The sequence below is a fragment of the Dendrobates tinctorius genome, unplaced genomic scaffold (assembly GCF_039654945.1).
Source record: "Dendrobates tinctorius isolate UK_male_01 unplaced genomic scaffold, ASM3965494v1 ptg000070l, whole genome shotgun sequence".
Lineage (NCBI taxonomy): Eukaryota > Metazoa > Chordata > Amphibia > Anura > Dendrobatidae > Dendrobates > Dendrobates tinctorius.
The window spans coordinates 29835001-29888881 of NW_027361738.1; the positions used below are offsets into that span (position 1 = coordinate 29835001).

Below are 53881 nucleotides of genomic sequence, written 5' to 3' on the forward strand. Positions count from 1 at the left end.
AGGGCTCGCTCCCACTGGCGATTAAAGAATAATAATAATCAGATTGCATTCGTACCAATTTAATCCTATATTTCATTATCTATCAGTGGCGGGTTTTTGCCAGCGCTGATCGGATTGCAATCGGACAGGAAAAAAAATGGCAGCATGCTGTGATTGCGCGCCAAATTCGGATCTCACGCACACATACAAGTCTATAGGAGAGTGTGTAACATCGCACTGCACTCGGATAACAGATGATCATTTCCACTGTGGATTTGGTCACTAATCCACAACAAAACGTGTAATGAATCCACAGAAGGAACCAGCATTTGTTGATCGTGGATTCCACCCTGCTCCATTACTAAGCATTATTGAATAGGGTGAAATCCACAATCAAAATCTGTACATGAATGAGCACGCTGCAGATCTGACGTCGGCACCATGCTTTCATTTTTTTGCAATGTGTGATTGAGACTTTCAAGTCTTCTAGACTGCTGCAGACTAAACCACAATTCCGCAAAGTGTGAACTTGGCCTCAGGACATGCCGCAGCCTCACTTAAAGAGGACCTGTCACCTGTGTGTGGCTGCACGTACGATGTAAGAAAAGAGAGAGCAGCCACAGACCGACGGTTTTACAAATCATAACTCATTAAGAAAGACGTCCAGCAGTGTCCCTAATGACAGGCTAAAGGTCCGGACTGTCTAGAAAAAAAATCAGGTCCGAACTTCTGGGTTGTGGGATCTGGACATACAGAGCGAGATCCAACAACCCTCCGTGGCCGCCGTGACAGTAAAGTGCGAGGCCGATGATCTACACCAGAGCGGATACATCATTTACTGAGAGGCGAGGTAACCGCTCTAATGATGTTACCGACTGGTAACTGCTACGTACCGGACGGGGCGACACTGGTTTGGCTCCAACGTGAGATTTCATGACACCTCACGAGGTCTCACACTGAGGGAATCTGAATGCCACGATCTAACAACATGCAAGTTTGAACCTGAATTTTGCTAGAAAGTCGGGTCTTTTAGGTTGGTATTAGCAACACTTTTTTATTTCATTTTTGCCCATAGGTTGTTTAAAAAAAAAAATTAAAAATCACCAGTCGGAGGCTGCCCGCTGTTCTCTTAAATAAAAAAGGGCGACCTGAGACTGGTGACAGGCGCTCTGTAATGTGACCGCTCTAGACAAATGTCTAATGCTACAGTTTTCCCAACACTGAAGTCAGTTAGTGAAAACGGAGTTAACCCAGAAACAAATAGAAGAGGTTTGAAAACTTTTTTTTACTGCATGGGAATAAACATTAAGGCTATGTGCCCACGTTGCGTGTTAAACCGCACACAGAAAACCGGATTCCTTCCCAGAAATCGCGCGTTTTTTCCGCGTGATTTCACCGCGATTTTGATCGCGATTTTCGTGTGCGATATTCAAGCACTTTCCAAGCGATTTGAAGCATCACTTGGAAAGTGATTGACAGGTTGGTAACATTCGTCAAACATAGTGTTTGACAAGTGTGAGCAGCTTTTTAATATTGAGGCCGCCAATGTTAAAATGCTGAAAAAAATAAAAAATCGGGGTATATTTACCTTCCGACGTCCCGCGCTGCATTCTCGGCCTAAGCGTTCCCAGTAATGCCTTGCGAGACCTGTGATGACATAGTCTCGCGTTGCTATAGCGATCTCGCGAGACCACGTCATTACAGGGCCTTGCCGCAAGGCATTACTGGGAACGCTTAGGCCGGGAATGCAGCGCGGGACGTCGGAAGGTAAATATACCCCGATTTTTTATTTTTTATACTTTTTTTTACAGGGGTATGGTACCCAGGGCCTGGAGGACAGTCTCCTCTCCTCCACACCGTGGGTACCAACCGCAAATGAGACGCTTCACTTCGCGCATGGTGGGCATAGCCACATGCGGGAAGTAAGCGATTCTCATGCATTCCTATGGGTGTGGAATCGCGGCAATTCTTTGCGATTCCGCACAAAAGAATGAGCATGCTGCGATTTTTTCCGCGATGCGATTTCGCCGTGGAAAAAAGCGCAGCATTAGCACAGCATGTGCGGAATGCCATAGGAATGCATGGGGGCGTCATGTACACGATTTTTAAATGTTTTCGCAGTGTTTTCGCGCCGAAAATCGCTACGTGGACACACAGCCTAAGAATTCACTACAACGTTGTCTGGCCTAAGTGGTGAATTGTCAGAAAAAATACTAAATACATCAAAAATGAGATGTGTAAGAGTGCCACTAAAAATGGATAACTGTGATCCTGACATATTGTTAGACCTCTGGGAATCCAGTGCTGAATAAAGGGGGCTGTCCCACTCTCTGTCTTCAGGAGGGCACAGCTCCCGGTGAGCATGAAGTCAGAAAATAGGAACGGCACTGAGCGCCCGATACATTGTGACAGATGAGACGAGCCGCATGTTTCCACCGCTCACTGGAACGGAGCGCTCAGCTGCTGTTACAGGAGGCGGCTCTGTCTCATTATTATGCTTTACATTATATAGCGCCAGTAATTCCACAGCACTTTACAGATCTTGCCTTCACTGTCCCCATTGGGACTCACAATCTAAATTCCCTATCAGTATGTCTTTGGAGTGTGGAAGGAAACCGGAAAACCCAGAGGAAACCAACGCAAACACGGGGAGAACATACAAACTCCTTGCAGATGTTGTCCTCGGTGGGATTTGAACCCAGGACCCCAAAGCTGCAAAGTAAAGGTGCTAACCACTGAGCCACCGTACAGTGCTAACCACTGAGCCACTTTGTTGCCCATTGTGCTTCTTACTAAGAGACCAGCCGAGGTAATGGAATTAATTCCCTTTTTACTCACCAACTATTTTCTCTTTTGTAAGATGCTCAATGACCCAACGTGGGGTCTTCTTTGCTTGATCATAAGATAAAGCATGACCGATATATTGCCTGACCTCCTCTCCACTCTGCGGGAATCCAGACTCCTCCAATGGAGACTTCTGTATGGGTTCTGGGGGGAAAAAAAGAGTTAATATTAACATTATATCTGGTTCAGTAGGATCAACCCTCCTAAGCCATCTAGATGGCCACGCAAGTAAATAAAAAAAAAAATGAATAAAATGATAACGTGACATCTTCAATCTGATCTTATTACCTAGAAATCTACACTTGTCTTCATATGTAAATGAACGGTTAAGATCTACGGGCCGGACATAGATCTCCCTGAGAATCTGCCTCCAGAGACTTTTTTTAATGAAAGGAGGTGTTACCAGTGTAGATCAGGAGAGCTGACTGTCAGTCATTACATGTCTCACACCAGCAATGCCGCATTTCATTTAAAGTTGTCCACTGCTAGGACAACCCCTTGTCATACCCCACGCTTTGCCCCAATAAGATAAAAAAGCCTATACTCACATCCCGTGCCTGCGCTGCTCCCACGGTGTCAGCACGCGCTCTCTGCAGGGCTCTCATGCGGTTTGACACTGGCACACAATCAGCGCTGGCATCACTGTCCCCACCCTTCATATGAATCGAACATGAAGAGGAAGTCGGAGATCAGCCGCAGCCCGGACTTACTCTTCATGTACAACTCGTATGAAGGCGCGGACAGTGACGCCAGCGCTGATTGGGCAGCGGAGTCACGTGTCACATCGTACAAGAGCCCCAGGACCGCGCGTACCGGCCCCGCGGGAACAACGATGGCACAAGGGGCGAGGATAAGCTTTATGTAATCTCTGTAATCATTCTGCACCAAAATACTATCTGTGCCAACTGTTGGCGGCATAAACTTAAAATGAAGGAAACAATGGTGTAAATTGCTGCTGTTTCACAATACAACTCAGCCTGCAGAAAAAACACCAAATATCAGAGCTACAGACAAAAAAAGAAAAAAAATGTATAAAAAACAGAACAGAAGAGATGCTGAGCAGTGATGAGCGTGTTGAGGTGTTATCTGGGCATGCTGGAGCGCTAACAGTGACTTCGGTGTGCTGAATATGTTCTAGTCCTTGCGGCTGCATGTCTCGTGACAGCGGTGACACATGTAAGGGTATGTTCCCACGGTCAGTGGACGCTGTGTACATCCGCAGCCTCCAGATGTTACAGCACAGTGGAGGGGGTGTCATCATATCCCACGCCCACTATGCGGGCAGACGCCTCCGGCTTCCATGTGTCTCCACAGGATAAATCTCACCCGTACAATGTAATGGGAGCCGTGATCCCGCACGGTTCAGTGATCACATGTGGAATCAGCGGCGTTCAGAAGCCGGCAGCGCTGTGGATGGAGCGGACATGTGCTGCCAATACTGACCGTGGGAACATCCCCTGAGGAGTGACTGACAATCCCTGCATGTGCCGCTGCTGTCAGCCACGAGACATGCAGCCGCGGGGACCAGAACACAGTATTCGAGCACGCCGGGCACTATGAGCACTCGAGCATGCCCAGATAACACTTTATCCGGCCCCGCTCACTCATCACTGATTCCACGGTGTGGACGTTGCGCTTTTTTACTTCTCTCCTATAAACCGACACAGAACAGACCCCAGACCCCAGACAGACCCCATAACGATCCATGGCCCCTGTGCTCCGTCCTGACAGGAGGGGGCGCTGCAGTAAGGCAGGGGGTGAGAGGGGAGCTCGTACTGACGTCACTGAGAGCAGGGACCCGGATGCAGGCCGCAGCACACGCGTCTATGACAGGGCCTCCCTCCACAGGGGTAACGGCGCACACTCTCCGCCAGGGGGCGGCTTTCTCACCTCGCTCGGCTCTTTTTCGCTCGTATAAGTACAGCGCGGCTAAGCAGGACGATGTGCTCAGTGTAGCCCCCAGCACGAAACCCCCCAGAAAGCGGCGGCTTATAATCCTGTAGGAAATATGTCCTGACATCTTCAAGTAGTTGTAAAAGACGAATGAACCGGAGCCGCCACCTGCTGGCCGGGAACAGTACAGCACTCGATTTACAGTAGAATCCAAGGCGTGCTACCAGCGACATCTTGCGGCCAGACTTGTTTATTGCATGTGAATAAATTGTATGTAGACGGGCGCCACCTACTGGCGCGGAATAAGACTGCTGCTGTGCTGGTGATCGGACATGAGGCGTCACATATCTGAGCTGTGATTTGGGGTCACCTCAGGAGTCAGGTATAGGTGTAAGCAGGGCCGGACTGGGGCGAGAATTCAGCCGCGGCATTGTAGGTGCACAGGCCACGTGTGGGATGAATGTGAGACATCTCCGTGCACTTGTAGGTTGTAAGAAGTGAGGTTGGAGTAACACGACTCTATGGCCGGGGTCAGACTTGTGAGAAACTCGGACGAGCCTCGCATCAATACCCGGCACTGCCGCCGGCACTCGGGACCGGAGTGAGCGCTGCATGTATTTCTATGTGGCTGAGCGCTCCGGGCCGAGTGCCGGCGGCAGTGCCGGGTGTTGATGTGTGAGACTCGTCCGAGTTTCTCACTTGTCTGACCCCGGCCTATAACACGGTTGCAGGTGGTCCAGTATCACAGCTCCGTCCTATTGTCGCTACTTTACCTACATACCGGGGTCTCGTAGATAATGATGAGGACGCTGCGCTCTCCATGGTGCTGGGGGTCTTCATACAGCTCACGGGCCGGGATGTAGATACCCCCGGAGCTAATGCTGATGACCCATGCTACAGACAGCGATCAGTCTCAAGTCCCCAATCATCACTTTTAACCCTTTCGAGACTTTACAATTTTCTGTTTTTTGCGTTTTCCTCCCCTTCTCCCCAGAGTCATAACTTTTTTTTTTTTCTGCCAATACACCCACATGAGGGCTTGGTTTTTTGCAGAACGAGTTGTACTTTTGAACGACACCGTTGATTTTACTGCTGCAGCCAGGGTCATATTCCTCGCCAATCGTTACACCGATGCCTCTACCTTGTGCCAGTCATTACACTGGCTACCCATCCACTCCAGAATTCAGTATAAACTTATTACCCTCACCCACAAAGCCCTCCATGGCTCAGCACCACCCCACATCTCCTCCCTTGTTTCATTATACCACCCTACCCGCGCCCTCCGTTCTGTTGATGACCTGAGGTTAGCATCCTCAATAGTCAGAACCTCCCACTCCCGTCTCCAAGACTATACACGTGCTGCGCCAATTCTTTGGAATGCACTTCCCAGGTCAATACGATTAGTCCCTAATCCCTACAATTTTAAGCGTGCCCTGTAAACGCATTTATTCAGATTGTCCTACCGCCTCAACATATTAATCTATCCCTGTGTGGCACAGTCAAAAATTTTACCATAACCAGGTTCCCCGTATTATGTTCACACATGCTTTATGCATCCATTAGCCCTCTGTGTCTGTACTGTTACACACTTAACATTATGGCTGGTCCATACAATCAGGGCAACTGTTACCACCCACCTTTAGTACCTTTTTCCTCATAGATTGTAAGCTTGCGAGCAGGGCCCTCATTCCTCTTGGTATCTGTTATGATCTATGTGATTATTGTTATGCTGTAATGTCTATTGTCTGTACAAATCCCCTCTGAAATGTAAAGTGCTGCGGAATTTGTCGGCGCTATAGAAATAAAATGTATTATTATTAATATTATGGGGGAGTGCTGCCTTATATTACAGTCTGCCTATAGAGGGTGCTGCCTTACATTACAGTCTGCTTATTGGGGGCTGCAATATACTATACTACGTACACTCACTGGCCACTTTATTAGGTACACCATGCTAGTAACGGGTTGGACCCCCTTTTGCCTTCAGAACTGCCTCAATTCTTCGTGGCAGAGATTCAACAAGGTGCTGGAAGCATTCCTCAGAGATTTTGGACCATATTGACATGATGGCATCACACAGTTGGCGCAGATTTGTCGGCTGCACATCCCTGATGCGAATCTCCCGTTCCACCACATCCCAAAGATGCTCTATTGGATTGAGATCTGGTGACTGAGGAGGCCATTTGAGTACAGTGAACTCATTGTCATGTTCAAGAAACCAATCTGAGATGATTCGAGCTTTATGACATGGCGCATTATCCTGCTGAAAGTAGCCATCAGATGTTGGGTACATTGTGGTCATAAAGGGATGGACATGGTCAGCAACAATACTCAGGTAGGCTGTGGCGTTGCAACGATGCTCAATTGGTACCAAGGGGCCCAAAGAGTGCCAAGAAAAAATTCCCCACACCATGACACCACCACCACCAGCCTGAACCGTTGATACAAGGCAGGATGGATCCATGCTTTCATGTTGTTTACGCCAAATTCTGACCCTACCATCCGAATGTCGCAGCAGAAATCGAGACTCATCAGACCAGGCAACGTTTTTCCAATCTTCTACTGTCCAATTTCGATGAGCTTGTGCAAATTGTAGCCTCAGTTTCCTGTTCTTAGCTGAGAGGAGTGGTACCCGGTGTGGTCTTCTGCTGCTGTAGCCCATCTGCCTCAAAGTTCGACGCACTGTGCGTTCAGAGATGCTCTTCTGCCTACCTTGGTTGTAACGGGTGGCAATTTGAGTCACTGTTGCCTTTCTATCAGCTCGAACCAGTATGCCCATTCTCCTCTGACCTCTGGCATCAACAAGGCATTTCCGGCCACAGAACTGCCGCTCACTGGATTTTTTTTCTTTTTCGGACCATTCTCTGTAAACCCTAGAGATGGTTGTGCGTGAAAATCCCAGTAGATCAGCAGTTTCTGAAATACTCAGACCAGCCCTTCTGGCACCAACAATCATGCCACGTTCAAAGGCACTCAAATCACCTTTCTTCCCCATACTGATGCTCGGTTTGAACTGCAGGAGATTGTCTTGACCATGTCTACATGCCTAAATGCACTGAGTTGCCGCCATGTGATTGGCTGATTAGAAATTAAGTCTTAACACACAGTTGGACAGGTGTACCTAATAAAGTGGCCAGTGAGTGTATATTGAGGGCTAACTGGTGTGTTATACTATATGGAGGCTGTCTAGGGGGTGTAGATTACAGTAAGGGGGCCATCATACAATGTGGATTTTACAGTAACCATCATGCAGTCTTGGAGCCATCATTGGGGGATACTAAGGGGTCAGTATATATAAAGTGAGGGGGTATTATACTGTGTATAGGGGAGCGGTACAGGGGGTATACTCAGGACATTATTAAATGTAAAGTGGGCACTTATTGTTATAGGGGAACTCAGGTTACTGTGACTGTGAAACGGGGCATACAGAGGGCATTATTACATTCTAGGGGGCAAAATGTGGGCACTGTTTTCTAGGTCACTTGCACCCGGCATTACTGTATTATAGAGGGATGCTTTAGAATTTAGAGGGCACACAGAATCACACAATTGGTGCAGTAATAGGGACACATACGGCAGCAGCGGCTCAGCATTGGGGTATCAGGTGCAGTAATAGGGACACATACAGCAGCAGCGGCTCAGCATTGGGGCATCAGGTGCAGTAATAGGGACATGTACGGCAGCAGCGGCTCAGCATTGGGGTATCAGGTGCAGTAATAGGGACACATACAGCAGCGAACCAGCATTGGGGTATCAGGTGCAGTAATAGGGACCCATATGGCAGCTGCGGCTCAGCATTGGGGTATCAGGTGCAGTAATAGGGACACATACGGCAGCAGCGGCTCAGCATTGGGGTATCAGGTGCAGTAATAGGGACACATACGGCAGCAGCAGTTCAGCATTGGGGTATCAGGTGCAGTAATAGGGACACATACGGCAGCAGCAGCTCAGCATTGGGGTATCAGGTGCAGTAATAGGGACACATACGGCAGCAGCGGCTCAGCATTGGGGTATCAGGTGCAGTAATAGGGAGACATACGGCAGCAGCGGCTCAGCATTGGGGTATCAGGTGCAGTAATAGGGACACATACGGCAGCAGCGGTTCAGCATTGGGGTATCAGGTGCAGTAATAGGGACACATACAGCAGCAGCGGCTCAGCATTGGGGCATCAGGTGCAGTAATAGGGACATGTACGGCAGCAGCGGCTCAGCATTGGGGTATCAGGTGCAGTAATAGGGACACATACAGCAGCGAACCAGCATTGGGGTATCAGGTGCAGTAATAGGGACCCATATGGCAGCTGCGGTTCAGCATTGGGGTATCAGGTGCAGTAATAGGGACACATACGGCAGTAGCGGCTCAGCATTGGGGTATCAGGTGCAGTAATAGGGACACATACGGCAGCAGCAGTTCAGCATTGGTTTATCAGGTGCAGTAATAGGGACACATACGGCAGCAGCGGTTCAGCATTGGGGTATCAGGTGCAGTAATAGGGACACATACGGCAGCAGCGGCTCAGCATTGGGGTATCAGGTGCAGTAATAGGGACACATACGGCAGCATCGGCTCAGCATTGGGGTATCAGGTGCAGTAATAGGGACACATACGGCAGCAGCGGTTCAGCATTGGGGTATCAGGTGCAGTAATAGGGACACATACGGCAGCAGCAGTTCAGCATTGGGGTATCAGGTGCAGTAATAGGGACACATACGGCAGCAGCGGCTCAGCATTGGGGTATCAGGTGCAGTAATAGGGACACATACGGCAGCAGCGGCTCAGCATTGGGGTATCAGGTGCAGTAATAGGGACACATACGGCAGCAGCGGTTCAGCATTGGGGTGTCAGGTGCAGTAATAGGGACACATACAGCAGCAGCGGCTCAGCATTGGGGCATCAGGTGCAGTAATAGGGACATGTACGGCAGCAGCGGCTCAGCATTGGGGTATCAGGTGCAGTAATAGGGACACATACAGCAGCGAACCAGCATTGGGGTATCAGGTGCAGTAATAGGGACCCATATGGCAGCTGCGGTTCAGCATTGGGGTATCAGGTGAAGTAATAGGGACACATACGGCAGTAGCGGCTCAGCATTTGGGTATCAGGTGCAGTAATAGGGACACATACGGCAGCAGCAGTTCAGCATTGGTTTATCAGGTGCAGTAATAGGGACACATACGGCAGCAGCGGTTCAGCATTGGGGTATCAGGTGCAGTAATAGGGACACATACGGCAGCAGCGGCTCAGCATTGGGGTATCAGGTGCAGTAATAGGGACACATACGGCAGCATCGGCTCAGCATTGGGGTATCAGGTGCAGTAATAGGGACACATACGGCAGCAGCGGTTCAGCATTGGGGTATCAGGTGCAGTAATAGGGACACATACGGCAGCAGCGGCTCAGCATTGGGGTATCAGGTGCAGTAATAGGGACACATACGGCAGCAGTGGCTCAGCATTGGGGTATCAGGTGCATTAATAGGGACACAAATGGCAGCAGCGGCTCAACAGGATGAGGGGTTTGTGCAGGTTGGGGATACATGGTGATGGGGCTGGAATATTAGAAGTGAAACGTGTCAAATATTTTATATTTATTTATATGCATCTCCAGTTGGAGTACTGAGGGTTTTGTTTTGATGTTTTGTTGTATAACTATATAATTTCAAATTTTTTTACTTGTGGAATCTGCATAGCGTTTATTTCCTAAATTGTGTATTTTGTGTTGTGCCTCGGCTCGGGTTCTGTAGGAGGACCATTGGATTCGTAATGTATCTTATTTTATGCTATTTTTGACTGTATATTAATTACTGCTGGTGTCTTTGTCCTGGACGCGAACTTGCGGTGTTCCTGCGGTGGTTCTTCTGAGCGATGGGTCCTGGCTTTCTTCTTCGGCGTTCAAATGGATATATTCCCTCTGACACCTATTTTTTGAACTGACAATCTCCTCTTCCCCTTTAAAAGGTCATTTTTACCCAAAAAACTGATCCTTTCTATAATAATCTACAATATCCTCTTTTAAAATATTCCTCTATATTACAAATGGCTGAATGGTATAATTTATGTTTTCATATTCCCTTTCTATATATCAAAATTATCTCTGACGAAATTCTCAGTTATAATATTGAATTATCCTTCTCTTCTCTAAAATTTGCTTTTTTGAATGTAACCTTAGATATAGATTCATTTCCATACGGATATTTTTTTCTGTCTACTAATTACTGATAGTCCTTTACTATGACATCATATATATAATTTTTTATTGTTTTTAAAGAATAAGTTTTCTCTTTTGAAATGCTTTCACAGTTATAGATATCTGCAAGTCAGTACGTCGACAGCGATGTCTTTTCTCTCTGACAAATCCATCTTTGTATACTCACACGCATATTATTTATACTTTTTAATTATGACTTTTTTCCAACAATAAGTGATGATGGGTTTCTCCTTGGATATGATCTCGGCATAATATCGGCCCCAGTCTGGGAGTTTGCGATGTCTTGTGACTTTCCCTCACTCTAGAGCAGGGTTCCCCACCCCCAGATCATGTTTTCAGGATTTCCTTAGTATTGCCCAGGTGATAATTGCTTCACCTGTGCAACACAAAGGAAATCCTGAAAACATGATCTGTTGGTGGGCCTTGAGGACTGGAGTTGGGGAACCCTGCTCTAGAGCAGTGGTCCCCAACTTTTTTTGCACCAGGGACCGGCTTCAAGCAAGACCATTCTTCCATGGCCCGGCAGGGCTGGGATGGAGGTGTGACAGGGGTGGGGCTTTGGTCATAAGGGGGCGGGGCTATGGATGCGGTTGTAGTTTAGCAGTGCATACTTTAATTATAACATTTATAATGTGACTCAACTCACCATAGGTTTTGAATGAGTGGGAGCACCTGGCTTGTTTCTCTGTTTCAGTGGGAGCACTGGCCTACTTCTACTGATGACCGTCACTGCTAATGATGATTGGAACCTACAAGGAAATGGAGCATTGAGCACTTAAGAAAAATTGTACCCTTGTATTTATGGCTCTGCTCCCACTCTCCCTCCCATGTATTTATGGCTCCGCTCCCACTCTCCCTCCCTTGTATTTATGCCTCCATCCCATGTATTTATGGCTCCGCTCCCACTCTCCCTCCCTTGTATTTATGCCTCCCTCCCATGTATTTATGGCTCCGCTCCCACTCTCCCTCCCTTGTATTTATGGCTCCCTCCCATGTATTTATGGCTCCGCTCCCACTCTCCCTCCCTTGTACTTATGTCTCCCTCCCATGTATTTATGGCTTCGCTCCCACTCTCCCTCTCATGTCTTTATGGCTCCGCTCCCACTCTCCCTCCCAGGCATTTATGGCTCCGCTCCCACTTTCCCTCCCATGTATTTATGGCTTCGCTCCCACTCTCCCTCCCAGGTATTTATGGCTCCGCTCCCACTCTCCCTCCCAGGTATTTATGGCTCCGCTCCCACTCTCCCTCCCATGTATAAATGGCTCCGCTCCCACTTTCCCTCCCATGTATTTATGGCTCCGCTCCCACTCTCCCTCCCTTGTATATATGGCTCCGCTCCCACTCTCCCTCCCTTGTATATATGGCTCCGCTCCCACTTTCCCTCCCATGTATTTATGACTCCGCTCCCACTCTCCCTCCCTTGCATATATGGCTCCGCTCCCACTCTCCCTCCCTTGTATATATGGCTCCGCTCCCACTCTCCCTCCCTTGTATATATGGCTCCGCTCCCACTCTCCCTCCCAGGTATTTATGGCTCCGCTCCCACTCTCCCTCCCAGGTATTTATGGCTCCGCTCCCACTCTCCCTGCCAGGTATTTATGGCTCTGCTCCCAACCAGGTATGTATGGCTGGGCTCCCCCATCATACTTACCCCTCACGTCGCTATCGCTGAACTTCCTTCCCGTCGCTGCGCATCCCTGCATCTCGCGGCACTACAGCTTCTTCCTGTGAGGAGCGGTCATGTGCTACCGCTCATTAAGGTCTATGAATATGGACGCCACCCCTATGGGAGATGAGTGGCGTCCATATTCATGACCTTAAATGAGCGGTAGCACGTGACCGCTCAGCGCTGGAAGAAGCTGCTGCGCCGATAGGGATGACAGGGTATCAGCTGCTACACCACAGCAGTCCGCGGACCGGCAAGAGCACCGCAACGGACCGGTGCTGGGCCGCGGACAGGTGGTTGGGGACCCCTGCTCTAGAGCTTCGAACAGAAAAAATCCCCCTCCCTTTTTATATTGTCTTCCTCTTTTTTATATTGTTTGTACTGGGAAATTGATTTATTTTACATGGTAAAAACGCTCACTTTATATTCATAATTATTAATGGACACAGTTCACTTAGATGTTTAAAATATTTATTAATAATAAAAATGATTTTAATGTGTTTCTGCTCCGCAGGTTCTCTTCCATATCTTCTTTTTTGAAGAAAGCTGGGATCCACTCATTTCTTTATTTTTTTCTTTAAATAATTTTTCAGTTGTTACCCGTTAATCTGTGAATAGAAATGAATTGATGATTAAGAAAGGGATCCTTAATGTATATGTTTAATTCTATACCGATAAAGACGTGTTAACCTTTTGTCAACCATGAACTGTGACATCATGCGTCATTAGATCGTTAGGCGCCATTTTTTGAATTTAGCATGTGCTTAAACCTTGCAAGCACCTTGTCTCTTCATATTGTATGTGGTATTTCCTGACGAAGGGGTCATTGGAACACCGAAATGCGTTGAATAAGCCACTGGAATATTTCAATAATTTCTGGAATTAATTTATTGCGGCAGCGCGGAGATAATCCACACTTCCTACTAAGCATACCTCTTCATAAGGTCGTGGATCGACCTGTGGATCTGCGGCAGCCGCCATCTTTACATGCCTGTATTCACCTGCACCAGGTGAGCAGTTTTCTTGGTGTCTCATCTTTGTGATACGTGGGATAAGACCCTATTGCGCTTTGTGTCTCCCCTCTTTCTTTTTCTATATATAGCAAACTGATGATACCGCTTAGAGTTTGTAAATCTTTCAATAAAAAAATTATACTTACATTTTATTTATTGTGTTCCCGCTCTGCTGAAGCAGCAGGTAAAAGCTCGGAGGAGCCAGCTGTATAGAATGGAGAAGAAAGGAAGGGAAGGTGTTGGTATCTTCCATTAAAAATATACTGAACAATATAGTATAAAGGGAAGACACAAAGTATATCTACCCATATTATGGGCCTTAGTGTAACAACATGTCACATACAACAATGGGGGAAGCTTTTCCTTACTTTGTTGGATGTCTCTCTGTTTCTCTATCACTTTTGCTGCTGGAGAAAAAGAAAAAGTGATCACAAATAAATATATCAATATAATAATCAGGAACAAATCCTAGCATCATAGGGATACAGACAATAAACATAATGTATGCCCTGTCTCATATACTTCACCACATCATATAGATTGCTAAGTATTAGCTCATTGAATACAGTTCAGATGCACTTGCAAGCGGACTGATCTGCCTGTGTAACTACCAGGACAAATCATTGTATAATTTTGCATCTAGAAGACAGCGTTTAGGACATAAGGGCACATCCATTTGTGGGAAGGGTTAAATACTTACATGTTTTGACAGTGGTCTGGTTCTTTCTTCTATAGCATTTTGGCATCCACCATTTATGTTTGTGTCTTAAAAAATCCAAACAAACAAATTGAGACTCATACAATTCACATCATCATTCTGATCAGTCTATGAGAATTTATACAGTGATATTGTCCTGTGTAATGTCCTATGATAATGTCACAATTAGTGATGGGTGAACCTCTGGATGTTTGGGTCCTGCGTGTTATGCCAAACGGTTAAAAAAAAAGCTCGGTTTGGGTACCAGAACAGTACCCGAAACCGAACCTAGACCCCATTCAGATGCATGGTATGCCCGAACACCCATTGTTTGCCATGCTGTCATTTGCAGCACAGCACAGCAAACACTGTCTGTGATCAGTCAGAGAGCTGCGGTTTCCAACACCAGCTATGAAAGTTTACCTCTGTTCATAGAGGCGTCGGCTGATTAGAGAGTACTATTCCCAGCAGCCAAGCCTGCTGCCGCTAATAACAGCAAGATCAGGTGTCGTTGATGGGAGTATTCATCAGTCAGTGCCTGCACTATAAATAAATACAATTTTTTAAAAAAAATGACGTGAAGTCTTTCTATTTTTGATTACCAGTATGGTAAAACTGACAGCTGCGAGCTGCAACATTTAGCTGTCAGCTTTAGCAAAGCTGGTTATCAACAATAGAGGGGTCCCAACGGCATTTAAAAAAATAATTAAAAAATATGGAATGGGATCCCCCCATTTTTAACAACCTGCCAAGAATTAATGCTTAGGAAGCCTATGGATAAAGTTATCTGACTGGATATAACTGCTATCCATGTATTCTTGAGTACATTTTTTTCCAGGAGACTCGGAGATGTTCTGGGAGTGTTGGCGAATACATTATAATCTCACTATCTGTCTACTTACAAGCGGATATCCTCATTGCTGCATTCTGATGTGGCATTAAACTTATCCACCTCCTCTTCCTCCTTTTCCTCCTCCTCCTCTTCATCATCCTCCTCCTCGTCATCCTCCTCCTCCTCGTCATCCTCCTCCTCCTCCTCCTCGTCATCCTCCTCCTCCTTCTCCTCCTCCTCCTCCTCATCCTCCTTCTCCTCCTCCTCCTCCTCATCCTCCTTCTCCTCCTCCTCTTCGTCATCCTCCTTCTCCTCCTCCTCCTCGTCATCCTCCTTCTCCTTTTCCTCCTCCGACTCCTTCTCCTCCTCGTCATCCTCCTTCTCCTCCTCTTCATCATCCTCGTCATCCTCCTTCTCCTCCTTCTCCTCGTCATCCTCCTTCTTCTCCTCCTCGTCATCATCCTCCTCCTCGTCATCCTCCTTCTCCTCCTCCTTCTCCTCCTCCTCCTTCTCTTCCTCCTCGTCATCCTCCTTCTCCTCCTCCTCCTCGTCATCCTCCTTCTCCTCATCCTCCTTCTCCTCCTCCTCTTCGTCATCCTCGTCATCCTCCTTCTCCTCCTCCTCCTCGTCATCCTCTTTCTCCTTCTCCTCCTCCGACTCCTTCTCCTCGTCATCCTCCTTCTCCTCCTCCTCCTCGTCATCCTCCTTCTCCTCCTCCTCCTCGTCATCCTCCTCCTCCTCCTCTTCGTCATCCTTGTCATCCTCCTTCTCCTCCTCGTCATTCTCCTTCTCCTCCTCCTCCTTCTCCTCGTCATCCTCCTTCTCCTCGTCATCCTCCTTCTCCTCGTCATCCTCCTTCTCCTCGTCATCCTCCTTCTCCTCGTCATCCTCCTCCTCCTCCTCGTCATCCTCATTCTTCTCCTCCTCCTCCTTCTCCTCCTCCTCGTCATCCTCCTTCTTCTCCTCCTCCTCGTCATCCTCCTCCTCCTCGTCATCCTCCTTCTCTTCTTCCTCCTCACTATTGGATATATAACATAGACATTATTTAGCAATTCTCGTAAACTGCCATTGTTTTTACAATTACTCATTTTATATGAGAAATTTCTCTAAAAACTTCTGAATTTCTATCCATCGTCACTGTTATCCTCCAGTTGCCAACTATTAGCAGAATGAAGGCTGCAATTTATAGTAGACTGTGTATGGAGGACGTAAACGGTTTCATAAAACTCCCAGGCATGATCGGTAAAAATCTCACTAAGAAAAAGTGTCCGTGTTACTGTCCGCCATGTCTGTCATGCCGCAAGATGCCTGGAGCAATGTGCACGCGCGCCTTAACTCATGGCTGTTGCTGGGTAACCATCCATCTCTGTCTGGTTCTGCAATCCGCTGTATTCCTGGAACACCTAATCATGTGACTTCTATGTTCCAGCCCTGCTCTGATTCTGCAATCCGCTGTATTCCTGGAAACCTCTGATCATGTGACCTCCTCTATGGTTCTACCCAGGCTGTTCTAGCGATGCTCTCTAAGATCCTGGAGGATCTGAACACAAAGTTCCTCCCAGGTCATGACCCGGAAGTACTGGTGCTATGGTGCTATATCAGACCGCCCCTCCCTATGGTCAGGGCCTGAGTATCGTGTTGCTTCCCTGCATGGCTGCTTGGCCTGCTGGGTCGCTCCTGTATTCTGTGCCCCTACACTTTGCTCTGTCGTGCGTCTCTGCACACGCTCTGTGCTTGTACTCTGACTCCTGTCTCGTGCCATGTCTTGTGTTGTCTCTCGTGCCATGTTTGTCCTTGCCTTGCCTTGTAGTACCTCCGCTGTTCTCTGCTTTAGCCTGTTTTGCCATGTCTGGTCTTTGCAATTTTGAGCCTTGTAGTACTTCTCATGTTTCTTGTCTCTGCCTGGTTTTCAGTACTCTGCCCTTTGGTGCTCTCTTGCACATTTCCATGTCTAGTCTCAAGGCTCTGCCATGACCTGGCTCTGGGCTTCGGCCTACGCTCCGTTGCTAGACTCTGTCCTATCGTGCTCTCTTGCACATTTCCACGCTAGTCCCAAGGCTCTGCCTTGGCCCGGCTCTGGGCTTCGGCCTACGCTCCGCTGCTAGCTCTGTTCTTGCTCTGACCTGGCTCTGTTTCTGCCTATGTTCCACACCATGTCTTGCCTTGTTTCTCGCCTAGCCTTGTCTTGTTTCTTGCTTTGCCTTGCTTTGTTGCTTCGTGTGCCCTTTGCATGCACCTGGCCTTCCTAGCCTCCTGCTTGTGCCTCAGCCGTGCCCGCCCTAGTCGTGCCCGCCTGCTTGTGCCTCAGCCGTGCTCGTCGGTCAGTGACAGCTGTGTCGCCTGCTATGCCTCAGCCGGGTTCGCTGGAGTCTTGCCCGCTTGTTAGTGCTGCAGACCGATCAGCTAGCCAGTGCCTCAGCCGTGCTCTCTGTGCTTCCTTGCACTTCACGCTGTTTCTGCACTCTGTTCTACGTGCTCTCTATAGCACACGCAGGTCCTCGCCTGCCCTTGGCATACCTCCCCGTGCTTCTCTAAAAGTACGCGCAGGTTTTGCCATGTACCCTGTCGTGCCCTCTAGCACGCACAGGTCCTAGTCTGTACCATGTCTTGAATCCTGACCCTGGCGTGCCTCTCTGCATGCGCAGGACTCTGCTTTTAAATTCTGTCCCTGGCATGCTCCTCGGCATGCGCAGGCCTCCGTCCGTGAACCTGACCCTGGCGTGTTCCTTCGCAAGCGCAGGACTCTGCTCTGTACCTTTCTCTGGCGTGTCCCTCTACACGCACAGACCTCCATCCTTAAACCTGTCCCTGGCGTGCCCTTTGCATGCGCAGGCCTCCGTCCTTGAATGAACCCTGGTGTGTCTCCCAGCACGCACCCTGCCTTGAACCCTGGCTTGCCTGCCGGATTCCCGAAACCTGCCGACCGCTGCCAGAGGTCCGGAACCAGATTACTGCGGCCTGATGTCCGGACCTGATTTCCGTAGCCTGATGCCTGGATCCTGTCGGTCGTTGCCAGTAGTCCGGAGTCCGATGCCATCGCACCCTGTCTTGGATCCTGGCGTGTCTCCTTGCACGCACCCTGCCTTGGACTCTGGCGTGTCTCTCGGCGTGCACCTTGTCTTGGACTCTGGCGTGTCCTAGCATGCATCCCTCCTAGGAACTCGTGTGATCCCTAACACGTACCCTGCCCTGGACTCCGGTATGTTTTCTGCACGTGTTATGTCTGAACTTTAGGCGTGCCCTTGCTCGCACCTTGCCGTGTTTCACCGTTGGTGCCCTGCATCTGATTCTCTGTTTTTGCCTTGTATCTGATTAAAATGTGTAACCACGTTTGCTGATGAAATCCTGTGACTTCGCTTTATGTTTCGTTTCCTGTTCGTCCTGTTGCTAGACACTCAATAGTGTCTCCCTGAGCTGGCCGTCTGGTCCAGCTGCCGTGGTGGCTCACCCCCTTGGTCTTGCCCCTGACACTCCCTGTACAGGGGGTGGGTTCTCACTAGGTTCGCTCGCCCTAGGTGAGTGCCACGGCCCAGAGGGTCCACTCTAAAAGGAAAAATGACTCAGCGTAAGCTGACGCTCGTCACACTCACAGCAATCAACCAGATCACTGCTCTTCATTTTAAAGGAAATTGAGATGTTGAAATCTGGATTCTGATTGGCTGTGAAGGGTCACACTGATACTTTGTCTTAGAAGAGTATTTATACATGAGCGTGCCTGTGTCTGCTGATGGTGGCACAGTGACAATGAGGGGATGTGAAATCCTCATGAATTTCCAACTCTTTCTTACATCATTTCCCCTTGTAGATACAGTACATTGATTATGGCAATAGTATATCTGAGGGAACAGCTCAGAAATATGACTCTGTTTATAATACCAACTTACAAGATGGTCTCCAGGGTAGGCGCGCGGGATGCTCTTCCAAATTTGTTTTTCCTATAATAGAACATACAGCTCTGGTTAGAATCATAACACACTGGCTCATCATCTGCGGCTTTTTATAAGTCACTTTCCTTATATGTCTTGTGGTATTTGTTGCTGTTTTGGCACAGAATTCATCAAAATAATGTGCGTGATTCATGAATTTGTCGCAAAGTAAAAAATAGGCTTTTTTCGTCTTTTGAACTGCGTTTGTGATGTTTGGTCTCATATTTTGGAGTACTGAAAAACACACCAGAGGGAGGAAGAAGGAGACTAGAGAGAATCTGTGCCAAATCAGGTGAAAATATCTGGAATTGTTAAAAAACAGCCACAAAGCAGCAAAAATTAGAAAAAAGGCGAGCACATGTAAAATTGACTTAAAAAAGGTGCAAATAATGAAAAGGGTAAAAAACAACAAAAAAAGGTGCCAACACACAAAAGTAGACATAAAGTGGACACAAAGGTGGTGATGAATCTGGGCCACGATGTATATAACCTGTCCCTCAGATAACAGCATGGACATAACCTCCAGAATCTCTCCAGCTCTGCCATCACATAGATTGTGCTACACAGAAGGATGATCCTTTAATCTCAGGCTCCAAGACAACATTTGGTTGGTCAAGAGTCCGGATAAATTTGGGGCATTACTGTAATTGGCTCCTGACCGTATTGTTATTCTACGAATAAAAGGGATGAGGAACAGTATGAAGAATTAATTTGGGTCTAAGTTCTTTATTATTGAAAGCAATGTCATCCTTCTTATGGAAACAGTGTAAATGCCCCTGAGTGGGAGCAGTAACGCCATGATATCACCACCATGGAGTCCTTCCCTTATTGGGACACATACTACTCCTATATGAATGTGGAAGATATAATAAGATACATACTCGAATTCTACCTCCCATAGCTCTATGCTGACTCTCCATCTATTAAAGAAAAAGAAAACAGAATGAATAATATTACACATACACAGTCACCATGATGGTAGGAAGAGGAATGATACTATTGAGCCTTAATATAACCAATGCAGACTCATAGCGAACATCTCTGTGGTGGATCATTACAGGGAGAGTCCAGGAGGATCAATAATCCCAGTTATATGATATACATACAGCTCATGCAGGAACTCCTTGTACTCCTCTTCTAACGTCATCCTACTGAAGAGAAGGAAGACAATTAGGAATTATTGTATCTGCTCCATAGCTGATAACAGATCATCAATGATCACTAAAATGTACAACTGTTGTATGTCAGAAACCTGGCGTAGTGTAAGGCCCTGTTCACATGTACGTGTCTCCAGGGCGTCTGGCAGCCGTTTTCACCCGTACTGGAGACATATATCCACACGTACCCATTACAACCTATAGGGCTGCTCATATGTCTGCGTTTTACCAGCAGCACAGATGACAGAGGCCAATACCAGTCTATGGGTCCATGTACAACACATATAGCACACGAATGGCATCCATGTGTCATCCATGTGCCGTCCGTGTATATTTAACACTGCAAGTATAGAAGCTTTGGAATTGATTTTTATAAAGCCATACTGGAAAAAAACGGATGTCACATGGATGGCACACGGGTGACCCACTGACGAATCATTGATGATACACTGATAGCACTCGGGTGACACTGGGGACACACTAATGACACCAAGTTATCGCCAACTGTGGTACTTTACAAATCATTAAAATGTAATCTTTAATGCAATACTAGAAAAAATATTTATACAAAAAAACACTAATTAGAGTAATATGGGAGTAATTACTCCATTTTTATACTATTTAATTAAAGTTTATATTTTAACAATTTGTAAAATATCACAATTGGTGGAGAATTGGTTTCTAAATAGTGTGTACTCTAATAACAAAATAACGCTTTGAGCTTTCTCAAGGATGACACACTGATGGCTCACTGATACTACACTGACAGTACACTGATACTACACCGACAGTACACTGATACTACACTGACAGTACACAGATGGCTCACTGATACTACACTGACAGTACACAAATACTACACTGATAGTACACTGATGACTCACTGATTCCACACTGACAGTACACTGATGACACACTGACAGTACACTGATACTACACTGACAGTACACTGATGGCACATTGATAGCTCAGTGATGACACACTGACAGTACACTGATGACACACTGACAATACACTGATGACACACTGACAGTACACTGATGGCACACTGACAGTACACTGATCCAAAACACTGATGACACCGATACTATTTTTTCCGGTATTGGTATTATATGGACGTGTGAAGGGGGCCCACAATTTCCTCCCACCATGAATGAATTTCCCAAAAATGGGACACTAAATCTGCCACATCTGAACTTGCCCTTCGGCTAATGCTCGGCGGTAATAGAGTCACCCGGTCATTCTGACATGGATCTGCAATGTTTCCCTGTGGGAAGCAGAATTGCAGGAGATTACGGGTGACATGGAAGGTGACTCTCCGCCATCCAGTGGCTCCAGTGTATCAGAGAAATTGCAGATTTAGGGTAAGTAAGCATTTACCTCATTCTCCTCACTAGATTCTCGCTCATAAACTATAAAATAATAGAAAAAAAAGAATTATAGCAGACATTGAATTTCATTCCTGTTTTGATATTTGTAAAGAATTGCAGGGATTAACTACATAACGATTCCATTATTAAAATGAAGTGATGTCCTGACATTACAGGGTTAACACCTATAGATAAAGGAGAACCTATCAGAACATAATAAAGGACACAAAAAAGAGGCTAATACAACGTTTCCTTCCACTTTACTCCCGACTGCAGCCCTCTACTGAGTGTCCCCTCGGCAGGCACCATGATGTCACTGTGTGATGTCATCCCATTTCATGGATTACTAATCCCCAGTAACAGCAGTAACTGTCAGGAGTGACAAAAACCTACAACCAATCCCATATCCATGAAATAGGGTTTTAAGGGATTGTGCAGGACTGGAAAAACATAACTGCTTCCTTCTAAAAACAGCGCCGCACCTGTCCACGGCTTGTGTTTGGCATTGTAACTCGGCTTCATAGAGATGAATAGAGCTGAACTGTAATACCGGACACAACCAACAGACAGGTGTGGCGCTGTTTTTTGAAGAGACAGAATTTTTCAAATCTTGTACAACCCTCTTAGATTCTTTACCTTAAATCAAAACTTTATCAATGTAATCACCTAAATATAAAGCACATAGCCTCTTCACAGAGGAAGAGGACAGGAGTTCTAGAGCCACCCATTAGAGGAGGCAATCCTAAAAGTCAATATCGGCCCTTTCATGAGCCTTGGCACATGACTTTGGATAGGAAACCAAACCAGAAGCTGCATTTACAATCAAGTACTTTGGATTTTTTACTCCTTATTAGCACAAAGCTATCGCCAATAGGTGGCGCTAGAGCTCCTGTCCTCTTCCTCTGAACAGGCACCCTGCATATTAAAATTCCCAGAGGAGCATTACTTGGCGCCTCCCCACACCAACTTGGCGCCTCCACAAGGGACAACGTTACCCCTTAGACCCTCTAAATGTTATGTAACTGTTACAAAATGGTAAAAATTAAATATTAATGGTAGTTATTTCTATATTCCTAATTATACCTAATCTATACATTGCACTGTATTGTTCACATGGATGGTGGAGGATACAAAGAGAGAAGGCCGGTTACATAGATGACACAGTTTAAACATTAGCAAAAAATAAAGTTGAGATATTAGAGAATGAGGGAAATGAGGAGCGAGAGTCACAGACACATGGGATATAATAGGACACAAATCAGGAGCTAAAGTCACAGACACATGGGATATAATAGGACATAAATCAGGAGCGAGAGTCACAGACACATGGGATATAATAGGACACAAATCAGGAGCTAATATAAATGATGTTACTTACACTCCACTAACTGAAACCCTCAGAGAAGTTCCGTTCGGCAGTTGATTCTATGTCATCGTGATGTCACAACATTCCGTGACCTCATAACCGGCAGCCACCTACAGCCGATGCTCTATACATGAAATAGGCTTCTCACGACTTATGGGCACAACTGGTTTTGGCCTTAAAGGGGTTCTCCGAGAAATGTAATAAAATAAATAAATACACAAATAATAAACAGTTTTCTAAATACTTTTATTTAGCAAAAAGCTATGCTTTATGGACTGCGCCCTGTCAGGATTTTTGCATGAAAGAGTGGTCCAAAATTCAAGTTGAGAGGTGTAAGAAGCTCTTGATGGTTATGGGAAGCCACTGATTGCAGTTATTGTTTCCAAAGGTGTGCAACCAAGTATTAAGATGAGGGTGCCAACAATTTTGTCAAAACTTCAGTTTCTGGAACAATTTCAAGGGTTCCAACACTTTAGGCCATTATTGTGTGTGTAATATGTATACACAGCAGTCTCGGCGTCTTCTATGTGATATAGCCGTATATACACCCTTCTAGGTGTATCCTGTCCTGTGTCATGTATATAGCTATAGTGCGGTGTTAACATAGTGGGTAATATTTATATATTGAGCTTTTTTTCTCATACCGAGTCAGTATGGGAAAAAAATATTGCACTTCCTCATTCAATAGTATCTGATAAAAAGAAAAAACCTGATAAAAATAAAATATCGAATAGCACACACCCAATTTATACGTTTGTGTGCATGAGCCCTTATTCCATGTATATATACACTGCACAGTACGGGTTCTCCTGTCCTGTATACTGGGTATAAGGGCTCATTCACACTCCTGTATAAAATATTGATCTGATGTTGCTTCAGAAAAGTTGGACAAGTGGAATCCGTATGACTGAACTTATGCCATGCGAGTGTGCAATTTGTTTTCTCCCCCAGTATCCGTATGACATCTGTGCGACATGCATATGCAATGTGTTCTTAACATCATCTTTTACATACTATAATTCACTATGTAATTTAAAACTAGTTTACAAACTAATAAAGCAATGTTATATACAGATATAGATAGAATAGATATAATAAACTCTAAAGTTGGCTCTGAAGGATCTTTAGCCTTGTTTAACCCCTTTCTGACATTGGATGTAATATTCCGTCCACGTGCCCTGGGCCAATTTGACCATGGACAGATCATTACTTCATCGAGATCGGCCGCGCTCACGGGGAGTACGTGGCCGATCGCAGCCGGGTGTCAGCTGATTCTAACAGCTGAAACCCGGCATTAGGTGCCAGGAGCGGTCACAGAACGCTCCCGGCACTTTAACCCCCAAAATACTGTGATCAAACAAGATCGCAGCATTCCGGGAGCCGACACAGTGCTAACAGCCCCTCTGTCTTTATATCAGAGACCCCGCAGCGTAACATGGGGTCCCGATTGTTGCCATGGTGGGTTACCAGAGCTGGGAAACTTGTTGATCATGCACAGTGCAGCGCTGACAGCTTCTATGGCATGCAGATGCTGTTTCATCAGGATGCTATAGAAGCGATCAGCCTGCAAAAAAATGATTGTCCCATAGTGGGACAAAGTGTAAATGTTAGGAAAAATTAAAAAAATATTTTTAAATAATTGAAAAAATATTTAAAAATAGAATAAAAAATAAAAAATCAATATACAGTGTGAGCCATTTATATAAATACACCAAAATAAAATGGGAATGGTTGGTGATATCAACTTCCTGCTTGTGACACATTACTATATGGGAGGGGGAAAACTTTTCAAGATGGGTGGTGACCATGGTGGTCATTTTGGTTCCAACTTTATTCTTTTCAATGGGAAGAGGGTCATGTGACACATCAAGCTTATTGCTAATTTCACAAGAAAAACAAAGGGTGTGCTTGGTTTTATCACAACTTTAGTCTTTCATGAGTTATTTACAAGGTTCTCTTTGTTTACAGCTATTGACATGTCGCAGAGGTTAACACGTAAGGAGCGGATAGAAATTGTGTTGATGTCTGGTGAACGCAGTACCCGGGTCATTGCAGCAGATTTCAATGCAAGAAACCCTACGCAAGAAAACGGTCACCATTCCCATTTTATTTAGGTGTATCCATATAAATGGCCCACCCAAAAAAGTTTGCTAAATCATCACTAAACATAATGTTCTGTGTAAATTGAGGGTCCTATTCCAATTTTTGTTTTGCCCATTCTGCAAATTCAGCGCGCTGATCTGGGTCACCAACCACTCCCATTTTATTTAGGTGTATCCATATCATTGGCCCACCCTGTATATTCTATCACTAAATAAATATTTGAATGAAGAAAAAAATCTAAACAATAAAAGTACACATATTTGGCATCACCGTGTCCACAACAACAAGACCTATAAAACTGTCTCACTAGTTAACCCCTTTAGTGAACACCATTAAAAAAGGCAAAAAAAAGATCTATCATCATACTGCCGAACAAAAAGTGGAATAATACGCAATCAAAAAGATGGATATAAATAAAAATGGTACCGCTTAAAACGTCATCTTGTCCCGCAAAAAACGAGCCGCAAAAGCGCCAAAACATAAAAAACTATATAAATGAGGTGTCTCTGTAATCGTACTGACCCAAAGAATAAAACTGCCTTATCAATTTTACCATACACGGAATGGTATAAACCCCCCCCCCCAAAAAAAAAGAAATTCATGAATTGTTTTTTGCTCTTTCTGCCTCCCAAAAATCTGATCTTAATTCCAGCCAATTTTGCATTGAAAAAGTAAAAGGGCGCTCCTTCCCTTCCAAGCTCCGCCATGCGACCAAACAGTGGTTTACCCCCACATATGGGGTATCGGCGCACTCAGGACAAATTGCACAACATCTTTTGGGGTCCAATTTCTCCCATTACACTTGGGAAAATCAAAAAAATTGGATCTGAAGTAAATTTTTTGTGAAAAAGTTAAATGTTCATTTTTTGTTAAAAATTCCAAAAACTACTGTGAAGCACCTGAAGGGTTAATAAACTTCTTGAATGTGGTTTTGAGCACCGGGAGGGGTGGAATTTTTAGAATGGCGTCACTTTTGGGTATTTCCTATCATATAGACCCCTCAAAGTGACTTCAAATGTGATGTGGTCCCCCAAAAAAAATGGTGTTGTAAAAATGAGAAATCGCTGTTTAACTTTTAACCCTTATAACTTCCTAACAAAAGAAAATTTTGGTTCCAAAATTGTGCTGATGTAAAGTAAACATGTTGGAAATGTTACTTATTAAGTATTTTGTGTGACATATCTCTGTTATTTAAGGGCATAAAAATTCAAATAAATTTTACCACTATCATGAGGTACAATATTTCATGAGAAAACAATGTCAGAATCACCGGGATCCATGGAAGCGTTCCTCCAGAGTTATTACCTCATAAAGGGACAGTGGTCAGAATTGTAAAAATTGGCCTTGTCATTAACATGCAAACCACTCTTGGGGGTAAAGATAATAAATAAATAATTTACAAGAAATATGTGGGTGCCCCCTCTGTTTCATAACCAGGAAAGGTAAAGCAGACAGCTGTAGGCTGCTATTATCAGGCTGGAAAGGTCCATGGTTATTTGGCCCTTCCCAGCCTAAAAATACCAACCCGCAGCTGCCCCAGAATTGGCTCATCACATTAGATACGCCAATTCTGGCGCTTTCCTGATTGCCCTAGTGTGGGGGGGATCACTGGTATTTCCTGCTAGGCCACAAGTCCAACTAACAAAGTCAAGTAATGCTCTATGGGCTTCCCTCACACTAGCTGTCCCTCGTTCCTTTTACTGCACAGACCCGGACTGAACCCTAACAGGTAATCTCTACATGTGTTGTGGCTGTCGAACAGTCGCAAGACCTGCAGGCGCGAAAACTAGAACATAGTATTTGAGCACGCAGAAGTCACTTGGTTAGTATCCAAGCATGCTCGGATAACACCTTAAGCCTCTTTCACACTTCCGTTTTTGAAAATCAGTCAAGATCCGCCGATTTTCAAAAAAAACGGATCCGCCATTTTTCTTTGCGGATCCGTTTTTTTTCCCATTGACTTTCATTATTGGCGTATCTTGACGGACGGGTGGCATCCGTTGTCATCAGAACTAAAACGGATCCGCTATCCGTCCTTTTTAACTGATACAAAAAACTTAAGTGTGAAAGAGGCCTTATCTGACCACGTTTGCTCATCACTAGCAGTAATGTTACTTACTGCTATTCACATTCACAGTCACCGGATTGGGGGGGAATGCTGCATGGGGAACAATTTTTAAAATAAATTGGTGAACAAGTGACATTGTGTTTTTTTTTTTTTCTGTTTGTGTTTTTCCATTAGTGGACTACGACGGATTTGGTGGACTGTGGCAGATTCCCTTGATGACGGCGGACCTGTGTGGCTTTCTTTTTTTTTCAAACAGAAATTGGTGAACCGGGAAAAGTGTCGGAGAGTGTTTTTTCAATAAAATTTATTTTTCTGTCTGTGTGTATTTTTTTCCATAACTTTTTTAGTAATGGGGGTGTCTGATATACACCTTTCCATTACTAACCTCAGGGCTTGATGCCAGCTGTGATTTTTGACATGCGCAGCTCATTGTCTCTGCTGAACATCCGGTAGGACGCTCGCATCATGCCAACATTCAGCATGACACCATGGTGCAGGGCCGCCATCAGGGCATTACTGCCCTGATTGACGTATGGGGCCCACAGTATCGGGCCCCCTCTCTTCTGCTCACCGGATCCCAGCGGCAGGATTCTGCTCGTGCAGTAACTCAACCTGCCCTCCGAGACTCAGGTTCAGTTAATAGAATGTTCATTTCATACAGTTCCTAGTTAACAATTAATGGCTGGTTATCGATTAATTATATCTTCTTTATCATTTCTTGCAAAGCTGTATAAGAACATTTCGACTGAGATTGTAAAATGCAGAACCCAGCCTTCCTCCTCCAAAACCAACTTCTCCACCATTACAGAAGATTGACTCTCCACTCCACTCTCAAGATCACATCTCACCACCTGTGCACTTGACCCGATCCCATCCCGCTTCATCCCAAACCTCACCACAGTCTTCATCCCAACCCTAACCCATCTCTTCAACCTATCACTAACAACTGGTGTTTTCCTTTCAAGTTTTACACATGCCTCAGTCACACCTATCCTCAAAAAGCCCTCTCTTGACCCATCCTCTGTATCTAGCTATCGCCCTATATCACTTCTCCCCTATGCCTCAAAACTACTGCAACAACACGTCCATCTTGACTGTCCTCCCACCGCTCTTCCTGCTTCATTTTTGACAGCTTACAATCTGGCTTCCAGCCACAACACTCCACTGAAACTGCCCTGAGGTCACCAATGACTTATTAACAGCCAAGGCCAAGAGACACTACTCTGTCCTCCTCCTCCTCCTGGACCTGTCCTCTGCCTTTGACACAGTGGACCATTCCCTATCACTACAGACCCTCTCATCTCTTGGTTTCACAGACTTGGCCCTATCTTGGATCACATCATACCTAACCAACCGGATATTCAGCGTCTCCCACTCGTACACCACCTCCTCACCTCGCCCCCTATCTGTCAGAGTCCAGCAAGGTTCAGTCCTAGGGCCCCTGCTCTTCTCCACCTTCGGCCTCGGACAGCTCATAGAATTTCACGGCTTTCAGTATCACCTCTATGCTGGTGACACACAGATCTACATCTCTGGACCAGATATCACCTCCCTACTAACCAGAATCCCTCAGTGTCTGTCCGCTATTTCATCCTCCTTCTCCACTAGATTTCTAAAACTTAATACGGACAAAAGAGAATTCATCATCTTTCCCCGATCTCACGCGACTTCCCCCCACGGACCTATCCATTAAACGGCTGCCCACTCTCCCCAGTCCCACAAGCTCGCTGCCTTGGGGTTATCCTCAACACTAATCACTCCTTCAAGCCACATATCCAAGCCCTTTCCACTTCCTCCTGACTTCAACTCATAAATATTTCACGGATCCGTAAACGGATCCGTGCATTCCTCAACCAAGAATCTGCAAAACCCTAGTGCATGCCCTCATCATCTCCCGCCTTGACTACTGCAACCTCCTGCTCTGTGACCTCCCCTCTAACACTCTCGCACCCCTCCAATCTATTCTAAACTCTGCTGCCCAACTAATCCACCTGTCCCCCCGCTATTCCCTGGTCCTCTCTGCCCCTGTACTAGTCGTGACTTGTATTGTTTAAGATTACTGTACTTGTATTTATTATGCATACCCCTCCTCACATGTAAAGCGCCATGGAATAAATGGCGATTTAATAATAAATAATAATTATTATATTATAATAATCAATCCGAAAGTTTGGACTGCCATCTAGTGGTGGTAAAGCTTACCTGCGCATAGGAAAGGAACTTTTTTTTTTCTTTTACAAATTTTATAATAAAAAAGAGACAATACATACAAGACAATACATGTAACAATACATACGTCTGTATTGCAGGTTTGACCATCACACTGGAGAGTGTACGGATCAATATAGTCATTTTTTTATGAAAACCAATAGTAAAGAATGTTAATAATAATTAATCATGTCGGTTTTCAAATCGATCAGCTGCGATCAGGTTTGGCAGGATATAAACTTTGAACAGAGCTGGAAATCACAGCTCTGCTTAATGTGTAATGGCCGATGCCACGTACTGCACATCAGATTTATGACAATAAGGATTTAGTCATTGATATTATATGCCTGGACAGACCCTCTGCATTGGATCTATCACTGCTACCTTCTTGGATAGTTAGCTGTATAGCCTAACTACTGCAACTGTAATGAAGCCTTTCCGTTACTGATGTCTGAATTATTTTCCTCCACTTATAATGAATGTCCCCTGTTCCATTGTTTTAAATACATCTGTATAGACGTGTGTACTATCAAGAAAGACCACCGAGGAAAGGGATCACCCCTCTAAGGGTAAGTTCACACTAGGCATTTTTGCAGCTTTTTTAATGCAAATTTTCAGTTCCGTTTTACACTATCAGCAAAGTCTATGAGATTTCAGAAATCTCATGCACACAGTTTTTTTTTTTGTCATCAGGATTTTGTGTGTTGCATGGTTTTTTGCACAATGGAGCAAGTCACTTTCAGCATTTTCACCCATTGAAATGAATCATAAGAGTTGGAAGGGACCTCCTGGGCCATCTGGTCCAACCCCCTGCTCAAAGCAGGATTCGCTAAATCATCCCAGACAGATGTCTGTCCAGCCTCTGTTTGAAGGCTTCCACTGAAGGAGAACTCACCACTTCTCGTGGCAGCCTGTTCCACTCGTTGATCACTCTAAGTGTCAAAAAGTTTTTTCTAATATCTAATCTGTGTCTCCTCCCATTCAGTTTCATCCCATTGCTTCTAGTCTTTCCTTGTGCAAATGAGAATAAAGATAATCCTTCTACAATGTGACAGCTCTTGAGATATTTGTAGACAGCTATTAAGTCTGCTCTCAGTCTTCTCTTTTGCAAACTAAACATTCCCAAATCCTGCAACCTTTCCTCATAAGACAAGGTTTGCAGACCGGTCACCATTCTGGTCGCTCTTTTCTGAACTTGCTCCAGTTTGTTGATGTCTTTTTTAAAATGTGGTGCCCAAAACTGGACACAATATTCCAGATGAGGTCTGACCAAAGAGGAGTAGAGGGAAATAATGACTTCACGTGATCTAGACTGTTTGCTTCTGTTAATACATCCTAGAATTGCATTTGCCTTTTTTGCTGCTGCATCACACTGTTGACTCATATTCATTCTGTGATCTATTAGTATACCCAAGTCTTTTTCACATGTGCTGTTGCTTGGCCCTATTCCTCCCATTCTGTATATGCTTTTTTCATTTTTATTGCCCAGATGTAGTACTTTGCATTTTTCCCTGTTAAAAATCATTCTGTTAGTTGCTGCCTACTGCTCCAGTTTATTTATATCTTTTTGAATCCTCTCTCTCTCTTCTCTAGTATTAACTATCCCTCCTAGCTTTGTGTCATCAGAAAATTTAATCAGTTTACCCTCAATTCCTTCATCTAAATCGTTGATAAAGATGTTGAACAATACAGGGCCCAGGACAGAGCCCTGTGGTACCCCACTTGAGACATTCTTCCAACTGGATGTGCAGCCATTTATGACCACTCTTTGGGTCCGATCACTAAGCCACTTATGAATCCACCTAACAGTTGCCTTGTCTATTTCATACTTAGTCATTTTTTCAGTAAGGATTGTATGAGATACTTTGTCAAATGCTTTGCTGAAGTCAAGATATACTATATCTACAGCATTTCCTTGATCAGTGATTCCGTCATAGAAGTAAATTAAGTTAGTCTGACATGACTTATTAGTTACAAACTCATGCTGGCTCTGTTTAATCACTTCATTCTTATCCAGGTACTGACATACATGTTGTTTAATAATTTGTTCAAAGATCTTTCCTGGTATAGAAGTCAGACTCACTGTCCTATAGTTGCCTGGGTCCACCTTCTTCCCCTTTTTGAAGATAGGAACAACATTTGCTCTTCTTCAGTCTTCTGGGACTTCTCCTGTTCTCCAAGAATTTTCAAAGATTATGGAGAGGGGTTCAAAAATTTCTTCTGCTATCTCCTTCAGCACTCTGGGGCGTAATTCATCTGGACCTGGAGACTTGAATTCATTTAGGTTAGCTAAGTGTTTCCTCACTATCTTTCTGTTTATAGATATCTTGGATTCTTGTATTCTGTTAATAGGACAGTGAAGAACAGTTGATGTTACATTTCCTTTCTGAGAGAAAACAGATGCAAAATAGGAATTTAAAAGTTCGGCTTTCTCAAGATCCTGTCTTACCATTTCATTATTTTCATCCTGAAAAAATCCTATAGCATCTTTGACTTGTCTTTTACTTTGGACATATCCCCAAAATCCTTTATTATTGCTTTTGACATCTCTTGCAAGCCTCAATTCATTGTCAGCTTTAGTAATCTGATATGTGCCCTGCAGGTTCTGCAGACAGCATTATATTCTTCCTGTGATATGCCTCCCTCTTTCCATTTTATAAACATTTCTTTCTTCCTTTTTAGCATGTGCTTAAATTCTGTGTTCATCCATCCTGGTTTCCTTAAATGCTTCCTATTCTTCCCTCTTTTCGGAATTGTTAACAACTGTGCTTTGAGAATTTCATTTTTCAAGATTTCTCATCCTTCCTGGACATTTTTGTCTTTAACCTCTTCCTGACATCCGACGTACTATTCCGTCCATGGGACCCGGGCCCCTATGCCCATGGACGGGATAGTACGTCTACCGCGATCAGCGGCGCCCACGTGGTGAGCGCCGCTGATCGCGGCCGGGTGTCAGCTGATTATCACAGCTGACACCCGGCACAATGTGTCAGGGGCGGTCACGGACCGCCCCCGACACGTTAACCCCTTGCACACCACGATCAAACATGATCGCGGTGTACCGGGGGTTAAAGGGAAACATCTGCAGGGAGGGGGCTCCCTCCGTGCTTCCCTGAGCCCCCCACGGCAGCGCAATGTGCAGCGCTGCTGCGGGGGGCTCCTTTCCTGCAGGCCCCCGAATCCAAGGTGGCGACGGGGGCCTTCGGGGGCCTGCAGGAAGCTGGCTTCCTCAGTGCCTGCAAAGCGCAGGAATGAGGAAGCCTTCTGCACTGCCTGTGACAGATCGCTGATCTGTCACAGTGATCTGTGATGTGACAGATCAGCGATCTGTCACAGGACAGTGATGTCCCACCTGGGACTATTTAATAAAGTTTAAAAAAAAATAAAAAAAGTGTTAAAATAATTTTAAAAAAATCGCCAAATCGCCTTCCGAGCCCTGACGTGTGTCCATACAGTAGTTTTCTCCCACATATGGGGTGTCAGCGTACTCAGGACAAGTTGGACAACAACTTTTGGGGTTCAATTTCTCCTGTTACCCTTGGGAAAATAAAAAAATTGGGGACTAATTGATCATGTTTGTGGAAAAAATACGATTTTTTTATTTTCATGCCCGGGCGTTATAAACTTCTGTGAAGCACTGAGGGGGTTCAAAGTGCTCACCACACATCTAGATAAGTTCCTTGGGGGGTCTAGTTTACAAAATGGTGTCATTTGTGGGGGGTTTCCACTGTTTAGGTACATCAGGGGTTTTCCAATCGCGACATGGTGTCCGATCTCAATTCCAGCCAAAAACGTCAAATGGCGCCGATTCCCTTCCGAGCTCTGCCATGCGTCCAAATAGTGGTTTACCCCCACATGTGGGGTATCAGCGTACTCAGGACAAATTGCACAATAACTTTTAGGGTCCTGTTACCCTTGGAAAAATAAGAATTGAGGGTGAAAAGATCATTTTTGTGGAAAAAATATGATTTTTAAATTGTACGGCTGTATGTTATAAACTTCTGTGAAGCCCTTGGGGGTCCAAAGTTCTCACCACACATCTAGATAAGTTCCTTAGGGGGTCTAGTTTCCAAAATAGTGTCATTTGTGGGGGGTTTCCACTGTTTTGGTACATCAGGGGTTTTCCAATCGCGACATGGTGTCCGATCTCAATTCCAGACAAAAACGTCAAATGGCGCCGATTCCCTTCCGAGCTCTGCCATGCGCCCAAATAGTGGTTTACCCCCACATGTGGGGTATCAGCGTACTCAGGACAAATTGCACAATAACTTTTAGGGTCCTGTTACCCTTGGGAAAATAAAAAATGGGGTGAAAAGATCATTTTTGTGGAAAAAATATGATTTTTTAATTGTACCGCTGTACGTTATAAACTTCTGTAAACCCCTTGTGGGTTCAAAGTTCTCACCACATATCTAGATAAGTTCCTTGGGGGGTCTAGTTTCCAAAATGGGGTCACTTGTAGGGGGTTTCCACTGTTTAGGTACATCAGGGACTCTCCAAACGTGACATGGCGTCCGATCTGAATTCCTGCCAATTTTGCATTGAAAAAGTCAAACGGCGCTCCTTCCATTCTGAGCTCTGCCATGCGCCGAAACAGTCGTTCCCCCCCACCTGTCAGGTATCAGCGTACTCAGGACAAATTGCACAATAACTTTTGCAGTCCAATTTCTTCTGTTACCCTTGGTAAAATAAAAAAAATTGAACCTGAATTATTTTTTTTGTGAAAAAAAGTTAGATGTTCATTTTTTTTAAATATTCAAAAAAATTCCTGTGACGCACCTAAAGGGTTAATAAACTTCTTGAATGTGGTTTTGAGCACCTTAAGTGGTGCAGTTTTTAGAATGGTGTCACTTTTGGGTATTTTCTATCATATAGACCCCTCAAAGTGGCTTCAAATGTGATGTGGTCCTAAAAATAAAATGGTGTTGTAAAAATGAGAAATCGCTGGTCAACTTTTAACCCTTATAACTTCCTAACAAAAAAAAAAAATGTAGGTTCCAAAGTTGTGCTGATGTAAAGTAAACATGTGGGAAATGTTAGTTATCAAGTTTTTTGTGTGCCGTATCTCTGTCATTTAAGGGCATAAAAATTTAAAGTTGGAAAATTGCGAAATTTTCTAAATTTTCGCCAAATATCCGTTTTTCTCACAAATAAATGCAAGTTATTTGAATGAAATTTTACCACTAACATGAAGTACAATATGTCATGAGAAAACAATGTCAGAATCACCTGGATCCATGGAAGCGTTCCAGAGTTATGACCTCATAAAGGTGCAGTGGTCAGGATTGTAAAAATTGGCCCGGTCATGAACGTGCAAACCACCCTTGGGGATGAAGGGGTTAAGGATATCCAGCCATCCTTAAAGACAAAAATGTGCAGGAAGGATAGGAAATGTATCAGGTTTTGCTGATTTTTTGTGCCAAAACCTGATTCTATAGAACAGAACTTTTTTTTCAACACTAAACTTTATCAACATGCATAAGAAACAAGTCTAGCATGCCAGAAACACAGCAAAAATGAGAGAGATCAGGTTTTGCTGCAGGAATTGGAAAACTTGCAAGGTCAGCAGTCTATCAAATACTTAATTTTCCCCACTGTATATACTGGCCCAAAGTACGCTCTGGCTGGCCTCCATTACATGAAGAGAGTCCTATGGATAAGTCATAAGAATGTAGGCAGACATATTTTTAGGTATGTGCCAACTATAAGAATAACGTATATTGAACACCAGGTAAATCTAACTTCAAAGGGAATCTGTCACCAATCTGTCACCAGGTTTTTGCTACCTCATCTGACAGCAGCACAAAATTAGGAAAAGACAGATTCCAGTGATGAGTCACTTAGCTTACTGTGGCAGATGTGACACAGAGTTCTTAGATACAGCACATACAATAGAAGAGCTGAAAAGCTGCCACGGGCCACACCACAGCTATGTACATTATCTATAGACAGTGAGCTGCTTATCACAGGAAGGGCGGAGTCGAACTTGGTGTCACCTGTTGCTGCAGTCTGAGCAGTGATAAAGTCCTGGTGAAAAAACCTTCATTATAAGTAAACAACAGCACACAGCCTCATAAGGGACACATCGATGAGTTACCCATTTAAACCCTACCTCATACTTTCTTCAGATTACATAGCGAAAGCCTGCTGATGGATTTCTTTAAATCTATAGATGTATTTCCATCCTTTGGCAATTAAAAGAAAACATCTGCTAATCCCTGATGAGTTGGTAATAATGGCCTGGTATCAATAGTCGTAGCAGCACAAAGCGAACACTCAGCCAGCAGCGAGATTTCTCCCCCTTCATGAGTCCGGAAGGGAGTGATCACAGCCTTCTTGGTCCGGCTCACGGACCGACCCACTGAATGTAACGTTTTTTTCTATGATTTATTCCCCCCATATTTTTTTTTAAGTACTTTACAAAAGTCCTCATTTAAAGGGATTTTTCCTTGTTAAAGGTCACCTTTACAGATTCCTGAGCAAAGAAAAATAGAACTTGGTTCCATGTGATTATGGGCCTTGTAACATGCAGCTATGACTTGTTACCCTTGTCATCCGTCTCGTACAGTAACGGTCTCACGAGACTCCAGTTCATTCTTCTTCTGTTCATAAAGTTCTAACAGATACCGGTCCGGCTTTATGTTGGCCTCACGCAATTCTAACATGATCTTCTCCACTTTCTGGAGGCTTCTTGCATTCTTCATGCTCCGTCCTGCAATGTATAGTTTGAACTCTTCTAGTTCAATAAGCTTACAGGTGTCCTCCTCACAAATGTTCTTCACTTCTTTTGATTTGTCCACTTGAGGGAAGAAAACAAGACCAGACGACTTCTCAAGTGTCTCAAGAGGGACCTGAAATTCTGGCAACTGATGCTGAAAGCTGATGGGGACGTTGGGAACAATAAAAGCTCCTTCAGCTAGAGTCTCCTCAGAGGGCTTCCTCCTGGCGAGGATCACCTTGTACAGATGTGTGGGCACGGCTACATCATCACTGCCAATAACCTGAAATAAAAAATGAGCAAGAACATCTTCATTACACCAAAAACATCACAGTGCACCACCACAATTTGCAGTAGGCCTCTGTGCACCTACATGGAGACTTCCACATCGCCTCTCACACACCCCACCCATCTTCACTATTAAAGTTTAAACTTTAAGGACTTGTAAGATTTAGAAAACGAATATTAAAATGCCATCAAATAGCGAAAGAAGCTGCGGTGGGCATCTCTATTCCTGGGGACCCAACTTGCCCCCAATAATAGAAACTTTCAGCCCACTTATTTCACTGTTACCTGACAATTGGGTCCCGGGAAGCGGGGACTGCATTAATGGATAAATAGAAAATCAGCAAATACCTTTATTACAAATTAGATTGTTTAAAAGTGCCACCAACAAGGTGCATTCATTCTCACTAAGGCCGGTTTCACATTCGCGCTTTTGAGCGCAGCAACGGCCCGCGCACGGCCGCCGCTAAGCCCCGCCCCCTGCCCCGCCTCCACCGGTATCTCCGCCTCCGGGCGCATGACGTTGCATGCGTCGTGCGTCCCCTATCTTCATCACAGAGGGCGCAGGCCGTGCGCAGTCTGCGCACAGTCTGCGTTTGGTGGCGCATGTGTCCTTTTGACGGTGCGCCGAGCACAACCAAAATGCAACAGGTTGCATTTGGCGCTGCTCGGCGCACCGTCAAAAGGACGCATGCGCCGTCAAACGCAGACTGTGCGCAGATTGCGCACAGCCTGCGCCCTCTGTGATGAAGATAGGGGACGCACGACGCATGCAATGTCATGCGCCCGGAGGCGGAGATACCGGTGGAGGCGGGGCAGGGCTTAGCGGCGGCCGTGCGCAGGCCGTCGCTGTGCTCAAAAGCGCGAATGTGAAACAGGCCTAACCTGTCCGTCCAATGCCTAATGTCAGGTCTGTGGCAACAGAAAGAGAACCTGTCACCAGTAGTGTCATAACAACTAAAACTATGACTTTACTCAGCATCTGTGCTGCACTCCATAAATGCTTATATACCCCCTGTATACTCCCAAAAGAACCTTTAAAGTTCTCCCGCGTTGTATGAAAATCGGGTCGGTCCTGTCTGATGGCCATCGTTTCAGTCCTCTTGATCCCTCCCCCCCGGCTGCTGCTTGCCGCCCCCTTCCCCGGCTGCTGCTCGCCGCCCTCTTCCCTGACTGCTGCTCGCCGCCCTCCGCCCCGACTGCTGCTATCCGCCCTCCGCCCCGGCTGCTGCTCACCGCCCTCCTCCTTCAACTGACATGGATGATGCCTCACGTCAAGATTTCGCCAGGCAATGTGGATGCATCAAGGAGTCACCTACGTCAATTAAAGAAGGAGAACAGTGAGCAAGAGCCAGGGGGAGGGATGGGGAGGCCTGAAACCACAAATCCAGCCTTTATAGTGCCCACAGAATAATGAAATGGGGCAGCCCACTAGAAAAAAATTTGATGCAAAGTTACAAAGCATCAGAATTTTATAGTGCTCACAGAATTATAATAATGACATTGAGCAGCCTACTGAAAAAAAAGTGGAAGCCAAGTTACAGAGTATCAAAATTGTGTATTCTAATAAAGGAAGCTCCAGACTCTATAGTGCTGACAGAATGATAATGAACTGGAGTATCCCACTGGAAAAAAAAGAAGCCAAGTAAGAGAGTGTCAGAAGGGTGTACTCTAGTAAGGGAAAAAAGGAAGTTCCAGACTCTATAGTGCTGGCAAAATAATAATGACCTGAAACTGACCATTGAAAACAGAGTGGTAGCCAAACTACAAAGCATTCGCTTTGGAACAGTTCCAGCTAGACTGGTACAGTTAGGTCCATATATATTTGGACAGAGACAACATTTTTCTAATTTTGGTTCTAGACATTACCACAATGAATTTTAAACAAAACAATTCAGATGCAGTTGAAGTTCAGACTTTCAGCTTTCATTTGAGGGTATCCATATTAAATTGGATGAAGGATTTAGGAGTTTCAGCTCCTTAACATGTGCCACCCTGTTTTTAAAGGGACCAAAAATAATTGGACAATTGACTCCAAGGCTATTTCATAGCGTATCAATATCCAAATCTACCATAAAGAGAAGACTGCATGAAAGTAAATACAGAGGGTTCACTGCACGGTGCAAGCCACTCATAAGCATCAAGAATAAAAAGGCTAGACTGGACTTTGCTAAAAAACATCTAAACAATCCAGCACAGTTCTGGAAGAATATTCTTTGGACAGATGAAACCAAGATCAACCTCTACCAGAATGATGGAAAGAGAAAAGTATGGCGAAGGCGTGGTACAGCTCATGATCCAAAGCATACCACATCATCTGTAAAACACGGCGGAGGCAGTATGATGGCTTGGGCATGCATGGCTGCCAGTGGCACTGGGTCACTAGTGTTTATTGATGATGTGACACAGAACAGAAGCAGCCGAATGAATTCTGAGGTATTCAGAGCCATACTGTGTGCTCCAGCCAAATGCAGCCAAACTGATTGGTCGTCGTTTCATACTACAGATGGACAATGACCCAAAACATAAAGCCAAAGCAACCCAGGAGTTTATTAAAGCAAAGAAGTGGAATATTCTTGAATGGCCAAGTCAGTCACCTGATCTCAACCCAATTGAGCATGCATTTCACTTGTTAAAGACTAAACTTCAGACAGAAAGGCCCACAAACAAACAGCAACTGAAAACCACCGCAGTGAAGGCCTGGCAGAGCATCAAAAAGGAGGAAACACACCGTCTGGTAATGTCCATGAGTTCAGAACTTCAGGCAGTCATTACCAACAAAGGGTTTTCAACCAAGTACCAGAAATGAACATTTTATTTACAATTATTTAATCTGTCCAATTACTTTTGGTCCCTTTAAAAACAGGGTGGCACATGTTAAGGAGCTGAAACTCCTAAACCCTTCATCCAATTTGAATGTGGATACCCTCAAATGAAAGCTGAAAGTCTGAACTTCAACTGCTTCTGAATTGTTTTGTTTAAAATTCATTGTGGTAATGTCTAGAACCAAAATTAGAAAAATGTTGTCTCTGTCCAAATATATATGGACCTAATTGTATGTGCACTAACAGCAGTGATGAGGGCAGCAGGTCCAAGCATTTACCCTGGTTTTGGATATTATACCAAGTAAGCCCCCCCAGATTACGATTACGGCTGATTGCTGGCACAAAACACACATAGGTGCAAAAACGACAAAGAATATTTGCCCAGAATCACCCATGATGCCGATGATCATGCCATGGAGGTGTTGCAAACCTGCCATTCGCTGCCCCACGAAGCCTTTTATTGCATATTATGCCCATAGCTCCTCATTTAAATTCTGAATTTATAATTTATCAAATTAGAATCTCACCCTGGTTACTGAGCAAACAGGTAGCTCTTAATGAGAATGTGCGGTGTCTTTCACCCTGAACTAAGAAATTTAGTGGATCGGAGGCTGCCGATAAGAGGAACTTCATTTCACGACTGAACGCTTCTCAACACAATCAGGCAGGAGCAGAAAGCAATGATCAGCCAGACTGAAGGAGGCTCATTGTTTTCTAGAACACGGCGGCCGACCGGTCATCTCTGAAGTCACTACATGAACATGTGGTGGTAAACAGCGGCTCACCTGATAAGTGACACTTTTCTTGCCGTCCTCATTCTGCACGGGTAACAGCAGGGGGCCGCTCACAATCCAGACATCATCGAATCGCTGTGTCAGGTCTCGACAATACATTTCAAACCTGGATAAAGATTTCAAGCAATGAGAAAAATTAGCCGCCATTACTCCATTGTAGGACTGATCTCATTACACTACACATGCAATGGCCTGGCTGATGACTGACCCCGGAGAACATGTCCACCTCAAGCCGTCATCGGTTATGTCATTCTTTGCAGATATTTCTACATATCTGTGTCTGAAGCTCCAGATACGGTTCTCCTAGACCTGTGAATAGGAAATTTACCTAGTTACATAGTAATCCAGAAGCAGAGGGGTGTCACCGTACAAATAGATGCCATCCAGGACAGAGTATGAAATCACCGTGAATAATGACATTTATGGGATGGGGTATTCCCATCCCATAAAGTGATGGCATGTTACTTTATGATCGGTGGAGGTCTGACCTATGGGCCCCTCACTGATCCTGAAAATGTTGTACTCTCTACACAGTGACGCCAGAGGGGAACTACAGCTCAGCGGTATACCACCACCTTCCTCAGCGCCTGTGCTGCATTGCAGAAAGTTGTATACTATGTCCTGACTCCCCCTTATATCTCCAAAAAAAACTACTGAAGTGCTCCAGCAAGGTATACAAATTAGGACGGTCCGGTCCCAGGGGTGTCATTACAGCGGGGCTTGTCCCTCCTCTCCCCTGCTAAAAGCCGTCTTCCAGCTTTGATTGATGTGGATGACGTGTCCTGTGTCATCCACATTGCTGAATGAAATCTCGTGCCTGAGCAGGGACATTGCCGGATCGCACAAATGCACTTTCCTCTTCTCTACTGCAGGCCGAGCCTAAAACCTAACTGCACATGCGCCGGTACATGTCTTTCCGGCTCCTGCTTACCAAAACCATTTTAGCTATATTGTTTTCTTGGCAAAATGGTTCCAGTAAGAAGGAGCCAGAAAGGAAGGAAGGCTGTAGAAGGCGCCATGTCTCGTCATATCTTTGTGTCTGTGACATTGAAGGCTCAATGTGGGTTCAAACTGCAGTGGTCCAGGAAAGACCACGATATGTTAAAAGTATTGTCCATTACTGAACAGCCCCTCATTAAATGCTAAAGGACACCAGATTTTAAAAAAATAAAAAATATATTTCTATATATTTACACACACTTGTCGGATGGAGGTTATTCCAGCAATCTTTAATCGCTGGTATAACCCGAGTCTTTTGATAGAGGACACTGGTGTCACAGGAGCGTTGCAGACTGCCACACCGATCAGCTGCAGCCTTCAGTCAGGTGAAGCCATTTTGTCTGATGCCACGATGAAGGCTGGAGCCGATTGTCATGTCACATAACCTCTGGAAGACAGCTCCAAAAATCACTGAGATGTTGAGTCCGAGTGGTAAGGAGGTGATTTTTGCTATTGACAACCCCTTTAATCTTTGAACATGAGGCAGGACTGCATCTGCATTTTAGATTGTAAAGTAAATCCCTGTTGACCATGGACCTTACCGATTCCAGAAGCCGGCATTGTTTTTATAGTTTTGGGGCACAATGTTTGACAGGTAAAATGTTTCAGCCATGGCCTCCTGTGGACGTAAAGGGGAACTGATGTAAATAGTCAAAATAGTAAGGGTCTGTGCACACGCTGCAGAGTTGTCGCTTTTTTTCTGCACAGATTTGTCATAAAGTGAATGAGAATCCTGAAGTCTCATGCACTTATTGCTTATTTGTGACTTGCAGATTTCACTCATATTAATGAGTGGGAAAAATCTGCACCAAAAAAACATTTAAAAAATGGGGCAAAAACGCATGTATTACATGCTGTTTTTCGTGCCAAGAGATGCCGAAATGGTACAGAAATTTCTGCACCAAACATTTAATGTCTGCACACAACATAAAGCTTTATGACAAGTCAAAGTAATGAACTTTATATTCCATATTCTTATGTAAATACAAAAAGAAAAGAAAAAAAGACTAATTTTTATAGATTTTCTTCTTCAGATAAGCAGAAAACAGATTCTTACTATAGAATATTTACTGTCCCCCGCTGGCGCCATGTGACCCCGGGACCACCCGCTACGTAAATAGTCTTCATTGCTGGCACTAAATAATTGCGGAATGTTTGGATCCGGTTTAAATCGGCAGTGTTTCCGGTCAGCAACGCCTAAGGAAAAGATAAAAAAGAAAAACATGTTCTAAAACCTAGACAAACAAAATAAAGCACAAAACCCCCTGAATTGGGGGGCAACTATATTTATACTGAGCCGTCCTGCTGTTTACAGTCCCAATAACTCATTAAGAAAGACGTCCAGCAGTGTCCCTAATGACAGGCTAAAGGTCCGGACTGTCTAGAAAAAAAATCAGGTCCTAACTTCCGGGTTGTGGGATCCCGACATACAGAGCGAGATCCAACAACCCTCCGTGAAACCAATGCAAACACGGGGAGAACATACAAACTCCTTGCAGATGTTGTCCTCGGTGGGATTTGAACCCAAGACCCCAGAGCTGCAAAGTAAAGGTGCTAACCACTGAGCCACCATACAGTGCTAACCACTGAGCCACTTTGCTGCCCATTGTGCTCCTTACTAGGAGACCAGCCGAGGTAATGGAATTAATTCCCTTTTTGCTCACCAACTATTTTCTCTTTTGTAAGATGCTCAATGACCCAACGTGGGGTCTTCTTTGCTTGATCATAAGATAAAGCATGACCGATATGTTGCCTGACCTCCTCTCCACTCTGCGGGAATCCGAACTCCTCCAATGGAGACTTCTGTATGGGTTCTGGGGGGAAAAAAAAGATTAATATTAACATTATATCTGGTTCAGTAGGATCAACCCTCCTAAGCCATCTACACTGTGTTCCAAATTATTATGCAAATTGGATTTAAGTGTCATAAAGATGTAATTTTTTGTTTTTCAAATAAACTCATAGATGGTATTGTGTATCAGGGCTCTTTGGATCACTGAAATCAATCTCAAACGCCTATGATAATTAGTTTACCAGGTGAGCCCAATTAAAGGAAAACTACTTAAGAATGATGTTCCATATTATTAAGCAGGGCACAGGTTTCAAGGAATTTAGGAAAGAAAAAGGATCTCTCTGCTGCTGAAAAGCATCAAATAGTGCAATGCCTTGGTCAAGACATGAAAACATTAGATATTTCCCAAAAACTTAAATGTGATCATCGTACTGTTAAGAGATTTATGGCTGATTCTGAGCACAGACATGTTTGTGCTGATAAAGGCAGAATGAGGAAGGTTTCTGCCAGGCAAGTTCATCGGATTAAGAGAGCAGCTGCTAAAAAGCCATTACAAACCAGCGAACAGATATTTAAAGCTGCTGGTGCCTCTGGAGTCCCTCGAACCTCAAGGACTAGGATCCTTCAAAGGCTGCAGTGGTGCATAAACCTACTATTTGGCCACACCTAAACAGTGTTCACAAGCAGAAACGGTTGCAGTGGGCCCAGACACACATGAAGACTAATTTTCAAACAGTCTTGTTTACTGATGAGTGTCGAGCAACTCTGGATGGTCCAGATGGATGGAGTAGTGGATGGTTGGTGGATGGCCACTATGTTCCAACAAGGCTGCGACGTATGGAAGCAGGTTGAGGAGTCATGTTTTGAGCCGGAATCATGGGGAAACAGCTTGTAGGGCCCTTTAAGGTTCCTGAAGGTGTGAAAATGACCTCTGCAAAGTATGTAGAGTTTCTGACTGACAGCTGTCTTCCATGGTATAAAAAGCAGAAACGTGCCTTCAGGAGCAAAATCATCTTCATGCATGACAATGCACCATCTCATGCTGCAAAGAATACCTCTCAGTCATTGACTGCTATGGGCATAAAGGGAGATAAACTAATGGTGTGGCCACCATCTTCCCCTGACCTCAACCCTATAGAGAACCTTTAGAGTATCATCAAGCAAAAGATCTATGAGGCTGGGAGGCCGGTCACATCAGAACAGCAGCTCTGGGAGGCTATTCTGACTTCATGCAAAGAAATACAAGCAGAAACTCTCCAAAAACTCACAAGTTTAACGGATGCAAGAATTGTGAAGGTGACATCAAAGAAGGGTTCCTATGTTAACATGTAACTGGGCCTGTTATGATGTTTTGGAGTTAAATAGCTTTTTTGTTCAGTGAATGTGACCTCCTAATGCTGCAAATTCCAGAAATGAGCATTTTCAGTTCTTTAAAACATATCAAATGTTTAGAAATTCTACTGTGCCTAATAATTTGGAACAGTGCAATTTGAGTTTTTATTCATTTTGGAGATTATACTGTTATCATTGGGAGGTTTCTTCAATAAAATGCGATGTAAACTCTAACGAGTGATGACTTTTATTAGACTGACTGTCATTTGTACTGACTATTTAGGAAAATCAGAGAAAAATATCATTTGCATAATAATTTGGAACACAGTGTAGATGGCCACGCACGTAAAAAAAAAAAAAAAAAAAAAAAAATGAATAAAATGATAACGTGACGTCTTCAATCTGATCTTATTACCTAGAAATCTACACTTGTCTTCATATGTAAATGAACGGTTAAGATCTACGGGCCGGACATAGATCTCCCTGAGAATCTGCCTCCAGAGACTTTTTTTTAAATGAAAGGAGGTGTTACCAGTGTAGATCAGGAGAGCTGACTGTCAGTCATTACATGTCTCACACCAGCAATGCCGCATTTCATTTAAAGTTGACCTCTGCTAGGACAACCCCTTGTCATACCCCACGCTTTGCCCCAATAAGATAAAAAAGCCTATACTCACATCCCGTGCCTGCGCTGCTCCCACGGTGTCAGCACGCGCTCTCTGCAGGGCTCTCATGCGGTTTGACACTGGCACACAATCAGCGCTGGCATCACTGTCCCCACCCTTCATATGAATCGAACATGAAGAGGAAGTCGGAGATCAGCCGCAGCCCGGACTTACTCTTCATGTACAACTCGTATGAAGGCGCGGACAGTGACGCCAGCGCTGATTGGGCACCGGAGACACGTGTCACATCGTACAAGAGCCCCAGGACCGCGCGTACCGGCCCCGCGGGAACAACGATGGCACAAGGGGCGAGGATAAGCTTTATGTAATCTCTGTAATCATTCTGCACCAAAATACTATCTGTGCCAACTGTTGGCGGCATAAACTTAAAATGAAGGAAACAATGGTGTAAATTGCTGCTGCTTCACAATACAACTCAGCCTGCAGAAAAACACCAAATATCAGAGCTACAGACAAAAAAATAAAAAAAGTGTATAAAAAAAACAGAACAGAAGAGAAGCTGAGCAGTGATGAGCGTGCTGAGGTGTTATCAGGGCATGCTGGAGCGCTAACAGTGACTTCGGTGTGCTGAGTAATATGTTCTAGTCCTTGCGGCTGCATGTCTCGTGACAGCGGTGACACATGTAAGGGTATGTTCCCACGGTCAGAGGACGCTGTGTACATCCGCAGCGTCCAGATGTTACAGCACAGTGGAGGGGGTGTCATCATATCCCACGCCCACTATGCGGGCAGACGCCTCCGGCTTCCATGTGGAGCATCTCTCCCGCCCGCAGCATGTCTATATATGTAGCGGAGACACTCTGTCTCCACAGGATAAATCTCACCCGTACAATGTAATGGGAGCCGTGATCCCGCACGGTTCAGTGATCACATGTGGAATCAGCGGCGTTCAGAAGCCGGCAGCGCTGTGGATGGAGCGGACATGTGCTGCCAATACTGACCGTGGGAACATCCCGAGGAGTGACTGACAATCCCTGCATGTGCCGCTGCTGTCAGCCACGAGACATGCAGCCGCGGGGACCAGAGCACAGTATTCGAGCACGCCGGGCACTGCGAGCACTCGAGCATGCCCAGATAACACTTCATCCGGCCCCGCTCACTCATCACTGATTCCACGGTGTGGACGTTGCGCTTTTTTACTTCTCTCCTATAAACCGACACAGAACAGACCCCAGACAGACACCATAACGATCCATGGCCCCTGTGCTCCGTCCTGACAGGAGGGGGCGCTGCAGTAAGGCAGAGGGTGAGAGGGGAGCTCGTACTGACGTCACTGGGAACTAGGGGGTGACACATACACTGTACCCTGCTCGGACCGGTCACTCCCACGCGTGAGCGCGGACACGAGGCCACGTGACTCCGCCCTGATTCACTGTGGCCGCAGTTTCGGCGTTAACCCCTCCGTGCCTGTTGAGGTCCCCGGATGCCATGAGGAGCGCGCACAGAGCAGGGACCCGGATGCAGGCCGCAGCCCACGCGTCTATGACAGGGCCTCCCTCCACAGGGGTAACGGCGCACACTCTCCGCCAGGGGGCGGCTTTCTCACCTGGCTCGTCTCTTTTTCGCTCGTATAAATACAGCGCGGCTAGGAGGACGATGTGCTCAGTGTAGCCCCCAGCACGAAACCCCCCAGAAAGCGGCGGCTTATAATCCTGTAGGAAATATGTCCTGACATCTTCAAGTAGTTGTAAAAGACGAATGAAGCGGAGCCGCCACCTGCTGGCCGGGAACAGTACAGCACTCGATTTACAGTAGAATCCAAGGCGTGCTACCAGCGACATCTTGCGGCCAGACTTGTTTATTGCATGTGAATAAATTGTATGTAGACGGGCGCCACCTACTGGCGCGGAATATGACTGCTGCTGTGCTGGTGATCGGACATGAGGCGTCACATCTCTGAGCTGTGATTTGGGGTCACCTCAGGAGTCAGGTATAGGTGTAAGCAGGGCCGGACTGGGGCGAGAATTCAGCCGCGGCATTGTAGGTGCACAGGCCACGTGTGGGATGAATGTGAGACATCTCCGTGCACTTGTAGGTTGTAAGAAGTGAGGTTGGAGTAACACGACTCTATGGCCGGGGTCAGACTTGTGAGAAACTCGGACGAGCCTCGCATCAATACCCGGCACTGCCGCCGGCACTCGGGACCGGAGTGAGCGCTGCATGTATTTCTATGAGACTGAGCGCTCCAGGCCGAGTGCCGGCGGCAGTGCCGGGTGTTGATGTGTGAGACTCGTCCGAGTTTCTCACTTGTCTGACCCCGGCCTATAACACGGTCGCAGGTGGTCCAGTATCACAGCTCCGTCCTATTGCCGCCACTTTACCTACATACCGGGGTCTCGTAGATAATGATTAGGACGCTGCGCTCTCCATGGTGCTGGGGGTCTTCATACAGCTCACGGGCCGGGATGTAGATACCCCCGGAGCTAATGCTGATGACCCATGCTACAGACAGCGATCAGTCTCAAGTCCCCAATCATCACTTTTAACCCTTTCGAGACTTTACAATTTTCTGTTTTTTGCGTTTTCCTTTTTTTCCTCCCCGTCTCACCAGAGTCATAACTTTTTTATTTTTCCACCAATACACCCACATGAGGACTTGGTTTTTTGCAGAAAGAGTTGTACTTTTGAACGACACCATTGATTTTACTGCTGCAGCCAGGATCATATTCCTCGCCAATCGTTACACCGATGCCTCTACCTTGTGCCAGTCATTACACTGGCTACCCATCCACTCCAGAATTCAGTATAAACTTATTACCCTCACCCACAAAGCCCTCCATGGCTCAGCACCACCCCACATCTCCCTTGTTTCAGTATACCACCCTACCCGCGCCCTCCGTTCTGCTGATGACCTGAGGTTAGCATCAATAATCATAACCTCCCACTCCCGTCTCCAAGACTTTACACGTGCTGCGCCATTTCTTTGGAATGCACTTCCCAGGTCAATACGATTAGTCCCTAATCCCTACAATTTTAAGCGTGCCCAGTAAGCACATTTATTCAGATTGGCCTACCGCCTCAACATATTAACCTATCCCTGTGTGGCACAGTCAAAAGTTTTACCATAACCAGGTTCCCCGCATCATGTTCCCACATGCTTTATGCATCTATTAGCCCTCTGTGTCTCTACTGTTACACACTTAACATTATGGCTGGTCCATACAACCAGGGCAACTGTTACCACCCACCTTTCGTGTCTACCTTTTTCCTCATAGATTGTAAGCTTGCGAGCAGGGCCCTCATTCCTCTTGGTATCTGTTATGATCTGTGTGATTATTGTTATGCTGTAATGTCTATCGTCTGTACAAATCCCCTCTGAAATGTAAAGTGCTGCGGAATATGTTGGCGCTATAGAAATAAAATGTATTATTATTATTATTATTATTATGGGGGAGTGCTGCCTTACATTACAGTCTGCTTATTGGGGGCTGCAATATACTATACTACGTATTTTGAGGACTATCTGGTGTGTTATACTATATGGAGGCTGTCTAGGGGGCCATCATACAATGTGTAGATTACAGAAAGGGGGCCATCATACAATGTGGATTTTACAGTGAGGGGACCATCATACAGTGTTGGAGCCATCATTGGGGGATACTAAGGGGTCAGTATATATACAGTGAGGGGGCATTATACTGTGTATAGGGGAGCGGTACAGGGGGGATACTCAGGACATTATTAAATGTAAAGTGGGCACTTATTGTTATAGGGGAACTCAGGTTACTGTGACTGTCAAACGGGGCACACAGAGGGCATTATTACATTCTAGGGGACAAAATATGGGCACTGTTTTCTAGGTCACTTGCACCCGGCATTACTGTATTATAGAGGGATGCTTTAGAATTTAGAGGGCACACAGAACCACACAATAGGTGCAGTAATAGGGACACATACAGCAGCAGCTGCTCAGCATTGGGGTATCAGGTGCAGTAATAAGGACACATGCGGCAGCAGCGGCTCAGCATTGGGGTATCAGGTGCAGTAATAGGGACACATACGACAGCAGCTGCTCAGCATTGGGGTATCTGGTGCAGTAATAGGGACACATACGGCAGTGGTGGCTCAGCATTGGGGTATCAGGTGCAGTAATAGGGACACGTACGGCAGCAGCGGCTCATCATTGGGGTATCAGGTGCAGTAATAGGGACAGAAACGGCAGCAGCGGCTCAGCATTGGGGTATCAGGTGCAGTAATAGGGACACATACGGCAGCAGCGGCTCAGCATTGGGGTATCAGGTGCAGTAATAGGGACACATACGACAGCAGCGGCTCAGCATTGGGGTATCTGGTGCAGTAATAGGGACACATAAGGCAGCGGTGGCTCAGCATTGGGGTATCGGGTGCAGTAATAGGGACACATACGGCAGCAGCGGCTCAGCATTGGGGTATCAGGTGCAGTAATAGGGACACATACGGCAGCAGCGGCTCAGCATTGGGGTATCAGGTGCAGTAATAGGGACACATGCGGCAGCAGCGGCACAGCATTGGGGTATCAGGTGCAGTAATAGGGACACATACGGCATCAGCGGCTCAGCATTGGGGTATCAGGTGCAGTAATAGGGACACATATGGCAGCAGCGGCTCAGCAGGATGAGGGGTTTGTGCAGGTTGGGGATACATGGTGATGGGGCTGGAATATTAGAAGTGAAACGTGTCAAATATTTTATATTTATTTATATGCATCTCCAGTTGGAGTACTGAGGGTTTTGTATTGTTGTATAACTATATAATTTCACATTTTTTTACTTGTGGAATCTGCATAGCGATTATTTCCTAAATTGTGTTTTTGTGTTGTGCCTCGGCTCGGGTTCTGTAGGAGGACCATTGGATTCGTAATGTATCTTATTTTATGCTATTTTTGACTGTATATTAATTACTGCTGGTGTCTTTGTCCAGGACGCGAACTTGCGGTGTTCCTGCGGTGGTTCTTCTGAGCCATCGATGGGTCCTGGCTTTCTTCTTCGGCGGTCAAATGGATATATTCCCTCTGACGCCTATTTTTTGAACTGACAATCTCCTCTTCCCCTTTAAAAGGTTATTTTTACCCAAAAAAGCTGATCCTTTCTATAATAATCTACAATATCCTCTTTTAAAATATTCCTCTATATTACAAATGGCTGAATGGTATAATTTATGTTTTCATATTCCCTTTCTATATATCAAAATTATCTCTGACGAAATTCTCAGTTATAATATTGAATTATCCTTCTCTTCTCTAAAATTTGCTTTTTGAATGTAACCTTAGATATAGATTCATTTCCATACGGATATTTTTTTTTTGTCTACTAATTACTGATAGTCCTTTACTATGACAACATATATATATATTTTTTATTGTTTTTAAACAATAAGTTTTCTCTTTTGAAATGCTTTCACAGTTATAGATATCTGCATGTCAGTACGTCGACAGCGATGTCTTTTCTCTCTGACAAATCCATCTTTGTATACTCACACGCATATTATTTATACTTTTTAATTATGACGTTTTTTTCAACAATAAGTGATGATGGGTTTCTCCTTGGATATGATCTTGGCATAATATCGGCCCCAGTCTGGGAGTTTGCGATGTCTTGCGACTTTCCCTCACTCTAGAGCAGGGTTCCCCACCTCCAGTCCTCAAGGCCCACCAACAGATCATGTTTTCAGGATTTCCTTAGTATTGCCTAGGTCATAATTGCTTCACCTGTGCAATACAAAGGAAATCCTGAAAACATGATCTGTCGGTGGGCCTTGAGGACTGGAGTTGGGGAACCCTGCTCTAGAGCTTCGAACAGAAAAAATCCCCCTCCCCTTTTTATCTTGTCTTCCTCTTTTTTATATTGTTTGTACTGGGAAATTGATTTATTTTACATGGTAAAAGCGATCACTTTATATTCATAATTATTAATGGACACAGTTCACTTAGATTTTTTAAATATTTATTAATTTTTTAATGTGTTTCTGCTCCGCAGGTTCTTGTCCATATCTTCTCTTTTGAAGAAAGCTGGGATCCACTCATTCATTTCTTCATTTTTTTCTTTAAATAATTTTCAGTTGTTACCCGTTAATCTGTGAATAGAAATGAATTGATGATTAAGAAAGGGATCCTTAATGTATATGTTTAATTCTATACCGATAAAGACGTGTTAACCTTTTGTCAACCATGAACTCTGACATCATGTGTCATTTCATCGTTAGGCGCCATTTTTTGAATTTAGCATGTGCTTAAACCTTGCAAGCACCTTGTCTCTTCATATTGTATGTGGTATTTCCTGACGAAGGGGTCATTGGAACACCGAAATGCGTTGAATAAGCCACTGGAATATTTCAATAATTTCTGGAATTAATCTATTGCGGCAGCGCGGAGATAATCCACACTTCCTACTAAGCATATCTCTTCATAAGGTCGTGGATCGAGCTGTGGATCTGCGGCAGCCGCCATCTTTACATGCCTGTATTCACCTGCACCAGGTGAGCAGTTTTCTTGGTGTTTCATCTTTGTGATACGTGGGATAAGACCCTATTGCGCTTTGTGTCTCCCCTCTTTCTTTTTCTATATATAGCAAACTGATGATACCGCTTAGAGTTTGTAAATCTTTCAATAAAAAAATTATACTTACGTTTTATTTATTGTGTTCCCGCTCTGCTGAAGCAGCAGGTAAAAGCTCGGAGGAGCCAGCTGTATAGAATGGAGAAGAAAGGAAGGGAAGGTGTTGGTATCTTCCATTAAAAATATACTGTACAATATAGTATAAAGGGAAGACACAAAGTATATCTACCCATATTATGGGCCTTAGTGTAACAACATGTCACATACAACAATGGGGGAAGCTTTTCCTTACTTTGTTGGACGTCTCTCTGTTTCTTTTTTATCACTTTTGCTGCTGGAGAAAAAGAAAAAGTGATCACAAATAAATATATCAATATAATAATCAGGAACAAATCCTAGCATCATAGGGATACAGATAATAAACATAATGTATGCCCTATCTCATATACTTCACCACATCATATAGATTGCTAATTATTAGCTCATTGAATACATTTCACATGCACTTGCAAGCGGACTGATCTGCCTGTGTAACTACCAGGACAAATCATTGTATAATTTTGCATCTAGAAGACAGCGTTTAGGACATAAGGGCACATCCATTTGTGGGAAGGGTTAAATACTTACATGTTTTTGACAGTGGTCTGGTTCTTTCTTCTATAGCATTTTGGCATCCACCATTTATGTTTGTGTCTTAAAAAATCCAAACAAACAAATTGAGACTCAGACAATTCACATCATCATTCTGATCAGTCTATGAGAATTTATACAGTGATATTGTCCTGTGTAATGTCCTATGATATTGTCACAATTAGTGATGGGTGAACCTCTGGATGTTTGGGTCCTGCGTGTTATGCCAAACGGTTAAAAAAAAAAAAAGCTTGGTTTGGGTACCAGAACAGTACCCGAAACCGAACCTAGACCCCATTCAGATGCATGGTATGCCCGAACACCCATTTTTTGCCATGCTGTCATTTGCAGCACAGCACAGCAAACACTGTCTGTGATCAGTCAGAGAGCTGCGGTTTCCAACACCAGCTATGAAAGTTTACCTCTGTTCATAGAGGCGTCGGCTGATTAGAGAATACTATTCCCAGCAGCCTACGCCTGCTGCCGCTAATAACAGCGAGATCAGGTGTCGTTGATGGGAGTATTCATCAGTCAGTGCCTGCACTATAAATAAATACAATTTAAAAAAAAAAATGACGTGAAGTCTTTCTATTTTTGATTACCAGTATGGTAAAACTGACAGCTGCGAGCTGCAACATTTAGCTGTCAGCTTTAGCAAAGCTGGTTATCAACAATAGAGGGATCCCAACGGCATTTAAAAAAATAATTAAAAAATATGGAATGGGATCCCCCCATTTTTAACAACCTGCCAAGAATTAATGCTTAGGAAGCCTATGGATAAAGTTATCTGACTGGATATAACTGCTATCCATGTATTCTTGAGTACATTTTTTTCCAGGAGACTCGGCGGTGTTCTGGGAGTCTTGGCGAATACATTATAATCTCACTATCTGTCTACTTACAAGCTGATATCCTCATTGCTGCCTTCTGATGTGGCATTAAACTTATCCACCTCTTCTTCCTCCTCCTTCTCCTCCTCCTCGTCATCCTCCTTCTCCTCCTCGTCATCCTCCTTCTCCTCCTCCTCCTCGTCATCCTCCTTCTCCTCCTCCTCCTCATCATCCTCCTTCTCCTCCTCCTCCTCATCCTCCTTCTCCTCCTCCTCGTCATCCTCCTTCTCCTCCTCCTCCTCGTCATCCTCCTTCTCCTCCTCCTCCTCGTCATCCTCCTTCTCCTCATCCTCCTTCTCCTTCTCCTCATCCTCGTCATCCTCCTTCTCCTCCTCCTCCTCATCATCCTCCTTCTCCTCCTCATCCTCCTTCTCCTCCTCCTCCTCCTCGTCATCCTCCTTCTCCTCCTCGTCATCCTCCTTCTCCTCCTCCTCCTCGTCATCCTCCTTCTCCTCATCCTCCTTCTCCTCCTCCTCCTCCTCATCCTCCTTCTCCTTCTCCTCCTCATCCTCGTCATCCTCCTTCTCCTCCTCATCCTCCTCGTCATCCTCGTCATCCTCATCCTTCTCCTCCTCCTCGTCATCCTCCTCATCCTCCTTCTCCTCCTCGTCATCCTCCTCCTCCTCCTCGTCATCCTCCTTCTCATCATCCTCGTCATCCTCCTTCTTCTCCTCGTCATCCTCCTTCTTCTCCTCGTCATCCTCCTTCTCCTCGTCATCCTCCTCCTCCTCCTCCTCGTCATCCTCCTTCTGCTCCTCCTCCTCGTCATCCTCCTTCTCCTCCTCATCCTCCTTCTTCTGCTCTTCATCCTCCTCCTCCTCCTCGTCATCCTCCTTCTTCTGCTCGTCATCCTCCTCCTCCTCCTCGTCATCCTCCTTCTCCTCCTCGTCATCCTCCTTCTCCTCCTCGTCATCCTCCTCCTCGTCATCCTCCTCCTCCTCGTCATCCTCCTTCTTCTCCTCCTCCTCGTCATCCTCCTTCTCCTCCTCGTCATCCTCCTTCTCCTCCTCCTCGTCATCCTCCTCATCATCCTTCTCCTCCTCCTCGTCATTCTCCTTCTCCTCCTC

General features: G+C 45.1%; 1 protein-coding gene, 1 long non-coding RNA gene and 2 pseudogenes across 2 annotated transcripts; all 4 read right to left on the reverse strand.

Annotated features, from left to right (window-relative positions):
* The window catches only part of LOC141095506 (nuclease EXOG, mitochondrial-like), a 20055-nt pseudogene extending 14816 nt beyond the window's left edge, over nt 1–5239 (reverse strand).
* A 7806-nt stretch (nt 5240–13045) lies between these two features.
* On the reverse strand, nt 13046–22083 carry LOC141095507 (uncharacterized). The gene is made up of 9 exons (XM_073581533.1): nt 21597–22083; nt 20166–20210; nt 19941–19979; nt 19018–19068; nt 15204–16151; nt 14305–14369; nt 13973–14011; nt 13751–13809; nt 13046–13199 (listed from the first exon to the last, which is right to left on the reverse strand). The coding sequence occupies exons 1-8, from the start codon at nt 21623–21625 to the stop codon at nt 13754–13756; spliced, it is 1272 nt and encodes a 423-aa protein (XP_073437634.1). The 5' UTR covers nt 21626–22083; the 3' UTR covers nt 13046–13199; nt 13751–13753.
* Nucleotides 22084–23179: 1096 nt separating this feature from the next.
* Nucleotides 23180–46490, reverse strand: LOC141095508 (nuclease EXOG, mitochondrial-like; annotated as a pseudogene).
* Nucleotides 46491–51364: 4874 nt separating this feature from the next.
* LOC141095926 (uncharacterized) lies at nt 51365–52462 on the reverse strand. Its single transcript, XR_012233507.1, has 3 exons — nt 51922–52462; nt 51587–51628; nt 51365–51423 (listed from the first exon to the last, which is right to left on the reverse strand). It is a non-coding gene; the product is annotated as an uncharacterized lncRNA (long non-coding RNA).
* Between the last annotated feature and the right edge of the window lie 1419 nt (nt 52463–53881).

Excerpts from the sequence above, each read along its gene's own strand:
- LOC141095507 (XM_073581533.1), bottom strand. The coding sequence starts at position 21,625 with ATGAGCGAGAATCTAGTGAGGAGAATGAG. Across the intron at positions 20,211-21,596 it reads AATCTAGTGAGGAGAATGAG|TAGGATGACGTTAGAAGAGG; the intron begins GTAAATGCTTAC and ends CCTTCTCTTCAG. Across the intron at positions 19,069-19,940 it reads CTATGGGAGGTAGAATTCGA|GAAAAACAAATTTGGAAGAG; the intron begins GTATGTATCTTA and ends GTTCTATTATAG.